Below are 70,067 nucleotides of genomic sequence, written 5' to 3' on the forward strand. Positions count from 1 at the left end.
TGACGGAGCCCCAGATAGAGCCCCCGGGGAGCCGGAACTGACTGACGGAGCGCCCGGGGAACCAGAGCTGACTGACGGAGCGCCCGGGGAGCCAGAGCTGACTGACGGAGCGCCCGATAGAGCCCCCGGGGAGCCAGAGCTGACTGACGGAGCCCCAGATAGAGCCCCCGGGGAGCCGGAGCTGACTGACGGAGCCCCAGATAGAGCCCCCGGGGAGCCGGAGCTGACTGACGGAGCCCCAGATAGAGCCCCCGGGGAGCCAGAGCTGACTGACAGAGCCCCCGGGGAGCCGGAGCTGACTGACGGAGCGCCCGGGGAACCAGAGCTGACTGACGGAGCCCCAGATAGAGCCCCCGGGGAGCCGGAACTGACTGACGGGGCGCCCGGGGAGCCGGAACTGACTGACGGAGCCCCAGATAGAGCCCCCGGGGAGCCGGAACTGACTGACGGAGCGCCCGGGGAACCAGAGCTGACTGACGGAGCGCCCGGGGAGCCAGAGCTGACTGACGGAGCGCCCGGGGAGCCGGAGCTGACTGATGGAGCGCCCGTCAGAGCGCCTGGGGAGCCGGAGCTGACTGATAGAGCACCTGGGGAGCCGGAGCAGGCTGATGGAGCGCCCGATAGAGCGCCCGGGGAGCCGGAGCTGACTGATGGAGCGCCCGGGGAGCCGGAGCTGACTGATAGAGCGCCCGATAGAGCGCCCGGGGAGCCGGAGCTGACTGATAGAGCGCCCGGGGAGCCGGAGCTGACTGGTAGAGCGCCCGGGGAGCCGGAGCTGACTGATACAGCGCCCTACCGGGGAGCCGGAGCTGACTGACAGCGCCCGGGGAGCCTGAGCTGACTGATAGAGCGCCAGGGGAGCCAGGGCTGACTGACGGAGCGCCCGCCCGGGGAACCTGAGCTGACTGATAGAGCTGATAGAGCGCCCTCCCGGGGAGCCTGAGCTGACTGATAGAGCGCCCGGGGAGCCAGAGCAGGCCGACACAGCACTTGGGGAGCCGGAGCTGACTGCACGTAGGGCCTGTGGATTAAGAACAGGCCAGAAGTAGGACCCTAAGGAGTCGGAATGGTACTAGGAAGAAAAAGACTGTTGTTTAAGGCGCAAAAAAAAAAAAAAAGTTTTGGCAAAAGTCTTGTTACCAACAGCCTAGGATTGCATAGCCCAGGGCTGTGACTGTGGCAGATATTTCCACAGGCTTGAGGATCACACCCGTATTAGGCTGAAGCCTTTCTTTCTTTCTTTCTTTCTTTTTTTTTTTTTGCCAGTCCTGGGTCTTGAACTCTGGGCCTGGGCGCTGTCCATGAGCTGCTTTTGCTCAAGGCTAGAACTCTACTTGAGCCACAATGCCACTTCCGTCTTTCTCTGTTTATGTGGTACTGAGGAATTGAACCCAGGGCTTCATGCATGCTAAGCAAGCATTCTACTAAACCTCATTCCCAGCCCCAATGCTGAGGCTTTCAATAATGACAAAACAAGTTTTCTTTTCACAAAGGCAGAATGAGCTACTTACACAGACTTTTGACATATTGTACATATTCTGTCACTTTGGGAAAGGAGAGGAGATGCAGAAGAAGGAAAAGGGAAAATTAGAGGGGAAGGAAAAGAATTTTCCTATAGGATCATTTGTCTGAATCGTTTTTCAACTTGCAAAGCAAATGCAAATGTATTTTCTGAGTATTACTATGATAGTACTTAACGCTCATATAAAAAATAAGTACAAATAGGAATGCAGAAGTAATGTATTCAGTTTGCTAAAACTCCTTCAGTACAGTCTGCTTTTCCTCTTATCATTCATATATCTGTTTATAATATAGGCCTAGTCAGATTCATCAGTTATCCAAATCAGTATAATTTAAAAAACAACGAATCATTATCTTGAATACAAAGAGTTTATCTGAGGTATAGACTATCCTTTTACATTCCAACACATTTTTCTTTAACTTTGAACTTATTACTAGAGACTCCTTAAGAAAAACATCTTTAAAATTTATGGGAAAGCTCTTTGATGCACTATTAAAGTAAGGTAGCAACATAGAAACAATCTCGAAAGTGTGAGGACATATTTCTTTTTCTGGTCTAGTTTTGTTAAACTCTTGTCAGCCATCTTTTGTTTTATTATTTGTAAAAAAAAGGGGGGGTGGTGTTGGTGGGGTGGGGACAGTGAATGAAATGAGCTTTGAGGTCTATTTTAACAGTGGGATTTTCTGAAGATTGAAGAATCTTAACTGAGCTAATCCTAAAATAAGACAAATGCCTAAGAGATTGGTTTGGCTGAGTGCATGTATTGGTGTAGTTGCCCCCAAATGATGATGGAGGACTTTAGACACCATATTATGGAATTTGCATTTATCTTGCCTGGTTTTTTTTTTTTTTCTCAGTATGTTTACCTACACTGGTAAACATACTCAAGGCCTGAGTACTGTCCCAGCTTCTTTTTCTCAAGACTAACACTTTACCACTTGAGCGATAATGGCTCTGCTTACGGCTTTTTGGTGTCTAATTGGAGAAAAGAGTTTCACAGACTTTCCCATCTGGTCTGGCATTGAACTCCCATCCTCAAATCCCAGCCTCTTGAGTAGCTAGGATTACAGGCATGAACCACCAGCCCTGGAAGGTTTTGAGTAGAAGGCTTGTAGTAATTAAATTTTTGAAAGATTAGCACCTAAATATTTGTCCATAGGATTAAGAAGGGAGAACTTAAGTGACAGGTAAAAGCTTAAATTAATAGTGCCACTAGAAAAGGGAAAGGGAAATATTTACAAGAGCTTTTGCATGGAGTTTGTACTTAAATTTGCCACTGCTCTAAACTTTATAGTTCCTGCTTCCAAAATATGATGACGAATCACCTTGTAAAACCTGATTCTAGAAATTGCAAAAGACCAAGAGAATTGGAGGTAAGTTTTTTGCCCTGGAGTCTTAATCTTTTATTATATTTTACATATTTCTCCAATTTTTACTTATGAATGTTTTCATATTCTCAAAGCTAAGGTTACCTCAGAAGGATACTTCGTTGACTCTATCCAGTTGTTTTTTCACTAAGGTAGACTTCAAAGAAATGATTGCAAGATTTCTTTTTGGTAGACTGCGATCTAGAAATGTAAGAGAAGTCCATGACTTTATGATACATAGGACTTTAGGTAACTATTTTGTTAAGATAAATACCTAGATATAAATACCTAGGTATAGTAGTCATTGAACTTTAAACACATTTTATCTAATCTTTTTGTTGCTGCCCCCACCAGTTGTATGAAGGACATTATTAATCCCTTGAAGATTATATTATTTTGCAAAATTTTGCAAGCACTTGGCTATTGTCCATATTGGAGTTGCTATATTATTTTGAAAATATCCACTAGTTAATATACAAAACACTTTTTCTTTTCTTTTCTTTTTTTTTTTTTGGGGTCAGGTCATGGGCCTGAACTCTGGGCCTGAGCACTGTCCCTCCGCTCTTCAGTTCAAGGCTAGCACTCTACCACTTGAGCCATAGCGCCACTTCCTGCTTTTTTTTTCTTCTGGTTATGTGGTGCTGAGGAATCGAACTCAGGGCCTCAGGCATGCAAGGCAAGCACTCTACCACTGTGCCACCTTCCCAGTCCCACAAAACACTTTTTTGTAAGGAGACTAAAACCATTTTAAAAATCGAATTTAAAGACCAAATTCTAATTTAAAATCAAAGTAGGATATGTGGAGCAAAGTATTTCTTGGGCCTATAAGTTTCCTTGATGATAAAACTTTAAGTAATTAGAAAAATATAATTAGGGTATATAATTTCTAGCATGTTTGCTTTATTTTCTTAATAGTCTATATGTCCTAAACATCTTATTATTACTCATATGTATACATACATATTTACTTTTTTCTGTTAGCCTGAAATGCCACAGCTGTCCTCTCCTGAAAAATCAGATGCATCTTTTTCTGAGTGTTCTGGACTATTTTATAAAGATGAAGCTCCAGAGAAAGATTTGAGTGGTAATGTATAAAATGCTTATATTTCCATATATTTATTATGTTATACAGAAGGTTTGTTACATTTCATTACTTACTCAATTATTTTTTAAACAGATATGAGCAAGGAAATTAATCAGATGTTGTCTACATATGCAAAGATTTTAAGGCAAGTACTTACAGTGTATTCTGTGGGTCTTTATGTTAGTAATAGTTTTCTTCTGGAAACCTTGTAATGAGAAATTTAGTTCAATGAATCCATGGCTAAAAATCATATCATGTTAACTGGCCTTCAGTGGCTCATGACTGTAATCCTAGCTACCCATGAGGCTGACATCTGAGGATTGTGGTTTGAAGCCAGCCTAGACAGGAAAGTCTGTGAGACATTTTTATCTCAAATTAACCAAAAATTTGGAAGTAGAGCTGTGGCTCAAGTGGTAGAGTGCCAGCCTACCTACAAAAGCTCAGGGACAGCTTCCAGGCCATGAATTCAAGCCTCAGGACTAGCACCTAAAAGAAAAAGAAAACAAAACGTCACATAATTTAAAACGTCAGAACTTTTATTCTATCAATTCTTTTTTATTTTTATTTTTTATGTTACTGGGGTTGAACTCAGGGTCCGATGCTTGCAAGGCATGTTCTTTTCTATTTGCACCATGGCCCCAGCCCCCTTTGGATTTTAATTATATTTTGGTTAGGGCTTTACACTTTTACCCAGCGCTGACCTTGGATTTTTAAAAATTATTTTTGTGTGTGCTATCACTGGGGCTTGAATTCAGTGCATCTTGCTTTTGCTCACAAACCACATACTCCAGTTTCAGCTTTTTGCTGGTTAGATGGAGAGAAGACTCTTGAGGTTTTGTCTTCCTGGTTTGGTTCTGAACCTCAACCCTTAGATCTTATCTGGAGTAGCTCAGATTACAAATGTGAGCCACTGGTGTCCAGTTGGCCCTGGACTTTGTAGCTAGAATTGCATGAATGAACTACCATGTTCAACTTGTTGGTTGAGATGGGGACTCACTAACATTTTGTTTTAACTGGCCTAAAACTACGATCATCCTCCCAGGTAGTTAGGTTTACAGGTATGTGTAATCATACTTGGCTCTATCTCAAATGTCATAGATTAGTTGATTGTCTTTAGGGAGTAGCCCCACCTTTTCCACTAAATGTCCTTTGTTTTGATATTGCCAGAGCTAATACTAGCCTGAATATATCATTGTCTCTAACTAGATAGTACATATAACATTTTGTGTGACTACCTTTTTATTTTTTTATTTTTTTTTTATTTTTGGGTCCTGTCGTGGGGCCTGAACTCTGGGCCCGAGCGCTGTCCCTCAGCTCTTCAGCTCAAGGCGAGCGCTGTATCCCTTGAGCCACGGCACCACTTCCGGCTTTTTTCTTTTTGCTTATGTGGTGCTGAGAAATCGAACCCAGGGCCTCAGGCATGCAAGGCAAGCGCTCTACCACTGAGCCAACTTCCCAGCCCGTGTGACTACCTTTTTGAGAAAGGTATTTTTAGTGCGGTTTGTTAATTGATGGTATACTTCATGTAATATACATCTTAAGTACTTAACTATTTACTGACCTGAGATTAGGATGTATTTTAAAGTAGTTTTAAAAAGTGTTTGAATAATGATTTGTGTGGATGTGAAAATAATTTATATAATTTAATTTTAAAGTTATAATGTATAGCATATAGTCCAGTATGTTTAGAGTAGCCAAAATTATTTATGGAACTAGTTTTTTTTTTTTCTTGAAGAGTATTTGTAAATTAATGAGACACTCGTGTGAAAACCATTTAAAGAAAAATATGGTATAAGAAAGAACCATTATCGCTAGGGTCTATTTAGACTTTATAACTAGTTTAACATAAAACTTTTTCTCTCCTGTTAGTGAAAGAGCAGCAGTAGATGCATCTTACATTGACGAGATAGACGGACTCTTCAGAGAAGCTAACACTATCGAAAACTTTCTAATACAAAAAAAAGAGTTCCTGAAACAGAGGTTTACAGTTATTGCAAACACGCTGAAGAGTGATAATTATACTTAAAATACGCTGAGAATTTAAACCTGTGTTTGTGATGAAAGAATGACCTTTATGCTCTGAAAGCTCTAGTTAAAGAAAATGTATATCTTTAGGGGAACTACCTTGAATATTTTTCTAGACTTAAAAGGACTTTTAAGCTGCACATGATGTGAACAGTCTGTTACTTTTGTTTATCAAATATTTTATGCATTTATCAAAATGTTAAATCACACAGAGGTTTTTTTTGGTTTCCCTTAAATTTCATTTTAACATAGAAAAGAAGCTTAATTTCATTGTTTATCAATATTGTCTTTTTTCTTTTAGAATTTTGTGTTTAAATAGCAGGTTTAGAGATAGTTTAAATTTTTTTCCGCCTAGATGAAAATTGTTTTTATCTAGTCAATAAAATATAACTGTACTGTTTGTATTTAATATTATTGGGCAATTTTCATTATTGATTATTATGTGTGACTAATACAAACTTTGTTTCAATTTTTTTCTTTGTGGCAAAAGTAGGAAAATAAAATAAACTACTAGGACCTTCTCTGAGTGATTTTTTAAAAAAGACTGGATCTTGCTATGTATCTCAGTTTGTTCTTAAGCTTATAAAATATTCTTGTGTCAATTACGGGCATTCTCCACCATGCCTGGCTGTGTAAGTGGCTTCTTACTCCTTATCCACATCAGTGTATGTAATTAAAGAATTATATTTAGTAGTCCTAGCAGCAGTCTAATGTGGAATATTATAATAATACAGAAGTAAAGATATCTGCTTAAACAAGATGACCTTGGCAAGTCACTTCAAACCTGTGATGACTTGAAAATGAATTTGGTCTATAGGATCTGTTACTCAACAGGCTAAAAATTTCTTCCTTTGATACAAAGTCCTGCTATGATTTTATTCAAAATAATCCATATGCTATGTAGCTAAATGAGACAACTGTATTAACCAAATTTTAAAAAATCACAGTACCCATTTTTGCTCAGATAGAAAATTCAGTCTGGGGGCTGGGAAGGTAGCTCAGCGGTAGAGTGCATGCCTTGCAAGCATTGAGGCCCTGGGTTCGATTCCTCAGCACCACATAAACAGAAAAAGCCGGAAGTGGCACTGTGGCTCCAGTGGTAGAGCACTAGCCTTGAGCTGAATAGCTGAGGGACAGCGCCCAGACCCAGAGTTCAGGTCCCATGACCGGCAAAAAAAAAAAAAAAAAAGAAAATTCAGTCTGTCTCTATATAAAATAAGCAATCACAAATTTGGGCACATAGGCCAACAGTACCATAGGGAATTGTTCTTCTTAAGCAAGATCACATATTTGCCTTGCTGCCTTACAAACTTTAAAATAAATTTATCAAACTTTAATAATGAACATCACAGTATATAAATATATAAGAAAATATGAGAAATATTTGTTTTAAAAATTAAGTGCAAAAAATTATTAGGTTGGCAGGAGAACACACAAATAGGATACAGGATAGACTGGAGGCTAACAACTATTACAAATAGGATTTATGAAAGCTAAATGCAGCCAGAAGTCTGGGTGTTGAGTCATTTTGTTTTCATGTTAAATATAGAAGAATGGTTCAGTTGACCTACCATCATTAAGAAATGTTTTTGGATTGTTTTTTTCTAAGCATTTACTACTACATTACCATTATTATTATTATTATTATTATTATTATTATTATTATTATTATTATTATTATTATTGTATATATGTGCATGTGTGCACATGCATGGACAGGTCCTGGAGCTTGAACCTCAGGGCCTGAGCACTATCCCTGACCCTTTTGCTCAAAGCTAGTGCTCTGCCTTTTGGGCCACAACTTCATTCCAGCTTTTTAGTGGTTAATTAAAGATAAGAGAATCATAGATTTTCCTGCCTGGCTTGCTTGGAAACACAATCTTTAGATCTCAGCCTCTTGAGTTAAGATTACAGACATGAGGCACTGGAACCCAGCTCCATTGTTTTTTGAGACTAAGATTCATTATGTAGCCCACACTGGCCTGGAACTCAAAATCCTCCTGCCTCAAGCCCCTGAATACTGGGATTACAAGCATGTACTACCATGTCTGAGATCATTTATTACGAATATGAAAGTAACGCCTAAAGGTTATTTCACAATAAACAATGTATTCTAATGATCTCATCATGCTTCAGTATGTTTCTTCCCTTTGCAAGTTTAGAAATTGATTAGATCATTTGGCCTGAGTAACACTAAAGAACTGTTTTCTTTCTTTTTCTTTTTAAATTATGTTTAAGTTGTTGTACAAAGAGGTTTTAATCCAATGCCAGTTTATGAGTGTAATATGTTTTGATCAATGTCATCCTGAAGAACTGATTACTAGTTTACAGAATATTTATTCTCCAGAGGAGCCATGTGTCTGAAAATAGTTAGTTTTATTGGTAGTAGGGCTTGCGTGCTCTCCCTGAGCTTTTGTGCTCAAGGTTAGCCCTCTACCACTTTGAGCACTACTTCCAGTTTTCAGGTGGTTAATTTGAGATGAGAATCTCAGCAACTTTTCTTCCCAAGCTGGCTTTGAACTGTGATTCTCAGATCTCAGTCTTCTGAGTAGTGAAGATTATAGGCAACAGCCTGGCTTGAAAATTAATTTTTAAGTCACAGTTTGATGATTTTGGTTTCATCCATTTAAACAATAATAACCCTAGAAGCTGGGCACTGGTGGCTCACACCTGTAATCCTAGCTACTCAGAAGGCTGAGATCTGAGGATTGTGGTCCAGAGCCAGCCTACCTAGGCAGGAAAGTCCCTGAGACTCTTATCTCCAATTCACAAGCAGAAAACCAGAAGTGTTGCTGTGGCTCAAGTTGTAGAGTGCTAGCCTTGAGCTGAAGAAGAGCTGAGGGACAGTGCTCAGGCCCAGAGTTCAAGCCCCATGACGGACAAAAAAAAAAAAAAATAAACCTAGAGCTAGTGATTTGCTATTGCTGGGAATATCATTACCTTTTAACTTATAACCAATATTCCACTTGAGTCATTTCAGTAAGAATTTACAAGTTTGCAAATTATTTTTTACTGACACATTAAAATAGGATATTGAACCATTTTTGTGCATCTTTCTCTGCAAGGCACTAGGCTGACTTCTGATACTTTTTATTACTCCATTCTTCAAAGACACAGCTTTGCTAGGAAGATGCAATATGTCAGTGTCAAAGCATCTGGGGCAATGTTGTGGGAGTGACCCAATGGCCTTTGATAAGGGGTTCAGAGGAAGATGTTTGAATTGGGTTTCTGAGAAGGAAAGACGGATATTTTGCCAGGCATTGGTGGCTCATGCCTGTAATCTTAGCTACTCAAGAGGCTGAGATCTGAGGATTGTGGTTTGAAGCCAGCCTGGGAGAAAAGGTCTTATCAAAATGGGATTGTGGCTCAAGTGATAGAATGTTAGCCTTGAGCAAAAAGAGCTTGGAGACAGAGCCCAGACCCTGAGTTCAAGCCCCATGATTAAAAAAATTTTTTTTTCATAGAAAAAGTTTGCTTCTTTTCACATCCAGGTATGTTAGCCACTTTACTGGGATGAGGATTCACAAAGCACAGAGAAGTGTCATCTAAATTGGGGGAAAGCAGGAGTTGAATGTTGTTTCCTGGCATTATTCTGTAGCACAATATTTGATACATTAGTTCCCAGCCATATTTGTTAGTATAAAATCATATATGCTTACACATTTTAAAAGGGCCTACCTTATGTATTTATACTACATTGCCAGAAAAATATTTGTAAAATTAATGAACAGAGAAGAGGAGGAAGGATGAAATTATGGAACAGCAGAGGACAAAAGGTAAGCCTCTTCTGCCTGATTATGGAGACCTTTATTGACAGTCTAAAATTGGGTATTACTCTCCATCTTTCAGACACAAGGAGTGGCATGATGCAAGCCATCGAATGGGTCCCTCTGACTTGACAGAGTCAGGACAGTCAGGAAAGTCAGGGGGTGGGGTGGGGAACACCACCCACCACTAGGGGGTCTCATTTTAATATTTAAAGATAATTGATAAATGGTTTACTAGGATACTTGCCTGGGAAATGAGATGCGGAGATTTATTGGCGTTCTGAAGCCCGGCCCCTTACTCCTTTCCCCACCCTCTTCTGTCCCTGAGCCAAGGAGAACCCAGGAAGTTCTGTGCATGTTTACTGTTCAGCGGTGCTTAAAGCTGCCAGGGAGCCTGAGGATTTGGAGAACACTGGATCTGCTGCTGCTGCTGCTGAACTGTATTCAAAAACTGTTCCTTGAATCTGTCTCCGTTTTGTCAGCAGTCTCTGTACCACCACTGTGGGTTTTCTGTCTATGGTAATGCGCCAGCTCTCAGGTAGGGGACTTGGCCCCTACCCCCTTCTTTTTCTTCCCCTTCCTCTTCCTACCAGTTTGTACTTAGACTTATGTGTCTGTTTCCCGAAGATTACCGACAGCTTCGGAACCTTTCCTTGCGGTGTAGAGAAGATAGAAACCGCAACTCTGCCCAGCCGGAAGTGAAAAGAGGAAGAAGCAGATTCATTTGTTTGTTGTTAGGGAGAACAGCGTTTCCCGTTATACACTTTCTGTTTGAGGATTCTTTTGTTTGAATGTGTAATAGGAAAGACAACTCATTAGTCAGACTTTTCTTTTGTGTGTCAGTCGTGGGGCCTGAAGTCTGGGCTTGGGCACTGTCCCTCAGCTCTTTAGCTCAAGGCTAGCACTCTACCACTTGAGCCACAGTGCCACTTCTGGTTTTTTTCTGCTTATGTGGTGCTGAGGAATCGAAGCCAGGGTCTCATGCATGTGAGGCAAGCACTGTACCCCCGAGTCACCTTCCCAGCCCTTAGTCAGACTTTTCTAAATGAAAATTACTTCTAGCTGTTCTAAAGTAATTGTTTTTATCTACTGGCATTCTGGGAGACTACCTTGAAATCTGTAGTGTTTTTTTTTTTTTTTTTTTGGTAGCTTTCTAAGTAAATTACTTGATTTATTTTTTATATTTTGAAATTGAGAGCTATAGAACTATCAACTCACAGCTATGCGTTGTAATTTTGAAATTATTTAATCCAACAATTTAGTGCTTTCATTATGCAAGGCAATATGTTAGTAATATAAGAGGGCAGACAAAAACTAGACTTTGTACTCAAGGAGTACTGATAGTAGAAAATATAAAGTACATTCACCTTTATCATATAAAACAGAATAAGATAGGGCCATAAGAGAGCTATCAGGAGCTGTGGTGTGAGTTCTAAGAAGAATCAGTTCTTGCTATGGGGATGTTGAAAGATGAGTTGGATGCATGAAGGAGTTGGGAAATATCCTAAGTAGAGAACCGTATAATTATGAGAAGAGAGTGGGACTGGTGTGGAAAACAATGAGAGCCAGAACTGGCCAGGTAGTCTGGGATAAGACAGTAGAAGATCTTCATCACTTTCTGCCAAGCAGTTTAGACTGTACTTGGTTGACAATGACAAGCCATTTGTGAAGATTTTCTGGAGGGCTATATGATACAATCAGATATATACTTAGGAAAGTTAATTCTGTCACAGTATTTTCCAATTGGTTTCATAGGGTACACATTACAGGCAGCATATATGGTAATACCTTTACTGTGCATTGGGTTACGTTGGCTGGGATCTGGAGTCCTGGTGGGTTACTTAGGGAAATTGGGCTGGGGCCTCTGGTCAACCTCAAGAGCCTAGGGGATCAAGTGGCTCACTGATTAGAAAGCTCTGGTGTAAAGGGTAGTTTGATCCCCTATCTAGTTTCTCCTCCCAAATATAAGGCAGTAAAATATCCTAAATTAGGATATTTAGGCCCTAAATTAGGACATAAGAAAGGAGGTGGCAGGAAAGAGAAATTGAGGCTTTAGCATGGTAGGGACAGGTTCAGACCAGGGGGAACAATTTTTGGATCTTCCCAGGAAGGTAGAACTTGTAAAAGTAGAATGGGGCTCTCCCCTATGCACACTTGTGGACTTCTTATTCTTGTCTTTTTTTTTTTTTTTGGTGCTGGGGATTGAATCCAGGGCCTTATATAAGCTAGGCAAGTGTGCTACCACCAAGCTACAACCCATTTCCATACTTTTTGAGCCCCAGTAACATATAAAGGCTTCTCTATGTTGCCTCTTGTAGCATCCCCTCTGGTGGCCCAGGGAATATAAAAGACAGCAGAGAAGGCCTTGAGAGATCTTGAAGTTAGGTGATGTAGCTGGTAGAAAAATTGACTTAGAAGGGTGAAAATGAAAGATTCTATTTTGAAATATTGAGAGTCACCTCTTAGAAGTAACCAGTGCAGGGCTGGGAAGGTAGCTCCGTGGTAGAGCTCTTGCCTTGCATGCCTGAGGCCCTGGGTTCGATTCCTCAGTACCACATAAGCAAAAAGAAAAAAGCCAGAAGTGGCACTGTGGCTCAAGTGGTAGAACGCTAGCCTTGAGCTGAAGAGCTGAGGGACAGTGCCCAGGCCCAGAGTTCAGGCCCCATGACCGGACCCCCCCCCAAAAAAAAAAGAAGTAACCAGTGCATCGAGATTAGATGAGATTACAAGGAGAGAGTGCTGAGATTAAAGAGCAAGGGTCCAAGGTAATGCTTTAGGGATATTAATGATAAGGAAGAAAAAGAACCAGTCACGGAATTATTTATTCTTTGGGAAGTATCAGTTGTATTTAATTATGATGAGAGATATAAGCTGGAAGTATTTGCTTCATTCCTAATTCTAATTTTCTTGGGGAGAGATTTTAGGAAGGGCAGTCAGAGAAAAAGTGAATTTTATTGGGAAATCAGGAAATAGTTGGACTTACCTAAATTGTAGGAAAGTTAATGAACTCTTAATATGCTCCAAACTGAATGAGAGATTGAAATGAAATTGGTCATAAATATAATACTGCAACATAATGTTCTAAAAGAATGGAAAAAACCTGATGAGGAAAATAATATCATTGTTCATTTTTGAGTCTAAACTTTGGTATCACTGTTACATTTTTTTTTAGTAAGGGAGGTTTTTGCTGGGATGTGAACTTAGGGCCCTGACCTGATTCCAAAATTTTTATGAAACAAATGATTTTATTTATTGTAGTACTTTGGTTGAACTTAGGGGCTTATACTTGCTAGGCAGAAGGACTGTAATGTACTCAAATAATTATATATTTACTTACCCCTCTGCAATAGCTAATCTTGTGAATATTCAGTAAAAATGAAACAATAGGATCAATTTTCAGCTCCTTGTATATAGTTAGACATTTTAGTTCTTGTGTCTTTTGGACTTGAGGTAATTTCATAATACTGTATAGTTTAATTTATGATGCCCTCTAGAAAAATGCATGTACTTTCATGTATAAACCATTCAAATGGAAGAAATTAAATTTCACATCCTGCTAAATGCACAAAAGTCACTATGTTCACATTCTTGTACTAGGATGAATGTAATTATGATAATTTTGAATGAGGGTCTTTTTAGAAAACATGTAACAGTGAAATTGCTAATTCTCATCTATAGCTAGAATGTAGAATTATTCCTGTGAAAAAGACAAGCATTGGCCAATTATAAAAAATAGTCATAGTCGTATAATTGAAGTCTCAAGTTAATTCTTTGGCAGATAAGTGTTACAAGGAATGCAATTTGAGCCACACTGTTGTGGTTCAAAAATGGAGAATCAAAGCACCAGGAAATCTAAGAATAAAATGTCTTATTTTTCATAGTTGTTGTCAGGTTCACATTTCATTCAAGCCATCAGTCTGTGAGGGAAATGTCCATGTTTCTAGAACCTGGTAACCTTTTCTGTGCTTTTGGCTTGCTTTCTGCAGCAATGAAGAAGTACACTGGGAATACTCATGTGAAAAGCACTATCTCGGGACAGCAGCAGAATCTGCCATGCATTGCACCACTGGTGACCACGGTGGAGGAGACTCTACAGACCATCTCTGCTCAAGTCCAAGGGCATATTCCTAAGTGGCTCCATGGCTATCTCTTTCGAGTTGGACCTGGGAAGTTTGAGTTTGGGAAGGATGAGTAAGCCTAAATTTCCTGACATGGACAGAGTCTATGGAACATACATTCATATCTATTTCCTTTCTGAGGTGGACGCAGCCATTTGATCCTTGTGGTTGCAGATAGGAAAACCATAACCTATAGGAGAAAAAAAAAAAGAGAATTATTTTTCAAAAGTCTTACTGTTGCTGGGCGCTGGTGGCTCATGCCTATAATCCTAGCTACTCAGGAGGCTGAGATCAGAGGATCACCCTTCAAAGCCAGCCTGGGCAGAATAGTTTGTGAGACTCTTATCTCCAATAAACCACTCACAAAACTGGAAGTGGTGCTGTGGCTCAAGTGGTAGAGCGCTAGCCTTGTGCTGAAGAGCTGAGCTAAGGGACAGTGCCCAGGCCCAGAGTTCAAGCCCCATGACTAACAAAAAGAAAAAAAAAATGTCTTACTGCTTCTGCTCTGCAGACTATTGTAAACTTGAATCTGTCTGTGGGTTTAATGCCAAAAAGAAGAAGGGATCAGGAGCTCTGTATGTGACTTCTGAGCACTTTCACAAGTTCTGAAGGAAGGGCATGGCTTCCCTTCCTACCACCCTCTCCCTCACCTCAAATGTCCCTGCACAGAGGCCTCTTTCAGTTTCTCCTATTGGGCATGTTCTTATTTTTATTATTATTTTATTATTTATTATTTTATTTATTTTAATGGTACTGAGCTTTGCACTCAGGCTTTGTGATTGCTAGGTAGGCACTCTACTTTTTTGGCTTTAGACTTGTTTCAGGCAATTGCAGTCATTTGGAATTTTTTTGGTTTTGCTTTTAAAAAAAATCACACTATTATAAGCCTTTTACAATTGCTACACAGTGTGAATGACCATTACTTTTAGGAGCTGGCTGACATTTTATGTTCTTTACCTCTTGAGAATCATTAGCAGGACCCAAGAATTAGCCTTTCACCTGTCAGGAAGATTAATAGGAGGAGAAGGGCACACACATTTTCTTTAGTAATTTTTACATGTTCCTCACAAGAAAAATGATGACCTAAAGCTTGCATACTATGTTAGGTAAAGAGTAGTGCTTGTGAAAATGTGACAAGGTAAGGTTATAGAGGAGGGTACTTCCTTGGTTCCAGGGAAGTGGCTGAAAGTAGGGTTAATTTAACAGATGTCTGTCCCCATCTCCAGGGACATCTTCCTTCTGGTACAGGGAGGATGCTCTCACATGGGACTTTTATTTTCTGCTTTTGGTAAAAGCCATTAGGAGGTCACAGTGCTCTTCTTGCAGCTGCTATTTTTCAAGTGTTTTCAATTCAAAATAACCAGTCTGTCCAAGTGGCATATATTGGAGAGGCATGCTTGAACCTTTGCGAAACATTTGGTTTATTCCATTCAACTATTGATGGACATTTGAATTTCTTCCATCTTCTGGTTTGTGTGAATAGTGTTGTTATGAATGTGAATGACCAAATCCCTCTTCTAGTCCCGTTTGTAGGAACCATTGCCTCTGTGTGTGTGTGTGTGTGTGTGTGTGTGTGTGTGTGTGTGTGTGTGTGTGTGTGTGTGTGTGTGTGTGTGTGTGTGTGTGTGTGTGTGTGTGTGTGTGTGTGTGTGTGCCAGTCAGTCCTGGGGCTTGAACTCTGGGCCTGGGTGCTGTCCCTGAGCTTTTATGTTCAAGGCTAGTGCTCTACCATTTGAGCCATAACTTCATTTCAGGATTTTTTGGGTAGTTAATTGTTAAAGAGTCTCACAGGCTTTATCTGCCCAGGCAGACTTTGATGTAGGTGATCCTTAGATCTCAACCTCCTGAGTAGGTAGGATTATAAGCGTGAGCCACCAGCACCAGGCAATCATTGCCTTTGAAGACAATGCTGTTAAAGTTGCTTATTCCTACTGAAAGTATGAGGCATTTAGTCTGACAAGCATGTGAAAGAAAGGACCACATGATAAACTCATTTAAAAAACAAGACCACCAAGTTTTCCTGCCAGTTTTTCAATATCTTATTATTTAAACACATAATTTCTAGTATAATTGTATAATATTTAAACACATAATTTCTAGTATAATTGTAAGGACCAGAATAACTTGTGTAAGGTCAAGCATGTGTTTTACTTTAGCATAATTGTGATAAAGTTGAAAAAAGAACAGAAAGGAGACTGACATTTTTTTTATTTTTGTGAAAATACCATACAGAGGGGTTACAATAACATGGGCAAGGTAAGAGACGGACATTTCAATATGCATAACATATGAAGGTAACTCTTGGAAAGTGCCAAACTTTCCTATGTCCTCTAGTTGTTTTGCTTTTAGTTATAGAGATCAGAATTATCTCAGGAGTCACAACTAGAAGGTGTTTCTTCAGCCCTGTGTGGAACATGAGCTTTTTGATAGGTTAAGGTTGTCTGGAATAGGTTTTTTTTTTTTTTTTTTTTTTTTTTTGCCAGTTGTTGGCCTTGAACTCTGGGCTTAAGCACTGTCCCTGAGCTCTTCAGCTCAAGGCGAGCACTTGAATCATAGCACCACTTCTGGTTTTCTAGTGGTTTATTGTAGATAAGAGTCTCATGGACTTTCCTGCCCAGGCTGGCTTTGAAGGGTGATCCTCAGATCTCAGCCTCCTGAGTAGCTAGGATGACAGGTGTGAGCCACTGGTGCCCACTTTTTTTTGTGTTTTGATATGTTTTATACTTGTGTGGAAGTGTTACAATACCCCCGCCCCCCACAACTATGTTAGTAAGTTTTTTGCTTTTTTAAATTTCAAGTTCTCTGACCAATCAGGTGGTGCTGGAAGAACAGGCCATCTTCTTACCTCTCTATCTGAAACGCGCTCCATCGTGCCAGCCCTCATGTTAGCCTTCCACTTTCCCTACTGTTCAGTGTTTTCTGTTCCTTGCTGCTATCTGCAGGTACAATCACTGGTTTGATGGAATGGCTTTGCTTCACCAGTTCAGGATGGAGGAAGGCAGTGTGACATACAGGAGCAAGTTTCTACAGAGCGACACATACAAAGCCAACACGGCTGCTAATCGAATTGTGATCTCAGAATTTGGCACACTGGCTCTTCCGGACCCATGCAGGAATATTTTTGAACGTTTTATGTCCAGGTTTGTACCTCCAGGTAAGCAGTCTTTAACATGTCTAGAATTGCCGGCGTTAGAAATGACTCTTGAAAGGATTATGATGTATGACAATCTACACGAATACAAATCTTCAGAAGTATTTTTTGGGGAGTGGAAAGGTGTTGCAATGGCTTTTTCTCAGGTAATAAAATAGTTGGGATGTTTGGTTTCAGTCATGACGGACAACACCAATGTCAACTATGTGAAGTACAAGGGCGATTACTACATTAGCACCGAGACCAATTTTATGAACAAAGTGGACATCGAAACTCTGGACAACACAGAGAAGGTGGGTATTGGTTCAAACAATGAACAAATTAGATCATAACATTTCTTTCCATTCAAAAATGCTATTTCGAATAGTAGATACCTGAAGCAAGACCTTGGGGCTTTAATAACTACACCACAGAGGGTGAACAAATGCAGCAGTGGTTGGTACTCACCAGACACTATGTTGAAGATGAAAGATACAACTTGAAAGCAGGGATAGGAGGGGAAAACTGGGAAAGAGTGAGGGGAAGAGGTGACATTGTCCAAAAAAGAAATGTACTGGGTCTGGGAAGGTAGCTCACTGGTAGAGCGCTTGCTTTGCATGCATGGGGCCCTGGGTTTGATTCCTCAGCACCACATAAACAAAAAGAAAAAAAGCTGGAAGTGGTGCTGTGGCTCAAGTGGTAGAGCACTAGCCTTGAGCTGAAGAGCTGAGGGACAGCGCCCAGGCCCAGAGTTCAGGCCCCACGACCGGATCCCCCCCCCCCAAAAAAAAAAGAAAAAGAAAAAAGAAATGTACTCATTGCCTGACTTATGTAATTGTAATCCCCTTGTATACCATCTTTATAATAACAATAAGAACTAACCATACCAAAACAAAGATATGTACTAATTTAGGTTATCTTGGCTGTCTGTTCTGGTTCGAATGGTTTATGTGTGGTTAATTTTCCTTGAAGATAATTTGAAAAGTTTTCCTTAAGTCTTGATATCTGAAGGCCAAGGAAAAGGGGAGTGCTGTTCACTTTGACAGGCCCATTTTCACCTGAAAAATACAATTTCAGAAGAAAATTCAAACTCTCTGTGTGTATGTATGATGTTTTTTTTAATAGATTTTATTTAGTTGTAGTGTTTATATGATACTGAAGAATCAAACCCAAGGCCTCATGCATGCTAAGCAATCATTCTACCACTAAGCCACATGTTTTTATTACTAGGGTTTGAACTCAAATCCTTAGGCTTGCTAGGCAGGTGCTCTACTACTCAAGCCATGCCTCCAGCCTCCAAATTAAGATTTTAATTGGGAAGTGAAGGTGTACCTTAGCTGGTAGAATGTCAGCTTTGAGTGCAAAAGGTGAAGAGTGCAGACCCCAGATGTGAAGACCCAGTACTGACACTACAAAAATACAATAAAATAAATACATCAGTATTGATAAGATTCTGTGACATGGGGCTGGGAAGGTGGCTCAGTGGTAGAGTGCTTGCCTTGCATGCCTTTGGCCCTGGGTTCGATTCCTCAGCACCACATAAGCAAAAAGAAAAAAGCCGGAAGTGGCGCTGTGGCTCAAGTGGTAGAGTGCTAGCCTTGAGCTGAAAAGCTGAGGGACACTGTCCAGGCCCAGAATTCAGGCCCCACGACCAAACCAAAAAAAAAAAAAACTAAAAAAAAACAACCCCCCCCCAAAAGATTCTGTGACATAATTGAACAAAAGGTGATTTAATAGCAAAAAATCCTAAAACAAAGTTGTAATTGCTGCTCTTTTTTTTTTTTTTTGAACTTCTCTATAATCTTGGCCAAATCTACTCATGGCTTTTCTTTTCTTTTTTTTTTTCTCTCCTTCCTTCCTTCCTTCCTTCCTTCCTTCCTTCCTTCCTTCCTTCCTTTCTTTCTCTTTTTTTTGGGGCTGTTGTTCTGGTTGGCATTTTTTTCTTGTGGGTTTTGTTTTTCAGTCTCATTTTCTTTTTACTTTAATTAGGCAAGATACTTTGGATTTCTCAGAGAAAAGAAATTAGGGCATATACTGCAGTTTTCACTTGTTATTTTTACTGTAGTTGATGTGTCCCTATAGTCATGAGTATCGACAGAGTTCTGCACGTGGGACACTTAACAGTCTCTCATGGTCTTAACCCCATAGGTGGACTGGAGCAAATTCATTGCTGTGAATGGAGCAACCGCACACCCTCACTTCGACCCTGATGGAACAGCATACAATCTGGGGAACTCCTATGGGCCACGAGGTGAAATGGGAATGCAGCTTTGGGGGGAGGTTGTGGCTTCTTTTTCTTAGAGATAATTGGGAAATCGGTTGTCTTCACATGGTTCCATGTTGGCTAAGATGGAGACATGAAATTTCATTCAAAAGGCTCAGAAGGATCAGTTGTGCTCACTGGACATTATATTGAAAATGAGCTATACAACTTGTGGGAGAGGTGGAGGGGAAAAACTGGGAGAAAGTGAAGGAAGAGGTAACACTATCTAAAAAGAAATTTACTCATTACCTGACTTTCATAAGTAACCCCTTTGTATATCACCTTTGTAATAACAATAAAAACATTTTTAAAAAAGACTCAGAAGGAAACATCCGAATTGGCATTACTGAACTTAAAATATACAATATTTAGCATCTGTTTAGAGGTCCTTTAGCACCTGATTTTATAGCTTATTTTTTTTCCATTTGTCCCTTAAAAATATCTTTAAGTAGTTGTACCAAGGAATTGCCATTCAACAGAGCAGTTTATAAATACAATATATCTTGATCCATATCACCCCTTTTTCCCAATGTCACCCCTATTTCCCATTTGTGCTTTTCAACGTAACTTTATTTTTTTGGTAAGTGCTGGAGACTGTACCTGGAGCTCACACTGGTCCAGCTAACACTTTACTATTTGTATAACTTAAATTTTTATGATTAATAGCGTGAAAGGATTTCGTGTGTGTGTGTGTGTGTGTATTGGGACTGGTGTGTGTGTGTGTGTGTGTGTGTGTGTGTGTGTGTGTGTGTGTGTGTATGTGTGTGTGTGTTGGGACTGGGGCTTGAACTCCAGGCCTTGTATTCTCACTTCATTTTTTTCACTCACTCAAGGCTGGCTATCTACCACTTGTGCCACCACTTCCATTCTGGCTTTTGCTGGTTCATTGGAGATAAGATTCTCACTGATTTATCTTCCTGGGCTGACTTGGAACCAAGTCACCAGTGCCCAACTGAGAAGCTAAAGTTTTTAATGTGAGTCTTGAGGTCTCGCTGAGAAACTTGGCCACCAGTCACAAGGGGAAGTGTCACCAGAGGTTGTGTTTGTTACTTCCCCTCAATTTGTTGTCTACACTGATGCCTGGAGAAGTCAACTAGAATTAGACCCACAGTCCAGGGCAGGGCAGATTTTCCTGGACATTCATCCATTAGGTTTTCTGAGTATCTGTCTTGCTTAGTGCCTTCAAGACCTGTAGTTAGAAAAGTTCAGTGACTACGAAGTGTTCAATGCCGTGAACTGAATAATCACCCTTTCATTGAATTGCCAAGACAGGAAATACTTCTCATAATGTCTAATCCTAATTCCCAATGAATGAACTTCTTTTTCCTTTCCCCTTGATTGTCTCATTCAAAGAGAGGCTTTTGAAGTAGAGCTCAATATACATGTAACTGGGAAACTTGACTAACTTGCCCTAAGCGACATTAGATTTAGAGATTCTCATAGCAATAAAATAAAAATGCCTGGGTTTCATTTCTACTTTTAGGAACTAAAAAGCTTTTCATTATTTTAAACTTTCCAGATACCTAAAAAAAAACCCTTTTAAAAATTAATAAAAATGCTTTAAACATTAATCAGCCCAACTAGTTTTTAATGTTTATTTAAGACAAGTCTTCATATTAATCAGTTTGGCATTCAGTGCTCTTTTACCACCATAGAAAATATGATGTTTTGTTTGTTTGTTTTGTGCCAGGTGCTAGGGTTTGAACTCAGGGACTGGGCACTATCGCTTAGCTTTTTACTCTACAGTTAACCACATCTCCACTTCTTCGCCATTCTATTTTTTTTTTTTTTTTTGTCGGTAGTGGGGCCTGAACTCTGGGCCTGGGCCCTGTCCCTCAGCTCTTCAGCTCAAGGCTAGTGCTCTACCACTGAAGCCATAGCACTACGTCCTGCTTTTTCTGTATATGTGGTGCTGAGAATTGAACCCAGGGCCTCATGCATCCAAGGCAAGCACCCTGCCACTGAGCCACCTTCCCAGCCCTCACCACTCTATTTTGAGCCCTCTGTTACTGAACTCTTACCTCTCAACTATTTCTTTGCTACTTCCACTGCCCCATGCAGCATATACTCAATGTAGCATCCAGATTGGTTGTTTGCACTTGCATCCATCTCTGGCTCAGATCTTGTGCTCTCCTTACATGTTATGAACTGGTTTCCTTGCTGGTATTTGAGCCTTCCAAATTGGTTAACCCGGGTCCTGTCTAAGAACCTCTGTAGTTCTGATTCCCTTTGCCTTGAAGGCGTTCCTCCAAGTGTCTTTAAGGCTCTATTCCTCATCTCCCCCAGGTCTTTACCTCAACATCATCTACTTAATGAAGACTTCCCAGACTACCATATTTAAAAACACAAATAGTGGCTCCCAACCTTTTCCAATCACTATAGAGCCCCATTCTCTGGCTTCTTTTCCATTAGACTTATTATCATCTGATGCATTGCATTTTTACTTATATTATTTATTAGGATTTAAGCCTTATAAGAGACCAGATTTTTTTTCCCCACACACTGCCATATAGAGTACCTAGAGTATAGCATTTAGAATCCTTTAGGGTAATGTTTGGAATATACTCAACAAGTTGTTGCAGAATGAGCAAATTGAAAATTACTTTATTTCCTTGTTCAAAAAAGATTGGAACTGGGAATGGTGATGCATGCCTGTAATCCCAGCAGTTGGGAAACTGAGGCAGGAGGATTAAAGGTTCAAGACCCTCTTTCAAGGAAGGAAAGAAAGGAAGAAAGGAAGAAAGGGGGAAGGAAAGAAGGGAGAGAGGGAGATTGGGAGATTGGAGACTACAAAATTCCACGTTATCCAAATTTGTCATGACCTACACTGGTAATTCTAACACCAGCATGATAATTCAGTATCTTCTAACTAATCATTTGTCCAGTGGCTACATAACCATACTATTTGTTAAATCTATCCATAGCTGTGCTTACAAATATGCCAAGTCTTTGACAAAGGCAGTTTATCTTTTACTCTGTATATAAAACAATAAAAAAAAAATCTGTTTCCAGGTTCCTGCTATAATGTTATTCGGGTTCCCCCAGAGAAGAGCAACCCAGAAGAGACAATTCATGGGGCTCAGGTGATATGCTCTATTGCTCCTACACAAGCAATGAAGCCATCCTACTACCACAGCTTTGGTGAGCCTGGAGATAAGACACAGTGAATTGGGCCTTGGCTTAATGCCTTAATGTACTTTTATGGGAGGGGCTTGTCTTATCAAGGTCTATGCTGGTAATGTGCCAGAGTATGATGATAATGAGACCAGGCTTGCATTTTAATGTCAGTTAAATTTATTCTGTTTCATCATGTACTTTTTTTTTTTTTTTTTTGCCAGTCCTGGGGCTTGAACTGAGGGCCTGGGCACTGTCCTTGAACTTCTTTTGCTCAAGGCTAGCACTCTACCACTTGAACCACAGTGCCACTTCTGCCTTTCTGTTTATGTGGCTGAGGAATTGAACCCAGGGCTTTATGCATGCTATGCAAGCACTCTACTACTAAGCCACATTCCCAGCCCCATCATGTACTTCTTACTAGCTTAGATGCGTAAAGAGATAGAGTTGCTTTAAATAAGCAATTAATAAAAATTTGAGTGACAATTCAAAATTTTAGGCTAAACTGGGTGCTGGTGGTTCTATAATCCTAGCTACTCTGGAGGCTGAGATCTGAGGACTGTGGTTCAAAGACAGCCTGGGCAGGAAAGGCCATGAAATGCTTGTCTCCAATTAAACACCAGAAAACCAGAAGTGGTGCTGAGGCTCTAGTAGAAGAGTGGTAGTCTTGAGCTGAAGAGCTGAGGGACAGTGCTCAGGCCCAGAGCTCAAGCCCCATGACTGACAAAAAAAATTAGGCTACTTTAAAGACTACAAATAATATTCATACATGAGAAGGTCCTGATTATATTTTGGGAGGGAACTTGTAATGGTTTCAGCTCTGACCCAGATTTTTTTTTTTACTTCTTCTATTGTAAATTGTTATTGCCAAATTACTTCTGAGTGGGATGATCATAATGACTTATCAAGAAGTCAGTCTCCCATATTAAATAGGAAGGGACTTGAGGAATAGACGCACAAAACATAAACAATACTTTAACATTATACTTCTTTGTTCCTAAACAAATAATTTGAAAAGAAACAAAAGATACAGAAGTTAGTGAGGACGTTGAACTATTTTTAGCAGTTCCCTTTTGTTCCATAGGAACAAGAAACACATACAGCAGAGCTAGTGCACAGTGAAGTACTTTGGGCCAGTCGCTACTTAGGTTGGCATTCAGAAAGAACCTTGAAATGGTCACATTCTGACCACACCAGTTTGCTAAATAACATGTGATTGTTTCCTGGAATATTGTAGGAATGACAAGGAACTACATAATCTTCATCGAACAGCCTCTAAAGATGAATCTGTGGAAAATTGCCACTTCTAAAATTTGGGGAAAGCCTTTTTCCGATGGGATAAGTTGGGAACCCCAACAAAACACACGGTTTCACATTGTGGATAAACACACTGGACAGGTAGAGTATTTTGAATGTACTTGATAATTTCTTTTTTTGGTCTCAAAGGTGAATTTCTATAGGATTAATTTTTTTAAACCTTCATCAGGAGTTATTTTTAAGACCCTCCTAAATAAGGATATTTTGATCTTCTGTTGGCTAGGCTACCTACTCATTAATTAGTATAGTGGGTTTTGCATGCTGGAAAATTATAGGAAATGCTTGTATACTTTTAGTTATCTGATTCAATTAGATTGGCATCTAAGAAACTCTCTTGGCATGGGTTTTCCATATCATAATAGATGTAAAGGTGGGTGCGGTTTATGTAGAGATCTAAAACTTTTGTAATGACATTTTAGTTTTTTTTGTGACTTCTGGATAGATCATTATGATCATCCCATCAAAGTTCAAGCCTGTTGGTTGGAGTTTTTTTTTCTTTTTTGTTGGTTGTAGGGTTTGAACTCAGAGCCTGGGCACTGTCCCTGAGCTCTTTTGCTTAAAGATTAGTACTCTACCACTTTGAACAACAGCTCCACTTCCGGTTTTTGAGTGATTAATTGGAGATGAGAGTCTCACAGTGATTTTATGCCCCAGCTGGCTTTGAACCATGATCCACAGATCTCAGCCTCCTAAGTAGATAGGATTATAAGCGTGAGCCACCAATGCTTGGCTTGGTTGAATATTTTTTATATTCTTGATTAAAACTAGTGCTGTTATGTTTATTTGTTTATATTTTATCTCTGTAAGTACATAATATTCTAAATTTACTCTTCCTAAATATCATGATGAAAATTTTAGAATATATAAAGTATAGAATTAATAAAGTATGTTTTTCAAAGATCAGTTACTTCATTTATCTTACCTATACTAAATAGTAATGTTTTCTATTTTACCTTGCAGTTAGAGTTGAGGATTTTTTATCCTTTAAAATGTTAGACTACATTTAATGAGAAATTTTTAAAGTTTTGGAGCAGTTGATTGTTCTATATCAAATAGTCTCAGTTCATTGATTAATAATGTTGACTTAGTAGGCAATGTTTATGAATCAAACAGGTTTGCTTCTATATTCTAGTCGACCTTTTTTTAAAATAATTTTTTCTCCTACGTTTTATTTCTTTCATTTATTTTCTGTTTATGTGGTACTGAGGAATTGAACCCAAGGTTTCATGTATGCTAGGCAAACACTCTACCACTAAGCCACATTCCCAGCCTCCACCTTTTTTTTTTTAAACATCTTTTAAATGTGTCATGTAATGAGGAAAATTCAAAATAGGGATGTACCTTCCTAGCAATGGGAAGAATTTGAGTTCAAATCTCAGGACTTCCCTCTCAAAAAAAAAAAATCACCCAAAACATAAGACAAAACAAATGAAAAATTAGGAAAGGAAATAAATCTCTTAGAACTTGTTTTTGTATTCCCTTCCAGCCTCTTCCAGGGAGGTACTACAGCAAATCTTTCATTACTTTTCATCAAATCAATGCCTTTGAGGACAAAGGTTGTGTTGTGATAGATATGTGTTGTCAAGATGATGGAAAAGTTCTGGATGTCTACCAACTACAGAATCTCCGGAAAGCAGGTGAAGGGCTCGATCAGGTAAACATCTGTATTATTAGGGTGATTTTGAATAGACAAGATTGGGCTTTGGCTTGGGAATTTCCAGTTTATCTTGTTCCCTTGTGGCAAAGGGCTGGGAAGTTGGCTCAGTGGTAGAGCGCTTGCCTTGCATTCATGAGGCCCTGAGTTCGATTCCTCAGCACCACATAAGCAAAAAGAAAAAAGCCAAAAGTGGCGCTGTGGCTCAAGTGGTAGAGCGCTAGCCTTGAACTGAAGAGCTGAGGGGCAGAGCCCAGGCCCAGAGTTCAGGCACCACGACCGGACCCCCCCCCCAAAAAAAAGGAGGTGGAGTAGTTTTAAAGAAATAGATTTATCATTTATCAATGTAATCTGAAGTAGACTATTTAATACCTAATAAATAAAAAGCAGGGTAAAAAGGCAGCCTTTGTATGCAGTAGGAAGCAGTTATAATTCATTCTACATTACACAAAAGCACTAAACATATTTAAGTTTCCTGGAAGGGATAGAAAAATAACATTCCCAGTGTATCAGCTCATGTAACTGAAGGGAATCAGTTCTTCCCAACACTGAATCTGAGGTAACATTTTCCCTTGTATTACAAAATGTAAATTGGATCTATCAGTAGTTTTGTCAGCTATGATTTTTATTTTTTAAATTTTTATTTATACTGGTTTATTTTTGTGTGTCAGTACTACAGCTGGAACCCACTCATGGCTGATGCTCTACCATTTGGGCTATGCTTCAGTTCGGGCTCTTTTTTTTTTTTTTTTTTAATAGAGATCAAAGTTTTATGGCTTTGTCTGCTGAGTTTGCCCTTGATCCTTGGATCACAGCCCCATGAATAGAAAATCCTGTTATTTTCTCTGACTCTTCCACGTATACATCATTTCAGTAGAAAAGGAGTTGCTGGGATTGAGTCTCAACCTCAGTGATTCACAAGGAGAACTCACCAGGCTCAGCTTACTGTTACATTCACGCTCTGATTGAGCAAACACAAAGATCCAAAGCGAAGTGAGAAAAAGGAAAAGGTGCACGAACAGAGTCCAGCACAAACTTGTAACAGTCGGCTCCCAGTGGAATCCCACAGAGCATACTTAATTCCTCCAGGAACTTGTCATAGCAACATGTACGCAATATTATCTGTCTGGAATGCTCACCCCAGCCTGGCTAGGCCAAGTTTGTATTAGGAATCAATAGTGAAAACATGCAGTCCTCCCTTCATGACTAATCCTACCAAAGCTGCAGACCTCCACCCAGGGGAGTTCAGGTGTTCATAAACTCTTTGGACTCTCTAGTACCACGTGATAAAAGGCCTCACACAACTTACTGGACAGAGTGTCCCCAAAATTCAGTTCCCAGGAGCCAGCCACGGCTGAGTGCTGAAAACAAGCTTTTTCTCAATAGTGGGCAATGTTAGAGCAATCGGGCCTGCTCGATTCATCTGTTGCTTCATAGAATTTTGCCTGGATCAAATCTCAAAAAGTGAGCATCCCTTGTTACTTTCTAGTCCCTCAGACCTTTGACTATCTAGTCATTTGTTTGTGTGATGCTAATTAAATAATATAAAAAGAAATCTAAGTTTTGGATTTCTCATTATTCCACCACTAGTTCCATGAGGCCAAAACCTGCTTTGCTTGTTGCTGTATCCACATTGTCTCCCACCTCGTAGTAGGTGATCAACAAATATGTGTTGCGTGGGTGAACGGCAATGATCATTTATGTAATTAGCTTAGGTATGCCAGTGATGTTGACAGAGTTGAAATGACTAGGATGGGCTTTGAAGGGTATTTTTTTTCCACCTGTTTATTTCTCTCCTGTGTAGGTGTACAGCTCAGTAGCCAGATCTTTCCCCCGAAGGTTTGTCTTGCCCCTTGACATCAACAAGAATGTCCCGGATGGACAGAACCTCAATCCCCTCTCCTATTCGTCAGCCAGTGCTGTGAAGCAGCGTGATGGAAAGGTATGTTGCCAATGGACATTAGACTGATTAAAACTTTGAACTTCAGTTGTGTGTTACTTGGCTGTTTTCCCAAGCTTTCTCGACCCATGGGTTTCGTAACATGCAATTGAGAAGGAGGGTGAGGTCAGGGAACCTTGTTTGTACAAGAATCACAGAAACTTGGCTGGGAATGTACTCAGCGTGGACGCTCCCTTCAGAGTCTCAAAACAGGGGCAACTTCCTCGTGGTGAGCAGTCTAAGAGCGTGAGATTGGCAGGGACCAACCCCACCTTCTAGATAAGTTACCATTACCTCAGCATTTTACCTATCTATGAGTTATCTTTAGCAGAATAATGAAGCACTTGTACCTCCTCTGGCATCTCACAACTTACATACAAAACCTGATAACAGATGAACTTCAGACTCCTGAGGGTTGGGTGCTGGTGGCACAGGCCTGTAATCCTAGCTACTCAGGAAGCTGAGCTCGGAGGAGCCCAGTTCAAAGCCAGCCCAGTCCATGAGACTCTTATCTCCAATGAAGCATCAGAAAAACAGAAGTGGAGCTGTGGCTTAAAGTGGCAGAGCCCTGGCCTTGAGCAAAAGAGCTCAGGGGTGGCACGTAAGCCCTGAGTTCAAGCCCTATGATTGGTAAAAAGTTAAAAAAGTGTTATAGAACCTTCGTGTCCAACCCCTGCCATAAACTGAGTATTAGCCCCCTTTACCGACCTACTCTGAAGAGGAGAATTGTGTAACCACTTTAAATCCATTTTAGATCTGGTGCTGTCACGAAGATCTACATCATGAGGATCTAGAGTTGGAAGGGGGAATTGAATTTCCTCAGATCAACTATAGCCAAGTCAATGGCAAAAAGTACCATTTCTTCTATGGCTGTGGCTTTCGGCATTTGGTGGGGGATTCTTTGATCAAGGTTGATGTGGTGGAAAAGACTTTGAAGGTAAGGAAAACTCCTTTCCTTTTTTCAGTTTCCGAAGATCTCTTCTGCCATTTGACTTTGCTTCAGTTTTATTTAAGCTAGCGCTTCAGAGTCTTTAATATTTAAATTGCTCCACCACTTTCTTAAGTTGGAGAACCATAGAATCACTTAATTTAGGGATATGTTTTTCTCTAGAGAATCTAACAAAAAATCCAAGCCCTGGAAAATAAACCCTAAGTTTGATGCTGTTTTTGGAGAACTGCGGGGTTAAGGTTGTTGGGACACCTGTATTTTCAGGTTGATGGAAATTATAATTGTGTAAGTTACCTTTGATGGTGATAGAATCTAGGGGCTGCAAAAGGCTCCTCCCTCATAGCCAATTTAGCAAGCTTCATTTTTTTTTTTTTTTTGGTTTGGGTTACTTTTTTACTGTATTTTTTTTCTTTTCTTTTTTGGTCCTGGGGATTGAACCCAGGACATTGCACTTGCTAGGCAAGTGCTTTGTCACTGAGCTATATCCCAGCCAAAGTGTCCTTTTTTTCCCAACTGCTGGAATATTCTGTTGAAGACCAAATAAATTTATATGGGGTGTAACACAAGACTACAGAAAACTTCCCAATCAAATGCTTTTTTTGGGGGGTAGGTTTGGCGAGAAGATGGCTTTTATCCTTCAGAACCTGTGTTTGTACCAGTACCAGGATCTGGAGAAGAAGATGGTGGAGTTATTCTTTCTGTGGTAGTGACTCCCAACCAGGTAAATGTATCTCCTTGTCACAAATCAAGAATATGTAGCACTAAGTCATTTGAGGGTGACATTCAGTGATGCCACCTAGTTTATTTTGATGCCTGTATGCTATCTTCTCCTTTCTCTTTCCTTCTTTACTGTTACCTACCCTTTGAAATCACAACCCATACTTGGTGATTGTTTTGAAGCTCACTTGTAGCATCATTTAACAATTTACTGCTGAACAGGAATTTGTTATTTACTAAGTATTTTCATATTAATCTCAGTCATGAAGACAATTTGATGAGATAGCATTCTACAGATATAGAATTGGTCATTTGAAGAGGTTGCAAGGGACACGACATTCCTTCATGGTACAGCAGTGTTGAAATCTTCTGGCTTGTTGTCTAATGCTCATACCACCACCTGTGTTTCCAGTTTCAGCTTACTGGACTTCCAAGTCCAGTATTATAAGCCCAGGCTTGGTATCTCAATGATGTTAGTCACTAACTGACTGCTGGTCTGCAGCAGTCTATGGCAAATAGGTTCACGTCAGGTGCCAGCTTTGATCAATTATTAGTGGCTGCCTGTGGTGTAGGATTCTGAGGGCTTTTTAATGGTTTGACGGAGAAAGTGCTGTGGTCGATTAGTGATGTCTGACATGGGCTCAATCCTGTTGTCATGCATTTAGCATTCCTGCTGTTTGGTCATGGCAAATCCCAGTCTACTTTGAAATGCTGCCATTTAGGTAGCTCTGAAGTAACAAAGTGGAAGCATTCCTAACATGAAGAAAGAATCTCCTTGTCTCATAGGATAGAAAACTCAAATAGAGCTTAGGAAAGTTATTGGGATGAACAATTTTTTCCTTTGCTTGAGGACTAAACTTCAGCCATGATTTCCTCGTTAGTCCTGTTTAGCAATTGAGCCAATGGGTAGAGGGATGGTCCTGAGGATAGATTAAAAAAAATAAGTACACTGGGCTCCGGTGGCTAAAGCCTGTAATCCTAGCTACTCAGGAGGCTGAGATCTGAGGATCATGGTTCAAAGCCAGCCTGGGCAGGAAAGTCTGTGAAACTCTTATCTCCAGTAACCCACCAGAAAACAAGAAGTGGCCCTGTAGCTCAAGTGGTAGAGTGCTCGCCTTGAGCTGAAGAGCTGAGGGACAGAGCTCAGGCCCAGAGTTCAAGCCCCACAACCAACAACAACAACAAAAAGTCCAACATGGTCCCTTCATTAGGAACTCCACAGCCAGTGAAGATAGATTTTTTTTTTTTTGAGAAAAGGGGAAATTTCAGTACTGCTTTTTCTATCCTAGAATAAGAGCAATTTTCTTCTTGTCTTGGATGCCAAGAATTTTGAAGAATTAGGCCGAGCAGAAGTACCTGTGCCAATACCTTATGGGTTCCATGGAACATTTGTATCCATCTGATGGAACAGCCACTGGGTCTGGGGACTAGACTTACACGAGATTCTCCCTATAGAAGACACCCTCCCTTAGCCGGGCGCTGGTGGCTCACGCCTGTAATCCTAGCTACTCAGGAGGCTGAGATCTGAGGATCGCGGTTCAAAGCCAGCCCGGGCAGGAGAGACCGTGAGACTCCTATCTCCAATAAACCACCAGAAAACCGGAAGTGGCGCTGTAGCTCAAGTGGTAGAGCGCTCGCCTTGAGCTGAAGAGCTGAGGGACAGCGCCCAAGCCCAGAGTTCAAGCCCCACGACTGACAAAAAAAAAAAAAAAAAGAAGACACCCTCCCTCCCAAACCACTGAATATTGGTTTTAAAATTTTGATTAAAGTATAATTTGTGAGATAATTGTGGTTGTATATTTTCTTAAAATCATTAAGCGCTGACAGAATATTTTAAAGAGAGTTTAAAAGGTAGACTTATTGTAGATTTGTTATACTTTAGATAAAAATAAGAGAGAAGCCACCTCTAATCCCAGCTACTTGAGAGGCAGAGGTCAGAGAATTGCAGGCAAAGTTCGTGCAAGACCCGATCTGAAAAAACTTCAACGGACAGGAGTCACGGTGAGGCGCTATGCTCAATCCACAGTTAGGGAAGGAGGAAGAGAGGGAGAGGGAAAGGAAGAGGAAGAGAGATGGGTGGAAAAGGGGGATGGCCTTTTTTTTTCCTTCCTTTTTTTTGTCAATTGTGGGGCTTGACCTCAGGGCCTGGGTGCTGTCCCCTGCAAATTTTGTGCTTCAGGCTAGCGCTCTACCACTTGAGCCACAGCTCCACTTCTAGTTTTCTGGTGGTTCATTGGAGATCAAAGTCTCATGGACTTTCCTGCCTGAGCTGGTTTTGAGCCAAGATCCTCATACCCCAGTCTCCTGAAGAGCTAGGATTACAGGCATGAGCCACCAGTGCCTGGCTGAGGATGACTGTTTATAATCATCAGAAAATCAGCAATGTGGAAGAAGAATAGAAATAATCATGGATAATGGGCTTAAAGTCTAGATCTGAAACATGGTGTACTTCCTGCTACCATGGGCCCTAAACTGCTCAGGGGGCTGGAAGCCAGCTCTGCCCTGCTTAGTGGCCTCCTCCTCAGTGCGGGATGTTTCTCTGTTATCCATGGCAGATGCTATTTTATCTGCTGTACCTTGCTGCAGAGCACGGGCGGCCGTCCCCCTCTGTCCTCCAGTTCAGCCTTCCTTTGGAGGTCACTGAAATCAGGCAGGTCTCTTAACCTCTGTGTCTAGTTCTCTAGGGGCTGGTGGAAGCCAGCAGTTCTTCACTAGGTGGACAACAGGTGGCGCTAGAGACCATATAATCTCCATGTTCTACCCCTCACCAGGTTTTACTAAACAGCCCTGAGCTCTCCCGCTCATCTCCCATCTTAGATCAATTAAACAATTCAGGCTTCTGCCTGCCGATTGTTGCTGAAGTCCCCCCAAATATGCAGTTTGAATCATGGGTAGATTTCTCCACACAGGCGTAGACTGCTAGTTTCCTCTTTAATTTTCCTTCGGAGTTATTTCAGGCTCCACAAGCCCTCTAGGCTCCGCAGTGAAGTGTTCACCCATAAATGTATGCATGGAGGTTTGCACAGTGGCAGTAAAGCAAAAGTACTGGGTTTGTGACATGAACAACTGGACAGAGGTACACAATGGCAGGAAGAATGGACAGCAGGAACATAGCAGAGATGGGGGCTCAGAGGCTGAGATGAACCATTCTCCAAAAGGCATTCCTTATAGGCAAAACATGGATGCTTGCTAGGAAACTCCAGCCTCTGGGAAGCAGAGAGGTCTGATGGCCTCTTCTGCCTGTCTGTATTTAACCTTTACTCCATACGTACACAGGGAATGAAGTTCAAATGTGCAGCAGGTAGCTGGATTCATTATATGGCTTGATCCAAGGCCCTCTGTAAGGTTCTTAAAGAATACACACATACACAGACACACACAGCCCAGGAGGCTCAATAGCATTTATGGTCTAGGCACAGTGCCTAGTAATCAAATACAGAAATATTTTTAAGAGCTTTTTTTGCCCATCGTGAGGTCTGGGTGCCATCCCTGAGTTCTTTTGTTCAAAGCTGCTGCTTTGAATCACAGTGCCACATCTGGTTTTCTGGTGGTTAATTGGAGATAAGAGTCTTGTGGAGCCATGCACAGGTGGCTCACACCTGTAATCCTAGCTACTCAGGAGGCTGAGATCTGAGGATCGTGGTTCAAAGCCAGCCTGGCCAGGAAAGTCTGTGAGACTCTTATGCACAATAAACCACTAGAAAACCAGAAGTAGCACTGTGGTTTAAGTGCTAGAGCACTAACCTTGAGCTGAAGAGCTAAGGGACAGTGCCCAGGCCCAGAGTTCAAGCCCCATGATTGACCACCCCACCAAAAAAAAGAGTTTCATGGACTTTCCTGCTGGGGCTGGCTTTGATCCATGATCCTCAGATCTCCACTTCCTGAGTAGTTAGGGTTATAAGTGTGAACCACCAGCTCCCAGCTAAAATTTTGCAAGATGGAGTAAGCATATAACCATGGCTCCAAGCACAAGCAGGGTCTTTATTTTCTTCCTAAACCCAACTCTTATTACTGGCCAATGTCAAGAGACTCAAAGAAAGGTAGGACATGGGGCACCAAGCGAGGGAAGAGGAAGGTGAGTTGGCCAGCTCTGGGGCGCCATATCAGAGGCAAGCAAGAGGCCCGGTGGACCGTGGGTGACATGGCCAGGGCTGCCTGAGGCGGGGAGTTTGCACTCGGGTTTGTGGGATGAACATTGCTTCCGGACAAATCATAACTGTAAGCCACACTGTCATCTTTGGGATGGTCACACCTTGGGATCTTCCCTGAGTAAACAACGCTGGTTTGTGCCTTGAAATGTGAGGACCCAGGTCGGAGACCCAAGGGTGGGACCTCCTTTTCTGTACTCTTGGAGTGACATTTGCAACCCTTGAAAATTTGGTGTTGGAACAGTGTTTCTAGCATGAAGCCATCCTGCTTCTGGGCAGCTAAGACGTGCCAATGTGGACGGCACCCCTCCACATTTCCTTTTCTTACAACCCTCTGGAATCCTCTACCTCCACATCTGGAGAACACCTTACATTCTCTGCTTCCATAGCTGGAGAAGAGCTCAATGCTTCTCTTCTTTCTGGAGGTCTTCCTTTGCTGTCAGAGGGCAGACTTAGGTGTTTTTGAATTCATTACATTAGTTCTGTTGAACTCTAGTCACAAACACGTGACTCACTGCTATGCCGCTGACACCTGCACCACAGCCATCTAGGCGCTAAGTAAACATTGACTTCACAGTGAGTAATTTTGCTAATATGTACACATTTAAATACCTTCTGGTGTTCCATGTTCTTCGAGACAGCAAACTAGCCTCAAACTCAAGCTCCCAAGCTGTGATTATAGACATGAATTCCAGCACTTGGCTTTTCACTGGGACTTTTTTTTTTTTTTTTTTGGCCTGTCCTGGGGCTTGAACTCAAGGCCTGGGCACTGTCCCTGAGCTGCTTTTGCTCAAGGCTAGCACTCTACCACTTGAGCCACACGGCCACTTCCGGCAATTTCTTTTTATGTGGTACTGAGGAATAGAACCCTGGGCTTCATGCATGCAAGGCAAGCATGAAGCCACATTCCCAGCCCATATGGGGACTTCTTAATAGAAGCTAACCTCAGGAGACAACGGAGCCAAGCACAAAGCCAGTGTATGCTGAATGGGTGAAGTGGTATGGGGGAGGGAGGATATACCTAAATGGCTTTTGATCTCAGCACTGAAAGCTAGATGTTGGAAACGGGGTTTGTTCCCTTGGAGGGTGCTGAGGACAGATCTGTTTTCAGGCCTTCTTGGCCTTTGTCTTTACGTCTTCGGATGGCATTCCTTTGCAATATACTTGTCTGTTGCTGTGTCAAAAGGTTTTATTTTGATAAAGTCTTGTTATGTTTCCCAGGCTGGCTTTGAATTCCTAGACTCAAGCAATCTTCCTGCCTCAGCCTTCCAAATAGCTGGGATTATAGCTATGCACCACCGTGCCCAGCTTTTTTTTTTTTAATGGGGACACTCTATTCATCACATTGGATTAGGATGCACCCAAATGACCACACCCCAAGTAATTATGCCTGTCTCTTTCCAAATAAAGTTTGGATATCAACTTTTGAATTTAGGACAGGGAAAAATTCAATATGTGAATATCCTTGTGCAGACGTACCCTTCGTAAAATAATCCAGAGCAAGCAATTCTGCAACCACAATGAAACATCTTACTAAATAGGCAAACTGAAGCAATCGCTCAGAAATTCTTTCTTCCCCCAGGTGGGTGAGTATTTACACTGTTTCTAGAGTGTTCAGTTAACCATTGACATTTAGAGTGTTTTTATCTCCAGTGTAGTCAATATTTGGGAAATATGGTTTCAATTGCCTGGGCTTCTTATCTGTAAATGGAGGTGTTGAATGAGATAGGCTTTATCTCAAAAATCTCTCCAAGTTCTGGGTTCTTGGAGGTCTTTTATAGCCCAAGGGGGGGTGGGAGTGAAAATATGTGAAGAATGGTGTAACAAGAACATTCAACATTTTAATGCCTGAACAAACACAAGAGGCAGCTCGCTTGGAAATCCCAGTGGGCCTCGCCTCGGTGGCCTGCCACGTATCACCTGCTATTGCATTGGACTGTTCTCATCTACAAACGCTCAGCTACCCTCGGGCCTGCACCCTGCACAGCGCCAGCCCGAGCCGGTGCCTCCCACAGCCAACGAGCAGAGAGGCCCCTGCTGGCAGGTGCTGGGAACTCTGGACCTCCTGGCAAGCACCGTCCTGGCGCTCCCAGGCGTGAGTTGCTAGGCTGCCTGTCAGAGGGTGTCTGTGCTGTTCCTGTTCTGCCCGATCAACGGGCTCGCGCCTGCTGGAGGCCAGTGCGGAGGACGGAAGCATTTTTCTTGGGGGGAGTTGTCATCCAACAGTCCGCAGAACACGTGGTCCTGCAGGTGCCCTCAAATCCCAGGGGTGGTGTTTGTGAGACAGGGTCTCCTGAGGTCGCTTTCCAACTCCAGATCCTCTCCTCTCCAGCTCCAGAGTGCTGGGATGACAGATGCACGCTCCCGAGCTAATGGTTGGGACCTTCTTCGGGGGGGCCTAGAACCGCGATCCTCAGGATCTCAGCCACCAGCGTGGCTGGGACGCCAGGCAGGAGCCCGCAGTGGAGACTGCGCTCTGACAGTGGCCCCCAGGGCTCGAGCCCAAGGCTTGCGCGGGAAGGAAGCTCAAAAGCACCCCTCGAGGACACGGCAGGTGCCCCTCGGGCCTCGGACCCCAGAACCAACGTCCACACCCACAGGTCCAAGGTCCGCGCACCCAGACCGCGAGACGACTCGGCAGCTTCCGGCGCGAGCCTTCACTGCGCAGCCGCGGGGAGGCCCCGCCCACCGGCGCCAAGCGGGAGCGCGGGAGCTGGGGGGGAGCAGGGCTGGTCACCCGCGCGCGGCCTGCAGACCATGGACGCGGTGGGCCCGGGTCGCCGCCGGGCGCGGGTGTCCCGCCTGGTCTCCTTCAGCGCCAGCCACCGCCTGCACAGGTAGGGTGTGCCCACTGGCGTCAGGGACGGGGCGGCCATGGTGGGGTGTGTCCGCAGGAGCCCGGGCCGGAGGCGGCACCTGCGCAGGGACCGCCCTCGGGGCGTGGCCTCGGGCGGGGCGTGGCCTCGGGAGGGGCGGGGCCTCTGGCGGGGGCGGGGCCTAGGGCGGGCGGGGCCTCTGGCGGGGGCGGGGCCTCTGGCGGGGCGTGGCCTCGGGCGCGGGCGTGGCCTCGGGTGGGGGGGCGAGGCCTCGGGCGGGGGCGTGGCCTCGGGCTGGGGCCCAGCCAGGGGGTTTCGGATAGTCGCCCTCTGGTCGCTGAGTGCAGGCACCCTGGCGGGTGGGCCAGGCTGCAGACTGCACAGGGGTTCAATTTCCTGTTTGTAAGTGACAGGGACACACTTGTCCCTGGTCTCTCTCGGCATCTTGCCATGTGGCCCATGTTGGGGAGGGTGCAGGGAGATAATTTTATGCAGAAGCCCTGTGAACTACGGTTCTGTGTGTCCTTGTACAATAACTAAAGATCTTAAAGGGATGATAGTGGGTGTGGCACTTGGGTGAGTACAGAGGCACGGATTCATTAAGTAGATTGCTTTCTGTCTGGAGCAATAGCTAAGATTTGTACTTTTACATTTTCACCTGATTTGAATATCCCTGGACCGGTTGTGAGGTTTTTCAGTAGGCAGAGTTGAGCAAGATTGTTAAAACAGGTTATCCAAGGTCACAGTTCCTTTCTGGGAGGAAAGTGATTTTAAGTTGCTTGAGGACTAATAGCTTCCTATGTGATTGCTATCTGTGCTCTGGTTTTATTCTGTATTGCCTTTTACATAATAGGTGTTCAGTAAACGTTTGTTGAATTGAAAACTAAAAGGAATGATTACATAAGTTGGAATCTTGCTATGGAACGTAGGGCGTTTTGTTTTTATAGTGCCAAATTGTATGGAACAGTAGTCTAATTACAGCATGTCTGTTGGTTCTGATGTCAAGGTATGTAATGAAATACAAGTGATTTCTCAAGTTGATGAACTAACATGATGATCAGTGATTATACTTTGGAAAGATCAGAGCAAATAATAAAATGTTGGGAACAGAGAAGGAGCCTGAATTCAAACAATCTTGGGTCACGCTGACTGACTTTTCTTTTTCTTTTGTTAGCAAGTCTCTGAGTGAGGAAGAAAACTTGAAACTCTATGGGAAATGCAACAATCCCAATGGCCACGGGCACAATTACAAAGGTGAGAGGAGACTGGTGAAATGCCAGCTCTTCAGTGAAGGGCGCTCAGCTGGGGTGGATGGGAGGGGGAAGGAGATTCTTGGACAGGATCGGTGCTTCGAGCCCTTGAATGAAAGTAAGTAATATATGCAAGGATAAGAGACTCTGGAGCTGATGCCATAAAAACCAGCCACATAAACCTCAGTGTAGGATGGCATTACAAAAGTCAGGACAATTAATGCTGGCAGAATGGCTCTAGTGACAGACCCCCTGCCTAGTAAGTGTGAAGTTCTGAGTTCAAACCCTAGTTATCCCCACAAGGAAACACCAGATCAGGTGTCAGAAGATCAGTTTCTGCTGCCTCTTTCTCTCCTACTTCTCAAACTCAGGAAGTACCTAAAAATACAAATTGTTTTAAAGTCATTAATTGGTAAAGTACTGATCAAGATTTTAATGCTCTGTACAAGTATTTGTTTTGCAAGGCATTAGTCTCAAGTGAATGTGTAGTCCTGGAAGGAAAGAGATAAGAATCCATAGTAGTTTTGCTTGCTTGGAAAGGTCCTGCCTATAACTGGCCAGTTCACTGTGTGGCCAGACTCCTGAATGCCCATTCCCTGCTTTTGCAGGTAGAGACTGAGCTGCAGTTTTGTCTTCCCTGACAACACTAACGTCCTAAGCAGGATTTAGACCCCTTTTTGGCCTTGGCTGACTTCTGCTTAGCCACAGGCCCTCCTAAGCTCCTCTGTGTTGGTTGAGTCTTGCTTTAGTTGGACAAAAGATCATAATTAAAAGGACAGATGTGCGGCTGGGAAGGTGGCTCAGTGGTAGAGCACTTGCCTTGCATGCAGGAGGCTCTGGGTTTGATTCTTCAGTACCACATAAGCAGAAAAAAAAAAGCCAGAAGTAGCACTGTGGCTCAAGTGGTAGAGCACTAGCCTTGGACTGAAGAACTGAGGGACAGTGCCCAGGCCCAGAGTTCAGGCCCCACGACCGACCAAAAAAAAAAAAAAAAGATGTTTTGTGAGAAAATATACATATAGCTTTGGGGGCCAGAGATCTAAGGAAGAATTAACATTGCTGATTTGTATGTAGCTGTATAATTGGTTGAAAGTTTAGCTTGTTCTTTTGGTGTTTCGTTTTCTTTCCCATAGTTGTGGTGACAGTATACGGAGAGGTATGTGCTGAAAAAAAAATTATTGTTTTTTTGATATTGGGGGCCTCACGCTCGCTTGGCTTTCTTGCTCACGCTGGTGCTCTACCACTTGGACCATGCCTTCATCCCTTGTGCTGAAGATATTTGTGTGCTCTGTTCAGATTGCTGGGGCCTCCCTCTGTGTCCAGTGTGGTTTCCGTTGCTTTGTTGTTGGCCTCTGTGTGTGCCGGGCTGCTTGTGATCCTGGCCTCTCCCCTCCCAGCCTCGCCTGCAGTGTGCCCTGGGAGGAGGGGAGAAGAGCAGCTGGTGACTGCCTGGGGCTTCAGTGCAGTGTGGGCAGCAGCGGCACATCTGCATGTTCAACGGCCTTTAATCATTGCCAATGGTTTCAATATGGAGAGCCGAAAAGAGCAATATTCACCCTTGTTTCTTCTCTAGATTGATCCTGATACAGGAATGGTCATGAACTTGACTGACCTCAAAAAATTCATGGAGGTAATGCCATAGTGGTACTGCCAACACGTCTTCTTTTTCTCCCCCTCTCTCCCCTCTCTCCCGCCCCCCCCCCCCTCTCTCTCTCTCTCTTTCTCTCTCTCTCTCTCTCTCTCTCTCTCTCTCTCTCTCTCTCTCTCTCTCTCTCTCTCTCTCTCTCTCTCTCTCTCTCTCTCTCTCTCTCTCTCTCTCTCTCTCTCTCTCTCTCTCTCGTATTGGTCCTAGGGCTTGAACTCAGAGCCTGAGTGCTTTCCCTGAGCTTTTGTGCTCAAAGCTAGCACTCTGTTACTTGAAACCACAGCTCCACTTCTGTCTTTTTTGGTGTTTAATTGGAAATAAGAGTTTCATGGAGGGCTGGGAAGGTGGCTCAGTGGTACAGCACTTGCCTTGCATGCCTGAGGCCCTGAGTTCAATTCCTCAGCACCACATAAGCAAAAAGAAAAAAGCTGGAAGTGGTGCTGTGGCTCAAGTGGTAGAGCACTAGCCTTGAGCTGAAGAGCTGAGGGACAGTGCCCAGGCCCAGAGTTCAAGCCTCACAACCGGACCCAAAAACAAACAAACAAAAAAGTTTCATGGACTTTGCTCATCTTCAAACTGTGATCTTCAGATCTCAGCCTCCTGAGTAGCTAAGATTATAGGTGTCAGCCACTGCTGCCCAGCTTTTTCTTAAACAACAACAACAACAACCTTCTTTAATTGTTATTATAATGGTGATGTACAAAGGGTTTCTAGTTACCTAAGTCAGGTAGAGTACATTTCTTCTTGGACGATGTCACCCTCCCCCCCTTTTTTTTCTTTTTTAACCACTGCTGGGGTTTGAGCTCAGGGCCTCACAATGACTGGGTTTCTTGGCCTGGACTCTTTATCACTTGAGCCATACCTTCACCCTGGCTCTTTGCTAATAATTGGAGATGAAGCTTCATGGACTCTCCTGGCTAGGCTGGCTTTGAACCTTGATCCTCTGGATCTCAGCCTACTGAGTAGCGAGGATTATAGTTTGACCCACCAGTGCTTGGCTGTGAGTATTTCTTATGTGCTATCTCCTCTATAAATTTTGCTGACTTAGTTCTTGAGGTTCCGTGGCTTTATGGCGGGGATAGGAGGGCATAGTTGGAGAGACTGCTCTTGTTCTTGGAAGGTCTTCTTAGTAGAAAGTAATTCCTTTGTGTTGTGTTATAGCTTCGGGAGACCTGTAGCATGCACACCTGGTATTTCTCACTGAAAGATCCTTGTGTCCTGCATAGAACAAATATCTCTTCTTTCAAATAATACCTTTTCTTCTCTCACTACTTCTTGTACCCTTTAATATAGACTTTTTTTTTGGGTGGGGTTTAAACTGGGGACCTGGGCAGGGTCCCTGAGCTCTTTTGCTCAAGGCATCACTTTTGCTACAGCATCACTTCTGGTTTTCTAGTGGATGACTCTCCTGCCTGGGCTAGCTTTGAATTGTGATCCTCAGATCTCAGCCTCTAGAGTAGCTAGGATTATAGGTGTGAGCCACCAGCACCCAGTTCCCTCTCTCTTTTTCTATCTTTGTCTCTGTCTCTTTCTCTTTCTCTCTCTCTCTCTCTCTCTCTCTTCATATATATATATATATATATACACATATATGCATATATACATATATATACATATACATACATATATATGTATGTATATATATATATATATATATATATAGACCACCTTTTTTTGTTCCCTCTGGCTTTATTAGAAATTTCCTGGGTAGGAGTGATGGTACATACTGTGGCTAAGAAGATCAGAGGCTGAGGCTCGCCCCAGACAAAACACCTGAACACTAACCCAGCCAAGGAAAGGTGTATAGGATGTGGCTTGAATGCTGAAGTACCTGCATAGCAAACAAACCCTGTGTTCAACCCTGTGGGTATAGCCAAAAAAAGAAGAAGACAGGACAGCTGGTGAGAGTTTATTTCTTGGACAGTCTGAATACACAGACCTGCACTCTAGTATAAAAGAGTAGAGACCTTGAGGAAATACCTAAGATGTCCCTTGAGGTTATGGCCTCCCTATTATATTCCTAATTTAAAAACACTGAAATGAACATGATAAATTACACAGGACTATAGGCATTCACACACAGTAGGACCAAAGAGTACTCTTAGCAAAGGAATAAAAAGGTATAATGCCTAAAAAAAAAAAAAAAAAAAAAAGAAATTTCCTGGGCAGTTCCTTGTAGAGACAACACAGAGGAAGGCATTAAGGGGGCTTATTGATTGTGTTAGCTAACTGTTCTGGCGTTGTGAGACCTCCCAGAGATTACACAGACGTCTCTTCCTCCCTAGCTGCAAGCTGAGGGAGGCCTGCCTTGCCCCAGGGCAAGAGCTCGGGACCTTTTTCTGCGCTCTGGCTCTCTTGCCCCTCCTCCTGAGCCAACCTGCTTTTTTAGCGTCCTACTTCCACTCTGCAACTGAGTGTTATTCTGATCTTTGACTTTTGTTTCCTAAAAATGAATGATCAATCGTGCCTTCTTGACACTACTGCTATGCATATACTAAGTAGAGCGGCTTACTTGCATCATTTTTTTCCCAGCTAAGTTCTAGAAACACTGAAGTGAGTGAGATGTAGCCATGAAGTGTGTACTTTGCTTTTTGTAAGAGATAAAGAAGAGTGAGTACTCTAAAACTGAGATAAAGGCTACTGAGTACCCTAACATTGTTAGTTGGGTCAATGAGTGAGGAATGAGTGAATAAATAGCACAGTGCTCAAAGAATTTAGGTAAAGACTGGGGACACAAAACACACATATACAAGTAACAAAGATGGGACACAAAACATGGACACATGGAGACCATATGTGAGAGGTCGCAGACAAGTGATACTGTGATTGATAAATAAATATGTATATAAAATGATATATTTATTTAAACGTATATGAGTATATATATTTATATGGAATCTATAATATATAATTTATATAATATATAATTAATATAATAAATAATATATAACTTAAATAAATTATATATAAGTTATGTCTAATATTTATAATATATAGATTATATGTACTATATAATATATAAGTATATAATATATAAAATAGGGAGTATATATATACTCAATATAGTCTATATACTATTTATATACATATACTCTATGTAAAGTATATATACTTTACATACATATACTATATATGTATAGTATATATGTATAGTATATATGTATATATACTATACATACATATACTCTATGTAAAGTATATATATAAACAGTATATATGTGAAAACAAAGTCCATAAATATATTTATATTTATACATTTAAATATATATTTATATTTATATATAAACACTTTCTTATGGGCTTTGTCTCCTGCAGCATTGTGTGGGTGAGACTGGAGAAAGGGCATTTCTAGTATCCTGTTGTACAGAGCTTAGGAAGTGTTGGACTGAGCGCTGAATGGCAGTGGCTTGTGTTTGGAGAAAACTCCAGGATGCTCTGGTTTTTGTTTTCTCATGTCTTTACTTTGAGTAGCAAGGACAGCTCAGCATTACAGGGAGCTGTGGCAGACTTGATTTTGCAGCCCTAAACATTGTAGGCCTGCTTTATTGGTCCCAGAGAGAACACTGAATGGCATGGAGTCCCAAGTACAGATGGGGTAAGGTTCAGAGACTTAGGGGCCTTGCGTGCTGAGTGGTGGCTCTGTTCTGCCCGTAGGAGGCGATCATGGAGCCCCTCGATCACAAGAACTTGGACCTGGACGTGGCGTACTTTGCGGACACTGTAAGGTGGGCATCCCAGAGCTAACATTTCATCTGATTGCTGGGTGACCAAATTTTTAGTCTAGTGATACTTTTCAGTCAGAATTTGTTCTCTGTAAATATTCAACAAGAAATTTGGTTTCTTAACATGCACCTTGAACTTCTTTACTTTTTTCCTTTTCTCTCTACAGCACAACCGAAAATGTAGCTGTGTTTATCTGGGAAAATCTCCAGAAATTGCTTCCTGAGGGAGCTCTTTATAAGGTCAAAGTGTATGAAACTGACAACAACATTGTAGTCTATAAGGGAGAATAGTGTGTGTGTGTGTGTGTGTGTGTGTGTGTGTGTGTGTGTGTGGTGTTAATGCTGAGTGTATGAAACTGACAACATTGTAGTCTATAAGGGAGAATAGTGTGTGTGTGTGTGTGTGTGTGTGTGTGTGTGTGTGTGGTGTTAATGCTGTCAGAAGACTGATTTTTTTTTTCAATACTGGGAAAAGATCTTTAGTCCCTGAGAACATTAAGTAAACAATCTCCGGTGCCTTCGCCTCGTGTTCTGGAGTGTCTGTCTACTGAAATACTTCCAAGAGCTGTTGGAAATATACATCTGTTATACCATCAAGCTTGACGCGTACTCTGAAGATGTATCTGCAGCTGGGGTGGGGACCCTGGCCTCGCACTCACTCATGCAATGCGTGCTCTCCCTCCTCCCCGGGGCGTACCCTGGCCCTTCTGCGCGCCACTTGGGGTCTTTTGTCTGTAAATCAAACATGATGTTATTCCAGCAAAATGTCTTGACGTGAGATTATCCGAAAGCAGAAGAAATCTATATGTGTAGCATTCTCTGTCATCCCCCTTTTTAGCATTTTTTTCCCCCTTGGTATAAGTGGAAAAAAATGTTTCCCTTTAAATCTTATAAAAAAAAATAAAATTCAGGCGACCACAAAGTCTGGAGACAATATGTTTATTTCTTAGTAGATTGAGCTTGAGGTGTGATTCAAGCAACAGAGCCTTGGCCTAACAAGATAGTCATTATATCTTATGTGTAGCTGCCATTTTGTGTCAACTTAACTGATTAGTAGAGTAGCCGCCCGTGGGTCATAAAATTGGCCAGAATGCAAAGATCACCTGTTTGCCGGGGAAGGATGCCAGTGCACCTGACCCAGGCTAAGTGATCCACCCAGCCTTTCACTGCCTTCTGGAACTGATAGTGCCTTAAAGATGGGGAACAGATTGTGCCCATTTTGCTCCTAATATGTGTGAGCTACTTTCTCGCCTCCTTCACACACGGAATTGGTTTCACACAATTTAACTTTATAGCAAGGTTCTGCGGTGGCGCACTTCTGGAAGATGTCCCAGATAAACACTGCCCCGGGAGTGCATCGTGATGCCCAGAATGGCTGATCCCCCTGGAGAAAGATGGACCAGAGTGTGTGTCTCCTCCCCTTCGGGCTGCACAGAGCCAGAGCTCCGCCCTCCCACCGGTCCCCTTTGCTTCCTTTAGAAACCCCCCCTCCATGTCCACCCTCGAGAGCCAGGCACGCACAGAGTTAATTGGAAAAAGGGAACTGAAATGGGATTCTCCCTCCTCCTTTTCTCCTCTTCCTTTGTTTTCCCCTCCTCTTTCTCTTTCTTTTTCTACTTCTCTTTCTTTTTCTCCACCTCCTTTTCCTCCTGTTCTTCTTTCTCCCCTTCTTCATCTTCCTTGTCTTTCTCTTCCTTTTCCTCCTCCTCATACTCCCTGTTGCTTCTCTTCCTCTGTTTCTGTTTCTCCTCTTCTCCCTCCTCCTCCCTTCTTCATGTTTGACTTAAGATATGGCAATTCAGGTTTGTGTTCTTAAATATACTCAAGAAATAAATCCTCATTATTTGAGGCAAGTTCACCCCTCTTTTAAATGCCAGTACTATCCCGTTCTTCAAGACAGAAAGCTGGTTCCATTCCTTCTCTATTAGTCTTGTCTGCCTCTCCCCTCCCTCCCTCTCTCCCTTCTTTCCTTCTCTTTCCTCCCCTCCATTTCCCCCTCCTTCTCCTTCTCTGTTTAAACTCAAGGCTTTGAGCTTCTGCTTAGCTTATTTTCACTGGGATTCAACCACTTGAGCAATGCCTCCAGTTCATCTTTTTTGCTGGTTAAGTCAAGATAGAGTCGCTAGGACTTTTCTGCTCAGGCTAGAGTTGCAGCTTGATTTTCAAATCTCAGTCTCCTGACTGGCTGGGTGCCCAGCTACCTTTCTTTTGTTACCACCCTCGTCCGAACTGCTACCATTTCTTTCTCATCTGGATTGCTGACATCACCTCTTAACTGGTCTCCTGCTTCCCCTTTGTTCTCTTTCATACTCCAGTGGATTTTTCTAAAAGAGCAATTTGGACCTTGTTCCCTACCCCATGCTGTCCCTGAAGCTGCCTCTTGCTTTTAGAATCCAATATCCTCCCCACCCCCCACCATGTTCTTTCAGTGAAGTCCAGCCATTGTGTACGTACAAGCCCAAGTCCCTCACTACATCCTGGTCCCAGGGTCCTTTTCTCCATTCCTGCCCAGCTGTATTCCCTGTTGCCCTAATCCCTTCAAAAAACCTAAGCACTTTTCAGATTTCAGCCTGGTACTGTCTGAATATGTGTGTGTGTGTGTGTGTGTATGTGTGTGATATATATGTGTGTGTGTGTATATATATATATATATATATATATATGATACTATACACTTCCCTTTCTGACGCTTTAGCAATTTATATTTGTTTCTCTTTGTCTTATTTCTTTGTACAGTAGTTTACTGCCTATCCCAACCACAATGTCAGTTTCCTGAGAGCTTGGGGCCCTGTCTGCCTCATTCACTCCTATTTCCCCAGGTCCCAGCCCTGCTTCCGACACAGCAGGTGCTGAGACCTGAGACCTGTCATTCCTCCGTGCCCTTGGGAGATTGGTTTCCAGCCCCCCTGCAGATACCCAAGTGCATCAGTACTCCAGACCCTCTAGCATGCATATAACCTACACAATGCTCTCGTGTCCTGCCAGCCATCTGTACATTACTTGTAATACCTAATGCAGAGTCTTGTTTAGGTGGTCTGCTGTGTTTGTCACAAACACATTTTTTCCTGATAGTTTGGATCTGTGGTGAAATCGTTGAGTCTGAGGGTGTTAAGGGCAGACTGCAAGTATTTACTCAATAAAGGAATGTGCTTGTCATCTCTAAAGAATTGTCTGGGCCTGTGTTTGTTTATATATGAATATATATATACGTATATATATATATATATATATATATATTAGATTTAAATCTCTTGAGCATACGTCAGATAGCAGCATACTTCAGCAATTCTTTCACGCTTCAGCTTAGAAAATAATCACTGTGATAACAAACTCCCCCCTAAGAGTTTCTTCAAACAGATTTATCTGGCTTTCTCAGGCATAATCCATTTGCATTCTGAGTGAAATCGATTTCTCTCCTTAACTGTTAGATAAAGAGAAGCTGGAACTCACAAAGCTGTTCAGGTAAAGAGCTGTCCCCACAGCCTCTGGACATGGACCTCAGACACGTCCCTCAGCAGGCCCCACCGGAATGTTCCAGTAAAGAGGGTGCATTGAGATGATTTTCCCTCCAGATTTCAGAGGCAGGATGTGCCCCCAGGCATAAAGAGGCTTAGGCAAACTTGCAAAGATCTGTGGGATACCATCAAATTAAACAATGCCTGTCTAAATTATTTCCAGAGGAGGAGAGAGCTCAAAGAGTAAGGAAATAATGGCTGAAAACTTACCAGTTGATGAAAGACATGAATGTCTGCACTGAAGAAACTTAACCAGCTTCGGGAAGACGAATTCAAAGAGATGTACACTAAAACACTTCGCTATGGCAGCTACACTGTATCGAGGAGTATTCACTGTGGCCAATGCTGTAGTTTGTGTTCCGCACTCAGTGGAGCAGGACCCGGCTGTTCCTCTGTATCAGCCAGCCGAGGTCAGGGCCACCTCAAGGCCTTGTGGCTAAATGGAAAGCCATTTTGGAGCAGGTAGGTGTTCCTGTCTGCTTTTCTGTGGGGAGGGGGTTTGGGTGGTGTTGGAGATTGAACTCAGGGTTTTGGGCTTGCCAGGCAGGTTTCTTACTTAAGCCACACCTCCAGCCCTTTTCTGCATTGGTTCTTTCCAATATGGAGTCTTGCTTTAGGCCTGGGCTGCCATCTTCCTGCTTGTGCTTCCTTGTGTCTCTGGGGTTGACTGGCCCTTGACACTGTGCCTAGACATTGTGCTTCCCAGAAGCCAGGATAGCGGGCGTGTGCCACCTCGCCTTACCTCATTGGTTGAGATGGAGTCTCATAAAACTTGTTTTTGCCTCAGCTGGTCTCCGTCCCACCCCAGCCCCATGGCTGCATCTCCAGTAGCTAGGATTACAGGCTGGTGCCACCAGGCCCGGCCCTGGGCTCTGTTTTCCTAGCTCCGTGGTCTAGGCCAGTTATCTAACATCTCTGAACCTCTGTTTTCTTCTTACCTTTAAAACTAAGATGTACAATAAATTGGGCATCTTTCAGGGCAGTACAGTTTTGTGAGCAGCTCATCCATGACCCTCATGAAAGCAACTTACAGCGGCAGCACATGGAAGATGTTCCAGAATCAGTCTGTCTGTGAGAGGTTCTTCAGGTGGGGATCTACGCCTCGTATTAGAGTAAAATAGACACAGCCAGAAAATCATGCGGACATCCAGGTAGGTAGAACAAGGGAAAGGTTCGCTGCCAGGAAGGGGACGGGCAAGACCCCGTCTCACCAGGTGAGAGGAAGTGAGAAGTGCTGGCTATAGTCTCAGGTGACCTTTTATTATCTCCAGGATTTGGGGGCTCTCCCTGCCTTATATAGTCATAGCTGTCCCAACAGGGCGCTCTCTCAGGGATAGGCGTAGGGGCTGATCATCTGCTACCTTTACTACATGGCCTAGTGTTGTCTAGGGCAAGAGCCTGTGAAGCCCTGAGGGAGGAGGCTTCTGGGCTGACACCTTGTGTAAGTGTCCCAAGTACCCTCTGGGTTTGGCCATTCTCTAGATCAGAAAAGTGTTGTCTGGGGAAGTTCCGAGTACTGACATAGGATATCTTACACACACACACACACACACACACACACACACACACACACACACACACACACACACACACACACACACACACACACACACACACACACACACACACACACACACACACACACACACACACACACACACACACACACACACACACACTTTTTAAAGGGGAGAGGATATAAATGTTAACCAGGTAAGAGCTTTCGTAGGACAAAAACTATGATAACGGTATTTTAAATACATGCTGATCAAATGGGCATTCATGGGATTTTTCCCTTTCCAGACATTGCCCGACCTTTGGGGATAGGGGTGAAGGGCCATGGTTGCTCCTCTTTCAGGGCTGGTGTGGACCCTGCCCCTCGGGCAGCGTTCTGACAAGGCCAGGAGCATGCCATTTTGGATGGAAAGATTTGTGGTGGAGTTCTTTCTAGTGACTTTTCTTTCATGCTGGTACTAGGACTTAAACTCAGGACCTAGCATTCCCACTTGGCTTTTTCTGCTCAAAGGTGGCTGGCACTCTACCACTTGAGCCACATCTCCACTTCTGGCTTTTTGTTGGTTGTTTGGAGATAAAAGTCTCACTGACTTCTCTGCCCAGGCTTGGCTTTGAACTGAGATCCTCAGAACTCAGCCTTTTTAAGGAGGCAGGATGACAGTTGTGAGTCCCTCCCTCCTCCCCCAGGTAACCAATAGATCTCCACAGCATTTAACCAGTCAAGCAGAGCATGCTTGAGTAAGCAGCCTGAATAGCTGCCTAGGGGGCATTCTGCAGGCAAAGCAAGGAGCTTGAGGAATGTCACAGGGTGTCCTAATAGTGGGAGAGGGAGCAATAGTGAGCAATCTGAAAGCTATATCATTTGAGGGTGTCAGTTCTCTGGAAGATAGCCTAATTATTAAAGGGAAATTTGCTCCTTATTCCGTGCTCACTGTTGGAAATACCATGCTTTCTTTTGGTTTCACAATGTATTATAAGTCTTAGAAATACCTTGCCCGTTTCTTACACAGTCTTCTTTTTTTGGGGGGGGGGGAAAGAAGGTGCCTTTCACTGACAGAGGGCTTTTTTTTTTTTTTTTGTCAGTCATGGAGCCTGAACTCTGGGCCTGGGCACTGTCCCTCAGCTCTTCAGCTCAAGGCTAGCACTCTACCACTTGAGCCATAGTGCCACTTCTGGCTTTTTCTGCTTATGTGGTGCTGAGGAATCGAACTCAGGGCCTCAGGCATGCAAGGCAAGTGCTCTACCATTGAGCCACCTTCCCAGCTCCTTGCCCGTTTCTTACTGGAAATTGCTATTAGGTAGCAAATGACCTGTTTGTATGGGAAGACAATGAACATTTAGGTCTTTAGGTCTTGTCTTGAAAACATAATACACACTCATCATTCCATTAGTTTTTAATATGTAAATGAGTAAAATTAGATAACATCCTCTATTGAAAGTCAATCACTCATTAAAGAACTGCTTGAATTGAACACACTCATTATTCTTGTTCAAAATACCATTTCCTTGATGTGATTTAGAAAAATGCCTGTAGAGCGTAAGATTCCCTGCAGTTAGCTGCTCACATGGTACCTTCCTAATCTGTTGCCCTTCAAAACCTACTGGTGTGGAACCTGGGAACTGCCAGTAGCCAGTTCTCCTTTTATCCTGTCTTCCTGGAGTCAACACAAGTCAGAAGTTCTGTGTAACCATAATAGCTTTGGTCAGGAACCTGAGATCATCCTGAAAGTTAGGAAGCATTCTTCCTCCGGAAACTCAGAAGGGCCGGAAGAATCCTTTGGCAATGCACAGAAGTTCAGAGCGGCTGAGGACATGTGAATCTGACAGGCAGATTCCCTGTCATGACAAGGGCAGGTGCTTTGTGCCCTGAGAAATCTGGTGGAGCTATCTGTGTCACCCAAGTCCCCCGTGAGGGCCATGAGTCTTTGGTCTGCAGCAGTGGCCGGTAGGGGAGTTGCACGTTTGAGAATTCAGAGCCTTCGCTCGCATGCACTGAAGCCCTGGTCTGAGAGATGCCCAGGAGGCCGGACAATGGCTTTCTTGGGTTTCCTTAGAAGAGGAGTTTGCTGATGAGGAAAACGAACAAGATGTGAATGGCACCAACAATGGGGCTACTGAAAGCTCGGACAGCCAGACTTCTTGTGCTTGCGGTCGTGGTTTTGGCCCTGGGTTTGGACATTGTGATTGAGACAGTCTTGGTAGTTGGGCTGGTGCTGGTGGAGGTGGAGGAGGTGGAGGTTGTCATCATGGCTGGAAAACAAACAAAATCCCCATTGTATCAGAGAGACCCTCTGTGGGGTGGTGGGTGGGGCTAGATGCAGCAGGGAAGCTGACATGCTGGAGGCAGCGTTTAGTCTGGTGTGTGCACAGCAGGGTCACAGCAAGTGGAAACACAGGGTAAAGTAACCAAAATCATTAAGTCCCTACCCACAGTCCTTTGAGGCTCCAGGGTGACCTATTGAATGTCTATGAATTTATTGTTGGGGTGAAGAGGCTGCCCTCAGATACCCTCATGTCTTTCCTGTTCGATTAAGCAGTACACAGATCCAATCCAGAGCGGCACAGTGCTGTAGTTTTTCTTGCTAATATCAAGGGCTAGATCTGAGAACGCCATCTCTGCTTTCCAGTTAGGAGAAAGATGCACATTCCAGGTCCCTGACTGTTTCAATGGCTTCTGAGGTGCTACCATTTCTACATGCAGGGATCTGGCCAGATAGACACCAGTTCTCTGAGGAGAGCTCTAGGAGAAGCAGCAAAGCCAGCCCTGTAGTCCTAAGGCCTTGTGTGATGCCGAGAAAAAGAGCTGGGGACTTTGACACTGCAAGGATTCCTGAGTGACCATAGAGATCGCCCCTTTGAAACAACTTCAACCAATGGAAAACTCTTTGGTTAGAAGAAGGAGGAGGAAGAGAACCTGTCGAGTGATTTCCCAGCCCTGGGCAGCCTTTGGCATTCTAGTCTGATTGGCATGGTCTTTAGGCCATTTAGGGGGAAACCCCAGGAGGAATATTTTTCTAGAATTTGTTTGGAGCCAGAGTTGGACCCATAACTTTCTTCTTTCAACAAGATCTCATTATGTAAGACTACCCAGACTGACTTCAAGCTCGCCATCCTTCTACCTCAGCCTCCCTAGTGTTGGGATTATAGGCATGACTCACCATGCCCTGCCTCTTTTTTTTAAACTCGATTTTGTTTGCATGGAGTTACTAGGGTCTTGGTTAGAAACAAACATCTCCTTTAGCATTTATACCTCTATGCATCTTGAAACTGTTCTTGAGGAAGAAAACATCTTAGTCTTCTCCAGAGAGAAGGCCACCAAGGAAGCAAGTTAAGACTTTTATGTCATAGTTGTTCTAGGTATAATCACTTTAAAAGTTGTTGTTGGAGGGGCTGGGAAGGTGGCTCAGTGGTAGAGTGCTTGCCTTGCATGCATGAGGCCCTGGGTTCGACTCCTCAGCACCACATAAGCAAAAAGAAAAAAGCCAGAAGTGGCGCTGTGGCTCAAGTGGTAGAGAGCTAGCCTTGAGGTGAAGAGCTGAGGGACAGTGCCCAGGCCCCATGACCGGAACCCCCCCCAAAAAAAAAAGTTGTTATTGGAAATAATTATCCCCCTTGAACACACGTTTACTGGGTGACTGGTAAGACAATGGGTAACTTTCAGTATTCTGGGGCTCATGAGGGAGTCCTGTTATTTGGACATTGAGAAAGACTTAATTATACTTTTTGTGTGGTATTGGGAACACAGATTTTTTTCCTTTTTTTTTTTTTTTGTCAGTCCTGGGGCTTGAACTCAGGGCCTGGGCACTGTCCCTGAGCTTCTTTTGCTCGAGGCTAGAACTCTACCACTTGAGCCACAGTGCCACTTCTGGCTTTTTCTGTGTATGTGGTACTGAGGAATCGAACCAGGGCTTCATGCATGCTAGGCAAGCACTCTGCCTCTGAGCCACACTCCTAACCGGGAACACAGATGTTTTCTAAGTCTGTGTCTTTCTAAGTCTTTCTGTTTTAACTCTCTGCAGGGGGGTGGGTGAAAGGGTAGGGGCTAGAAGGGAGAGGAGGGGTGAGGAGTCTTAGTAAAGGATGAGATTGGGGCTATAGCCTGTAAAAAGCCAGTGGAAGCTCCTCCTCTTGGCGGTGGTGGTACTGATGAGACCATCAGCATTTGTGTGGTACCCCCCTTTGTGGGCACCTCTTCCCACTCACCCCCATCATTTAAAAAGTCTGTCCCTGAGCTTTTGTGCTCAAAGCTAGCCACAGCTCTACTTCTGGCTTTTTTTTTTTTTTTTGCTGGTCATGGGGCCTGAACTGTGGGCCTGGATGCTGTCCTTCAGCTCTTCAGCTCAAGGCTAGCATTCTACCACACGAGCCAGAGCGCCACTTCTGGCTTGTTCTATTTATGTGGTACTGAGGAATCAAACCCAGGGCTTCATGCATGCTAGGCAAGCGCTCTACCACTGAGCCACATCCCCAGCCCTGGGAACATATTTTATGTAGGTTGCAAGGTGCAGCGGTGCTGGAAGATTTAACTGGTATCGGGAATGCATGATTCGAAGACCCCCCTCCCTGTCTCCTTTTTTTTTCTTAGGGCATCCACAAAGAACATTTCCAGGCTGATTGGGTATGCAAATGGGCAGGAAAGCAACTCACCTCTGTCCAGTGTCCTGGAAGAGAAGGTGGCCGTGTTGTTGTGATTGACAATGAAGACCCTGGAGGGCAAATCAATGAGAGGTAGGGTGAGGGCCTCTGGAATTCACACGTCCAGTTCCCATTTCTGCCTCTCTCTCTGTCTCTCTCTCTCTCTCTGTCTCTCTCTCCTCTCTCTGTCTCTCTCTGTCTCTGTCTCTGTTTTTCTCTGTCTCTCTCTCAGTCTCTCTGTCTCTGTCTCTCTCTCTCCCCCTTCTCACCCTGTGTTTATTTCCTTTATGGCTCAGTGAGCACATATTAATTCCTGATCTGTTCTAGATTGTCTTTGACTAAATTCCTCCAGCCAGGAGGTCAGGCATCACACACCCAGACTGCAGTTTTTGTCCTCTTAGGTTAATGCCAAACCCCACACAGCCCACATGAAATGGAAACGTGTGAAGCAAAAAAAGCCGGGAAGTCCTTACTGTATGTTGATCTGAGATGGAGGCACAAGACTGGGGATTTTCCAGGAGGCCCTGAGCAGCGTGGCATTCGGCGTGTTGATGTCATAGCGCCCAATTGTGCTGAAAAAGCATGTCTTGCTGGCTCCAAGCCAGATACCCACTGACCGGCCGTAGAAAGAGCCGTTGTTTTCCAGAGCTTGCAGGACCACCGCGCTGACTTGGTCATTCACAGGAACCGACACTAGGAGGAGAGGGTGGGGAGAAAGCAGTTGGCCATCTGTTGGGAGCCCAGGGATGAGGGGGTGGAGTCAAGAGGAGACGTGTGCATCACATGGTCCCAGTTTTATGAAGCAGTTGAGGAATGAGCCAGGTGCTGGTGGCTCATGCCTGTAATCCCAGATCCTCAGGAAGGTGAGATCTGAGGATCACGGTTCGAAGCCCACCCCAGTCAGGAAAAAAACCCATGAGACGTTTTATCTCCAATTAGCCACCAGAAAACTGGACGTGGAGCTGTAGCTCAATGTGGTAGAACACTAGCGTTGAGTGAAAAAGCTCAAGAGCAGAGTGCTCAGGCCCTGAGTTCAAGCCCTAGGAAAGACACCCCCCCCCAAAAAAAAGTTAGGGAATGGAAGGAGACATCTATGGAGGTATCGACTGTGATGCTTTCCTGGCCATGAGATCCCAGCTCACTTCTGTTTTCTTCCCAGTGCTTCTCTGGTGTTTCTAAGTGTTCTGCAATACAAGGCTCATGAAGGAGCCTCTTCCCGCCATGGTGGAAGTCCTGAACGGAACACCTCACTGAGCCAGGGCCTAGCTGTAGGAGGAGAGGATGAGGGGAAATGGGGTGGGAGGGGGCAGGGGTCCTCGCAGGGGGAGCTAGGAGATAGTCAGGAAAGGGCCAGGTGGGCTCGTGGGAAGTGTTCTATAAACGTCTGGAAACACCTTTGCTAAGCCTTGTTCCGGGCCCCAGGAACATTGTGACCCAACAAGAGCCCAAAACGTCTGAGCCCAAGGGTCTCCTCCAAGGAGCAGACAAATACACCCCCTAGACGAGCGTCCCTGGTGACCCAGCCCAGCATGCGCTCCGGGGGCCGCTGATACCTGCACCGTGCAGCACTCACACTTGAAGCCTGCCTCTTCATTTCCTCCCTTCCACGAGCCCTGTGAATAAATTCCTCCATGCTAGCCTTCCAGGGCCACTCAGCCACTGGAATCCCTCTGGAGATTTCTCCGTTGTGAAAAGGAAATGGATTGTGTGTCACCACAGGAACACAACCTGACACAGAATTCCGGCTTGACATTTAGAAGCAAGTCATGTCACCTCCCGGCTTTGGTTTGAGTGTGTGTGTGTGTGTGTTGGTCCTGGGGCTTGAACTCAGGACCTAGGCATTGTCCTTGAGCCTCTCTGGGCTCAAGGCTAGTACTCTATTACTTGAGCCACAGCACCCCTTCTGGCTCTTTCTGAGTAGCTTATTGGACATAAGAGTCTCATGAACTTCCTGCCTTGTTGGCTTTGAATGGTAATCCTCAGATCTCAGCCTCCTGAGTAGCTCGGATTACAGGCATGAGCCATCAGCAACTGGCTGGTTTCATTTTCTTTTTCTTTTTAAAATTTGTTGAGCAACTACTTTGTACCTGTCCTAGTTAGGGGACTGGAGTTAAGGACATGATCTCTTATTGTCTGGGATAATGATACCTAATCTGGAAAGGTTCCTTGGAGGATCAAAAAGAAAATTGTAAAGGTTTTTATTATGTGATAGATACAATTACAGTTGTTCTTGCATTGTTTTTGGCCTGTTCTGTTTCTCTGGCCTTATTGTTTGCTTTGCTAATCAGACGCAGCTGACTCAAATCCCATTTCCCCGTCATGCTCAGGGAGGACCTGACATTTGTCCTACATGTGTGCATGAGGAGGAGGATGATGCATGCTGGTGTCATAGGAATCTGTCATAAGAATGTCACCCCTCCAAGGACATTTTCATGCCTGCCCCTTCTGTTTTCCCCCTCTCCCCTCGGGCGAAGTCCTCCTTTCTCCCTTTCCTGTGTTCCTGGATTTCCTGCCTGAGGTTCTTCTTCTTAGCCTGCCTTGCAACACACGCTAGTTAGCCACACCAGATTTTGTCCTGCAGCCCAGCCAGCAGGACGCGCTCCTGGCCAAAGCCGCGCCGTTTCTGCCTCTGTCGGTGATAATGGCCAGCTGGTGATTTCAGGACCCGATGAGTCTAGCCTCTCTCTGCTGTTTGCGTTCTCTAGGACAGCTGCACTCCCGGTTGTGCAAATGCACCTGGCCCACACCTGGCCCACACCTAGTCCTGACCTTACTTCAAACTGGGCTGCCTGTCTGAAATACTTCCTTCTTTCTCATGATACATCCCTCTCCACACCCACCCCTCAGGTCCTGCCTTTGGACTGACCCAGCCCCCCTTCCCTCTCACACATGGGACCTTTCTGTCTTTAGCTGTGGAGTCGGATACGTTGTTACGTTCTGTGCCTTCAGCTGTGTCAGCATGGGGCCAGCCCATCACTGGGTGCTTGGAGGCCACCTAGAATGTGGTGTGGTGCTCTTTAAGCTGGCAGTTCAGGAAGAAGGGTGGAATCACGTCCCTCTGGCCTGTAGAAGCTAAGACTGGAGATGGATGCTAACCCGGTGCAATCTTCATGTAAATGTTATGGTATCAAGGGCTCTTTTTCCTCTCTTTTCTTCCCTCCCTCCTTCCCTTCCTCCTGTCCTCCCTTCTTCCCTTCCACCTTCCTTCCTTCTCCCTCCCTTCCTCCCTCCCTTCCTCCCTCCCTTCCTCCCTTCCTTCCTCCCTCTCTCCCTCCCTCCCTCCCTCCCTCCCTTCCCTCCTTCCTTCTTTCCTTCCTTCCTTCCTTCCTTCCTTCCTTCCTTCCTTCCTTCCTTCCTTCTTTCCTTCCTTCCTTCCTTCCTTCCTTCCCTCCCTCCCTCCCTCGCTTCCTTCCTTGACCGGACTCACTAGGTAGTTCAGGCTGGCTTCAAGCGCATAGCCCTCTGCCACAGCACCCCAAATGCTGGAGTTACAGGCATGTACCACACCCTGTTTGGTTTAAGCATTTATTTTCCTGATCTCTAACAGGCCTAGGTCACCTGTTCTAAGCTATTGCTTCGGCTGCAGTGCTCTCTGGGATCTGCTAAGCTATTACACACATGATTTACCAATGTCAATACAACGTTGAAATGGAAAAGAATTTCAAAGCCAACATAAGGAGAAGTGGTTGGCCTGGTGAGCATCGACTCCAGTCTCCCAAATGCCTGAACGCTGGCAATGGAGCATTGGTGGAGCCTGCCGTGTAACTGTGCGTGTGGCACCCAGCTCTCCTCATCCCCCCGGGCAGACGATTTGCACCCTCCATGGAAGTCATTCCTAAGGGGCGGCAGATTCCCGCAGACAGCCTCCCAGTGTTCAGTTCTGAAATGGGATCTGATGAAGCACGTGCACGCGCAGCACGGGCAGGCTTTCAAGGAGACCTGGTTCTTTCCTCTTTCTCCCTTTCCTTGGCTCCACCTGACGCCTCTGACACTCCTGGCATTACCACTCCGCTTCCCCACCCCCCTCCCGTCTCCTTCACTTCCGAGGACGTCCTGGTCTTCAGGGCCTTGCTACCACTTCGGCCTCAGGATGTGTTTTCTTACATCAGAGCCTTCCCTGGCAGCCCCCAAGGAAAAGGAAGAAAGAAGAGAAGCAGGCTGAGTGTGTGCAGGCATACCACGACCATTGACCAGCGGCGTGCTGAATCCATAGCCCAGGGTGTGGTGATGGCTCTGGTGGTCTCCGCAAGATCGGTCAGACTTTTAAGAGAGGTGGGATGGCAGTAAGAGGTAAGATAAGAAGTAGGATCAACCTAGGCTGTGTGACTTAGGGTCAGATATGAGCTCTGTTCTAGTCTAGTGACCTTGGGGAAGACTTCACCTTGTACACACCTCCGTTCTCAACGGGAAACTGGGAGGTGAAAGGTGTTTGCCCCTCGATCAGTTTCCAGCCTGTAGTTGGGAGTGTCTGCTCTCATGCTGGTGGTGAGGAGGTTCAGGGCTGGGTCTCTGAGGCTGGAAATCTGGAACACCTCCCATGTCACCTCTCCCATAGCTCTGTGACTGAGTACAGTCACTTAGCCTCTGTGCCATTTTCTCATCTCCAAGATGTGAAAGATAGTGGAATCTGCCTAGCAGATTAATAGGAGGCCTAAATGCACTTATAAGCAAACATTCAAGACCTGCTGCTCTTATAAAATCAATCAGCTTATTTCTCGACAGGTAGGTTTGGCTGACCCCCAAAGGGTATTTATAAAATGTGTTCCAGAAACTTCAAAGAAAAACATTACATTACGAATGAGCTGGGGAGCTGGTGGCTCAATGCCTGTAATCTTAGCTACTCAGGAGGCTGAGATCCGAGGATGGAGGTTCAGAGCCAGCCTGGACAGGAAATTCCATGAGACTCATCGCTGATTACCCCTCATGAAGACCAGAAGGGGAGCTGTGGCGCAAGTGGAGGAGCTTGAGCAAAGAAGCTAAGGGAGAGGGTGAGGCCTTGAGTTCAAGCTCCAGTACAGGCATGCAAGTGCACTAGCACGCACACGTGTGTGTGTGTGTGTGTGTGTGTGTGTATATATATATATATATATATATATATACACACCTATATATATGTATATATATACACCTATATATGTATATGTGTGTGTATACTGTATATGTGTGTATATGTGTATATGTGTGTATATGTGTGTGTATATATGTATATGTGTGTGGAACTGTTCAATGCAGCGGGTGGGAAGAGACTCTACCTGTGGTGCAATTCCTGTCCTCCAGGAATCCAATGCCCCGCCCTTTCTTCCTCCTCCTTTTCTTCCTTCTCCAGCTGTGCTCTCATTGGGGTTCAGATGATCTGACCACGGGAACTTTATGCTTCCCGAGGTTCAAGTGTGCATGGGGGAAACAGACAGAAAGAGTCCCCACACACCGACCTCCCATCTCCTACCTGCTTCAGAGATAACCTACTTGGTGTAGCTAGGGGAGGGATGGAGTTTCAGTTAGCTCTGCTAGGAGACCTTGGGGCTGGCTGACAGCCTGGCCGCCACTCACCTGTGTAGATGTGGAAGTTTGGCTGCTCTTCTTTTTCAACCCTGATGTCCAGATGAGTGGTGTTGAGGACCGTGCTAAAGTTCATGCAGTCCAGTTTGTTGTTTGGGAGGAGGAAGGGGGGTTCGGTGGCAGAAGAGACGTGGAGTCCCAGGTACAGGAACAGTCCCAGCCCTGGCAACATGGCACAGAGCACCGCCATGGTTTGGCTTTTGCTTAGGTCACCTGGGCCTGGAACAGGTAACGTGGAGGCCCCGCTCTCCTGTTTATATGCTCCGGGGCTGGAGCTTCTGGGTGATGTCAGACATGCAAATCCTCTTCCCACCCCGCCTGAAAGTACACTGCCTTCTGGAATTCGGCCCAAAGTTTCACCAGGAATGAATCACTAGTCTCTGCTCACCTACCACCAGCGGTACTTTCCCATTCCAGTTTTACTCAAGAAGGAGGATGAGCAAACAGTGGCTTTGGGCTGCCTCTCATTCCCTTAGGCATCTGTTGGTAGAGGAAAGCCCGTGACAAGTGCCGATCGCTGGCACAGAGAAACTCAGAGTGTAGCGGCTCTCGCAAACCGGCCTGTGTGGAGGCTCTGCTCCTCATGCAGCCAACCCGGGCATGCAGGCTCTCTTTTCTTGGTATATTGTATAGCTTCTTATTTTCTTTTGTTTTATTATGTGTTCTCCTTAATTGAGCATTCAATCCCACTTCCAGTTCATCTCCTGCCTAGCACAGAACTGGAATGATATGTCTGATATTTGTATCTATATATCTTCAGAAAGAAGCTTATGTCCACCCTGGCCCTGTTGTTCTTCTCTGTAGCACTATAGCAAAAGGAAGCTGCATAAGTAAATGTATATGCACACATATAACTAAATACATGTGGGCTGGGAAGGTGGCTCAGTGGTAGAGCGCTTGCCTTGCATGCATGAGGCCCTGGGTTCGATTCCTCAGCACCACAAAGCAGAAAAAGCTGGAAGTGGTGCTGTGGCAAAAGTGGTAGAGTGCTAGCCTTGAGCTGAAGAGCTGAGGGACAGTGCCCAGGCCCAGAGTTCAGGCCTCACAACCAGAGCCCCCCCCCCGCTCCCCCGCAAAAAAAAATCTTTATGTCCTTAGTTTAGATAATAATTCATTACTAATAGTTTTCCTTCCTTCCTTCCTTCCTTCCTTCCTTCCTTCCTTCCTTCCTTCCTTCCTTCCTTCCTTCCTTCCTCCTTCCTTCCTTCCTTCCTTCCTTCCTTCCTTCCTTCCTTCCTTCCTTCGTTCTCTCCCTCCCTTCCTCCCTCTCTCCCTCTGGCTACAGGGATAGCAGCTTACAAAACAAAGTTGGTCTTTGATTCTACCAGGAAGGACTTGATTATTCTTTTTTTTTTTGTCGGTCATGGGGCCTGAACTCTGGGCCTGGACTCTGTCCCTCAGCTCTTCAGCTTAAGGCTAGTGCTCTACCACTGAGCCACTTTCCCAGCTCCCAAGACTCAATTATTCTTGAGGGCCGGGGAGCAGAAGAAAACGAGTTTTAAAACAGTGCATATGTTAAGGGATGGCTCTCTACTCTTCCACCCCTTGCTCTGGAAACGTGGACTCTAGCTCCTGGAAGTTCACACTGTTCAGAGTAGTACTTTAAACACATGATTGTGTCTGCAAGGCGCAGGGAGCAAGCGCCCAGCTACCATCAGCTGCTGGCTCATCAGCTCTGGTGTGTGTGGGCCTGCGATTCCTCCTTTCTAACACATTCCTGCGTGTACCCCACTGCTGTGGGCCAATGATTACACAATGAGCACCAACCGTTTAGCAGTGGACCTGTGGAAGCTGGGTACGGAACCCAATGTCAGAGTAATTGTTCCAGTTGGAAATGCCGGGCTTTGCGACTGCACGCATTCCAGAGTTGCAAGTCTGCCTGGAGCTTATTTGGGGGAGCCTGTACCCCATGAAAAGCTTGGTGGTCCTTCAGGAGATGCCTCTTTGGACCCTGTGGGAAGGACAGTTAGAGAATTAAGAGCAGCTGTTTTTCCAGAGTTTAGAACCACTTGCCTTCTTCCTCCTGGCCAGCATTCAGTAAGCTTCTGCTTACTCCACTGCTGCTCTGCCTAGCATTTTGCATTCAACTGTATTCACAGGGCATTTTGATTTTAATTTGCCATGTGTGTGCTTTGTAGGGCATCTGGGACTCTTGCCTAGTGTCTGCTTTTTGTAGCTGTTTTCTATTGCAATGGCTGCTGGTCACATCTCTGCTCACACCAGGTCCTCCATGATGTGTACCAGCGCAGAGCGGGCCCGCCCCATCCCCACCTCCTATCAGCTTCTTTGCAGCTGCACTCAGGGGACTAGGGCTGGGGTCAGGGGAGCTGTCAGAGGTCACGCAGCCTTAGGCGGCTCTTCACTTTCCGTTGTTGCTAAACTCCAGGCTGGTGATACTTGTCTTTATGGAATAATGGACACAAGCAAAAATAGTGAGATTTTTTTTTTTTTTAAGAAAGCCAAATCTCTGGGGCTGGGAAGGTGGCTCAGTGGTAGAGCGCTTGCCTTGCATGCCTGAGGCCCTGGGTTCGATTCCTTAGCACCACATAAACAAAAAGAAAAAAGCTGGAAGTGGCACTGTGGCTCAAGTGGTAGAGTGCTAGCCTTGAGCTGAAGAGCTGAGGGACAGCGCCCAGGCCCAGAGTTCAGGCTCCACGACTGGACCCTCCCCCCCCCCCCCAAAAAAAGCCAAATCTCAGTTGAAAGGCCTGCCCATTATTCTGGCATTAAAACTTTTGCCTGCCTTTTATGCCAATGTTATAGGTTTTTGATAGTTTAGAATGTCCTTTGAAAGTGAAATTATGCTCACTGTAGATTGTTGGTGGCCAATTTTCCCTCTTTTAATTAATGTATTTAAAAAATGTATTTGTTTGAGATAGGTGCTGGTGCCTCACGCCTATAATCCTAGCTACTTAGGAAGCTGAGATCTGAGAATCATGGTTCAAAGCCAGCCCAGGCAGGAAAGTCCGTGAGACTCTTATCTCCCATTAACCATCTAAAAACCAGAAGTGGAGCTGTAGCTCAAGTGGTAGAGCACTAGCCTTGAAAAGAGCTCAAGGATAGCACCCAGGACCTGACTTCAAGCCACACCACCACTACCACCAACGAAGTATTTATTAGCTCAGAGAAAAAGTTAATACCCTATTTAGGTTCCTGATAGCCAAAGACTAGAAACTAGGAATCTAAAAGGTTTACCTTGAATGGAAACTCCCAGAAATGCCTCATGTCATTGTTGAAAAAAAAAATCAGAAGTAGCGGCATTTCAGGAGGAGCTAGATGGTTGAATCTCAGATGTGTGTTCAAGATCCTCTTCCCAATGTTAGAATCTGTACTTCTCTCCACCTGTCTACTCAAATTGGAAATTGATCCATTCATTTTTTAGGCAGATTTGAAGTGTGGAGGGCATTGAGTGGTCCCACAGGTTGGTGGCGAGGAAGCGAAATAGGACAAGAAGAGAAGTAAGGGCTCAGAGATTCCTGTCCCCACACAGCGGAGGAAGGAGGAAAGGCATCCCTCGTGGAGGAGGAGAAAGAGGGGGGCTTGGGTGTTCTCTGCACATTGGACTGACTTCCTCAATAAGACGCAAGAAGTCTGACTAAGAGGGACCCCTGCAGGGCCCCAAAGACAGCTAGGCCAGCCCAGGTCAGTGGCTGAAAATGCGTGGTCTCTCAGTGCCAGTTTGCACATAGGCAGTTCTCTGGAAAAGGTAGCATTTCATCAAGAAATGCAATCGTGTTTCATTCCTCCCGCTACATCAGTGGAGCCTGGATGGAGACCCCCAGGGTGAGTTGTGGGTGGGTGGTGTGGTGGTCAAAGTCATGACGATGTATGCCCCTGGGATTCCCCCCATGTTCAGTTTTGAAAGGCGTGTTGATTTCGCTAATACCCTGTCTTATGCAGGTCCAGCTTCAGGGACCTTTGAGGAAGAGCAGATTGAAAAAGTAAGATCATGAGATTGACACACTGCCTGCTGCTCCGATCCAGCACAGAAAATGAGAAATGAAGGTGAGAAGGAAAGAGAAAGACTCAGATGATAAGAGAAAGGTAGGTTTGTTATCTCCTGTATCCGCCAAGTGTCTCTGTTTGGAGTTGGTATTGGCCATGGGAGAAGAGGTCAGACCTGCTCCCCTGACGTGTCCACGGGCTGATGTCATTTGCTTCCGTGGGGCACCCCATTATTCCCGGGACTACTGAAAACCAGCCCTCTGCCTGCTCCCAACAGCAGCGTTTGGTAAGTTGAGTAATCTCGGAAGATCCTTTAATTCAGTTAATTGCCTTCATTGATACTAACTTCTGCCACTAATAGTGATTAAAGTGTGATTTTTTCCCCTTTGTATTGATTTAGTACTATGGAGCAGCATTTAAATATTTTTATTATCTTTCTTATAAACCAACGCAATGACAGATTCTACTTTCACAATAACAGGCCCACTCTGTTTCTAGGACTCTTGTAACAAGACAATCTTGTTACTTATGTAACAAGAGTTCTTTCTTCAAATGTTGAGAAACATAGACCTATGGAATGAAAAAATGTGTTCTGTGAATACGTTCTTCAAAGGTGAGGATTATTCTATCAAAGATAATTTTTTATAATAATATGTAAATGACATTTTGGGGGAATTGGCTCTTTTAATTTTTTTATGGTTATTATAAAGGTGGTGTACAGAGGGGTTGCAATTATATAAGTCAGGTAATGAGAACATTTCTTTTTGGACAATGTCACCTCTTCCCTTGCTTTCTCCCAGTTTTTCCCTCCCATCCCTTCCCACAGGTTGTATAGTTCATTTCAATATAGTGTCTTGTGAGTACTACTGATGCATTTATTCACCTTCTGTCTCTCCATTTCTGTGTTCCTCTTCCCCTCTCAAAGACAGATAAGTGGACAAACAAGACAAATAAAAGAAGACAAAAAGAGCAACAAAGAAGAAACCTCTTGTTTCCATTTCGTGGTATAAAAGGTATTTATAAATGGTCATTGAACTTACTACATAAAATTTAGAAATTCTAATGAAATGTATTCAGCTTAAGAGTGTAATAGACACCATTTGGAGATCCACTGATTTACTTAAGACATTTAACAGATATTGATAATTTGCCCATCTTTTAGAATTAGCACAGATATTATAGTGTCAATTTTTGGCATCATGGAAGTGATACAAAAGAGAATCTGTTACCTCCCTATGAATGTGGGGCTGGGACTCTATCTCCCCCCCCCACCTACCCGCCTCTGTGTGCAGGAATTGAATCCTGGAGGTCCTCAATGAATCCAGCAAGGCCTGTAGACCAAACAGCTGTTTAAACATATCTATTTCAATCTCACCTCCTTACAGAAAGTGATTTGGGGCTATGAGCTGGAATTTGAATCCAGGCTTTATCGGCTATAGGTTCCTAGTAGTTCATGAGAACAATCTGGCCCAGTTATTAGCAGGAAGATTGTCTTGATGTCCTGAAATTCCAGCTTTTGTAAGTAATTCTCAGGAACTCTTGTTTATCAACTGCATTTTTATTGGTGGTGGGAATAAGCTGCTTCTTCTTCTTCTTCTTCTTCTTCTTCTTCTTCTTCTTCTTCTTCTTCTTCTTCTTCTTCTTCTTCTTCTTCTTCTTCTTCTTCCTCCTCCTCCTCCTCCTCCTCCTCCTCCTCCTCCCCCCCCCTCCTCCTCCTCCTCTTCGTCCTCCTCCTCCTCGTCCTCGTCCTCCTCCTCCTCCTCCTCCTCCTCCTCCTCCTCCTCCTCCTCTTCTTCTTCTTCTTCTTTTGAGATAACAAATATTCTCATTGCCTGTGCTTACTCTTCAGCCATGGTGCTCAGTTGGGGAGGTTTTTTTTTGCCACCATGGCAGCCTTTGGCAATGTTGGAGTAATTTGGACTGTCACATCCGGGGATGAAAGGTACAACTAATGTCTATTGGGCAGAGGCCAGGGGCTGAGATATACAGGGCAATCCTCACAACAGAGAATGATCTGATTCAAAGTGTCTACAATAGGGCTGAGATCGTGAGACCCCACGCTAGGGAAATTACCTGGCATGTGGAATACGATCTAACAACTAAGGCGCAGTTACTAACTCCACGCGGTGTTTAGAGTCCTCAGTTGGCCAGAGTTTCTGTTCTTAACTATCACTGCCATTGAAAGTGATTTCTAACTTTGAGAGGATTACAGTCCAATGGGCAACTCTTGAGTTCAAACCTTTCAAGAGCCATCAAAGAGAGACCCCATGGTCCACCCAGTGAGCAAGGTAAGGAAGATGACCTCTTTCTGACAGCTGAGAGCAACATCTCTGAAGTCAAGCTCAGTGCTTGTAGGAATTCCTGAATCCCCATTTGCTATCCGTTTCGCTAATGATCAAGGTGTGGAACCATTCTGTGTCCTTACCCATCAACCGAGGATTACCATAACATCTACCCACTGGATTGTTGGGAGCATTTAATGAGATAATTCACATAAAATACAATGACTGCCATAGAGAAACCATTCAATGAAGCCTTGTGTTCCTTCTTCTTCTTATTGGATAGAGTCCATGAAGGTGGTGCTGGGGGCTGCCCACACCTCCTCCAGCGGGGAACTCCATGTTTCCTAGGCTTTTGTTCCTCCTTGAGCAACAACAGGTGAGTCAGGGCCATGTGTGCTTCTCCTGGCCATCTGGCTGTGGCCTGCCTGGCTGGTTCACAGCTGAGGTGGGGCGGGGTGGCTGAGGGGAGGTAGACAAAGAGGACAGGGAGTCTACATTCTTGGGGAGCTTATCTCAGTCTACAGAGCAGAGATGGGGTGGGAGCAGGTGGGTGAGGGTCTTTACTGGTGAAGGGAGAGTGTGAGGAGAGTCAAGATGGCTCCCAGAGCCCTGTGCCCAAGCAGGAAGTGAATACTCCTGAACTAGAACCATAGGGGAGGTCATAGGTCATCTGGTCTACCATAGACTGGGGAAGCGGGGGTGGAAGGTAGGGTTGGGATGCTTTTGGCCTGGAAACATGCCAGATTCTCCGCTAATGAGGAAATTCTGCCTCTTCACCTTCCTTGGGACTGGGTTTAGCAGAGAACGGCATCCTATCTTATCTTTCCTGAGCTACACCCTTGCTGCCTTCTCTAGTGCTTTGTAAACATAAGATGGTATTTTTAGTTTTCTTTAGCTGGAAGGATTCTAGCCCTGAGCTCCCAGTCTTCCTTGTTCAGAAGTCGCCTTCCAGCAGAGGGCTTCTAAAGCAAGGTGGTCCGGGCAGTACCACGGAACCGTACTTGTGGGTCTGGGGTCTTCAGCTATGTCTGACCGTCCTCCTTGTGGGTTCCTGGGCCTGGGGTCACCGTGGCTAGGCTCCCTTTGCCCCTTGGTTGGCTGCCTGCTGTGTTTGAGTTGTAGGGAAGCTTCGGGAATGTGAGTAGGAGAGAGACAGGGTCCTCCCCGGGTGGCCAAATGCCTTCTGGAGACTTGTACCCTTAGGCAGTGGTGTGGGCTTGCTCATCAAACAGAGGCTAAGAACCAAACACACAGTGATGGTGAAGAATACTTGTGGGTATTTATGGGGACAGCGACCCAGCATCTAGATTTAGCTGGCCTTGCTTGGCATGGCTCAGCAGTTTAAAACTGTTAGGGCTCTGCTAACAACGCTCATAGCTGAGCATAGTGGTGCATACCCGTAATCCCAGCAGCACCCAGAGGTGGAAACATAAGGAGTGTGAATTCGTGGGCTACAAAGTGAGAGCCTATCTCAGACCCAAACAACCATAACAAAAGCCTCAACAATGCCGAGTCGTCCAGTTCAGCTTCTCTGCCTGTCAGGGGCCTGCCCTTCATTTCCCCACATCCCGCCTGTCACTCGGGGTGGTGGTGAGGGAATGCTCTGGTATCTCAGTCTCCTCCTTAGCTCTGTGCCTGGCTGACATCTTCCAAGCTGTACTTGAAAGGCCTTGGAAGTTAGCTTCAAGACGTGTGTGGTTCCTCTGTCTGTCTCAGTGATCCATTCGTGCAGCTGCCTCCTCACCCTGCCTTGACCATTAGTTGAGTCCAGTATTTGATTCCTCCTTCTCCACACCTTTGGGCTTGGTGCTGGGAATTCGGTCCTCCGCCAGATGATTTTAGAGTAGCAGCTAATTGAACCAGGGGCAGAGGGAGGCAGAGAATCAAGAGTACCAAAGAAGGACAACGATGCCCTTAAAAAAATGTGTGTTTTGGAGTAAATGTTGGATGAGTTGTTGGGAAGGATGAGGGAGGAGGAGAAGCGTGGCGATGTGAACCAGGACATTTTGAGCAGGGAATGACTCACAGGCGATGTGCAAGGTGAGGAATGACAGAGGCTGACACTGGTGACTGAACAGAGACCAAGTCATGCCAAGGACGTTGCATCTTATCCATAGGCCACAGAATTTCAGACCAGGAGGGTGACAGAGCCACAGGAGGGGTTCAACAGTTCCTGCAGTGACTCTGGGGAGCCAGGGATGGGGGTGGAGGGAAATAGAATCGGGGCTCCGTGATGGAGTGATGATAACAGACTAGATAAGCGCTAATAGATTATTACAGAAGAGCCAGCAGGTGCATGACCGGAGGAGAGGGGACTGATTAAACATAATAATAAGGCCATCAAGGGAACAGATCGTAGCGCTAGATTGCCCAAGAGAGGGTGGAGTGAAGGTGACTTCAGATGTCAGGCTTGCTTGGCTGGGTGGAGGGTGCTGGCATTGCCTAAGACGGGAACATGGAAGCAGCAGGGTGGTGGTGGTGGTGGTGGGTGGGTCTAGTTTGAAGCGCCTTTGGCAAGAACCAAGGGAGATATCTAGCAGGTGGTTGTGTATGCAGACCTGCCATTCAGAAAGCCAAGGCTAGGGCTGCAGGGAATTGACAGAAAATGCCAGTGAGGGATGCTGTGGGGCAGTAGCTGGAAAGCCAGCGTTAGGCAGTGTGTGGAAAGAGGTGAGAACTCATTAGGATGAGAGAGAGAGACAGACAGACAGACAGACACACAGAAAGAAGAAGGAGAGCAAGAGAGAGCAAGAGTGCACAGAACTGTGGCCAAGAGACAATCAGCAGTTTCAAGGAGAGAGAGACTGATCAGCAGGGCCTTTCACAACCGTAAGGAAAATGCGAGGGTTTTGTTAGATGAGGGGCCATGGGGCATATTTTTCTGAGGACTGGCTGACACACCGGCAAGTGTTCCTGGTCCCCACAATTATCACAAGCAATGATCCGTGAGCCAGGAAAACACGTCGCTTCCCGATGGCCCACAGGAATGCTTAATTTATGTCTTCATTGTTGGACTGTAGGCACAGGGAGAAGTGGTGTTGTCCCCTGGCCACGCTCTGTTTGCCTTTCTTTCTGTTATTACTAGCCATTGTCTGTAAAGCCAGCAGTGGGATGAAAGCTCTGAGAAACCTCTGGGGGTCGTTCTGCGTGGTGGCGCAGGACTTGGGTGTCTGAGCCATTTCAGGGCAGGACCACAATGGGAAAGTACAGAAAATTCCCCAGTGGATTTGGTGATGGGGAGGTACTGATTTTTGTTTTGTTTTGTTTTTGGTTGTGGAGCTTGAACGCAGGGCCCCGACTATGTCCCTGAGCTCCTTTTGCTCAAGGCTAGCACTGCATCACATTGAGGTACAGCTCTACTTCTGGTTTTTTGGTAGTTAATTGGAGATAAGAGTCTCATGGGCTTTCTGGTCCAGGCTGGCTTTGAAGCATGGTCCTCCAATCTCAGCCTCCTGAGTAGCTAGGATTACAGGCGTGAAGCACAAGCATTTGGTGAGGAATTGATTTTTGACAGAGGAGGGGGGTCTGGGGAGAGCAGGCCCAGGGTTTAATCCAGAAGGAAGGAGGCAGTTGAGGTGAGGCTGGAGGTACTGAGGAAGGGAGGTTCTCAAGTGTTTGCTTTGAAATGCAAATTTCTGGACTAAGAGGCAGGAAATATTGGAGAAGGAGAAGTGGAAAGTTCTTCCTGATAGACAGGAAGAACATGGGCCTGGCCCGGGGCAGGCAGGGATGGTCCTGGGAGGACTGGAGACTCAGGTGTCAGGTCTGCTGATGCCCATGGGGCCTGTCTGCCCAAGGACACTTAGAATGAGCCCTGTGACCTTTGTCTATGTGGATGGACACCGGAGAGGGCGGTGTAGCCCCTCACCAGTAAGGGAGGTTTTCTATTGGCTGGGTTGAGGATGGAGTGAGATATTTCTTCTCAGACAAGACACACAATGCTGGCTACTTCCGCTCCTGTCTCCCAGGACCCTCCTCTTGCTCATGAGGATCCCATTCTTTTTTCTCTTTCACACTGAAGGCTCCGCACATAGCAGCCCTCAGTGGTAGATTCTATGTCTACTGCAAGTCGGGTTCCAATCCTGACTATTGGTTCCCAATCCCTGCAGCCCACCCTTTAGCTGATATTCTTCTCATCTCCCAAACCCACTGTGAATCAAGCAAACGTTAATTTAGGCTTTAGACAATACAGAGGAGACATGGGGATGGGGGGGGGGGAGTAATGAGTAGAAATCTCAGGAAACTTCCAAGGTAAGGCAGGAGAGATGGCTTAGAGGAAGGGCTGAGGGTATAACTGCTCTGGGCAGGGCCGAGGGGCTGAGGGGACTGGGCGGAGTAGGAGGGGGGAGGGGAAAGCAAGGAAGACTTAGTCCATATGAGTGGCTGGCCTGAGCCAGGTGTTGGGAGGGGGGGATGTGTTCTGTGGATCCTGGAAGAAGAGGGCAGAGAGATCAGCCTCAGCCAGTGACAAGGAAGAGGAAAACAAAACAAGACAAAAACAAACCCCTGGAGTCTGCGTCATCATCCCTGTCAATGGACGAGCCAATAAATCATTGTTGTTCCTGTGAATGTCCCTTCCTGTCACTCACCGAGTGGCCAAGTACCTGGCCTGTGCTCTGGTGCTGTTAGGTGTGTGTGTGTGGAACTCATATGGTTGGGATGGGCAATAGGGAGAGGACATGGCAACCTTTCCCTACTGTCCATCACTGAATAATTAGGGAGGGATTAGGAAATCCTTCACTGACTCTGAATGACAGGAATATGAGCAAGATGTCAGCCGTGCCCCAGAGCTCTCTGGGATCAGAGAGCTGGGAACAGAGGGATGTGGGTCAGCAAACAAAGTTTAAGTTTGACCATCCAAGCCATGAGAGAACACGTAAAGGGGAAAGGGCGTTCTAAAAACTTTCTCCTGCTGTTGCGTTTCCCTTCTCAGAGATTTTTTTTTTTTCTGGTCATGGGGCTTTGAACTCTGGGCCTGAACACTATCCCTGAGCTCTTTTGCTCAAGGCTAGTGTTCTACCACTTAAGCCACTGTGCCACTTCTGGTTTTTGAGTGGTTTATTGAAGATAAGAGTCTCACAGACTTTCCTCCCCAGGCTGGCTTTGAACCGTAATCCTCAGATCTCAGCCTCCTGAATAGCTAAGATTACAGGTATGAACCACCAGCACCTGGCCCTTCTTGAGATTTAAACTCTTAGAAGATGATAATCATTGTGCCTTTGTTTTGGTAGCAACTTTGACACTTAGAGGAATATGCAGTAGATGCTCTGTATTTGCTTTCTCTTATTTATTTTAAGGCCCTCAGGACCTAGAGCACAATAGGAATCTATTAGTTACTTGGATGAAATTGATGTTATCTCATCTTGAGCCTGGTCCCTCATTCCCCACTTTCCAAAGATTTGTGTACAGGCTTATGAAGATGAATTCCGAAATGATTCACCGCTTCAGAATAAACATTCTACTTCATTAACAATCAGGAAATTTCATTTATAATGTTAGTGAAGACACAAATGAGACCCATCCCAACATTAACAAGGGCTCAGGCAAACAGAACATTTATTAATTGCGAGAGGAAGAGTGGGTAGGCAGTCACACTGGAAACAGAGAATGCTGTTTGTCTGGAGCTTTAAAAAGGCATCTGGCCACTGGCGGAGATGAAAGCCCCAAGCATTTACTCTATGGAAGAAGTTGCTGCTGAGTGGAAAGATGGACAAGGAAGTCAGAGAATGACAGCATGTTCCATGGTAGAAAAAAAAGATGGAACACATTCTAATTATAACCTGCAAGGGGCTGGGTGATGGATGCATGGTATTGTGTTGGACAAGGATCTGGAAAAAAAAATATGAGCTGAGAATGTGGCTTAGTAGTAGAGTGCTTGCCTAGCATGCACGAAGCGCTGGGTTTGATTCCTCAATACCACATACATAGAAAAAGCCACAAGTGGTGCTGCAGCACAAGTGGAAGATTGCTAGCCTTGAGCACAGAGAGGCCCTGAGTTCAAGCCCCAGGACTGGCAAAAAAACAAAAAAAAGGAAAAAGATGCTAAAGATGAGTTAAGTAAAAATCATA

The 70,067-nt window shown here is 44.4% G+C and overlaps 3 protein-coding genes across 5 annotated transcripts; 2 read left to right on the forward strand and 1 right to left on the reverse strand.

Annotated features, from left to right (window-relative positions):
• The first annotated feature begins 10,121 nt into the window (after positions 1-10,121).
• Positions 10,122-30,752, forward strand: Bco2 (beta-carotene oxygenase 2). Its single transcript, XM_070038448.1, has 12 exons — positions 10,122-10,303; positions 13,752-13,956; positions 16,826-17,037; positions 17,212-17,327; positions 19,162-19,264; positions 22,289-22,417; positions 23,628-23,788; positions 25,194-25,361; positions 27,166-27,303; positions 28,055-28,237; positions 28,860-28,970; positions 30,256-30,752. Exons 1-12 carry the CDS (start codon positions 10,282-10,284, stop codon positions 30,367-30,369), a joined length of 1,662 nt encoding a protein of 553 aa, XP_069894549.1. The 5' UTR covers positions 10,122-10,281; the 3' UTR covers positions 30,370-30,752.
• A 5,042-nt stretch (positions 30,753-35,794) lies between these two features.
• Pts (6-pyruvoyltetrahydropterin synthase) lies at positions 35,795-43,469 on the forward strand. Of its 3 annotated transcripts, none has more exons than XM_070038449.1 (6): positions 35,795-35,951; positions 37,105-37,184; positions 38,314-38,336; positions 38,754-38,810; positions 42,480-42,550; positions 42,715-43,469. In XM_070038449.1, exons 1-6 carry the CDS (start codon positions 35,872-35,874, stop codon positions 42,836-42,838), a joined length of 435 nt encoding a protein of 144 aa, XP_069894550.1. In that variant the 5' UTR covers positions 35,795-35,871; the 3' UTR covers positions 42,839-43,469. The 3 variants fall into 3 exon arrangements, with proteins under 3 accessions (XP_069894550.1, XP_069894551.1, XP_069894553.1); XM_070038450.1 differs by lacking the exon at positions 35,795-35,951 and adding an exon at positions 36,469-36,506; XM_070038452.1 differs by lacking the exon at positions 35,795-35,951 and adding an exon at positions 36,696-36,936.
• A 5,504-nt stretch (positions 43,470-48,973) lies between these two features.
• On the reverse strand, positions 48,974-57,985 carry Plet1 (placenta expressed transcript 1). Its single transcript, XM_070038101.1, has 4 exons — positions 57,763-57,985; positions 52,686-52,905; positions 52,225-52,283; positions 48,974-49,827 (listed from the first exon to the last, which is right to left on the reverse strand). Exons 1-4 carry the CDS (start codon positions 57,959-57,961, stop codon positions 49,628-49,630), a joined length of 678 nt encoding a protein of 225 aa, XP_069894202.1. The 5' UTR covers positions 57,962-57,985; the 3' UTR covers positions 48,974-49,627.
• Between the last annotated feature and the right edge of the window lie 12,082 nt (positions 57,986-70,067).

This window comes from Dipodomys merriami, unplaced genomic scaffold (genome assembly GCF_024711535.1).
Source record: "Dipodomys merriami isolate MVZ:Mamm:240054 unplaced genomic scaffold, mDipMer1.0.p SCAF_29, whole genome shotgun sequence".
Classification (NCBI taxonomy): Eukaryota; Metazoa; Chordata; class Mammalia; order Rodentia; family Heteromyidae; genus Dipodomys; species Dipodomys merriami.

What these genes read in the sequence shown, in the direction of transcription:
- Bco2 (XM_070038448.1), top strand. Translation starts at nt 10,282, where the DNA reads ATGGTAATGCGCCAGCTCTCAG. An exon ending in ATCCTACTACCACAGCTTTG is followed by an intron (nt 22,418 to 23,627) that starts GTGAGCCTGGAG and finishes GGAATATTGTAG; the next exon opens with GAATGACAAGGAACTACATA. An exon ending in TGGTAGTGACTCCCAACCAG is followed by an intron (nt 28,971 to 30,255) that starts GTAAATGTATCT and finishes TTTCTATCCTAG; the next exon opens with AATAAGAGCAATTTTCTTCT.
- Pts (XM_070038449.1), top strand. Translation starts at nt 35,872, where the DNA reads ATGGACGCGGTGGGCCCGGGTCGCCGCCGGGCGCGGGTGTCCCGCCTG. An exon ending in TGGTGACAGTATACGGAGAG is followed by an intron (nt 38,337 to 38,753) that starts GTATGTGCTGAA and finishes TTTCTTCTCTAG; the next exon opens with ATTGATCCTGATACAGGAAT. An exon ending in ACCTCAAAAAATTCATGGAG is followed by an intron (nt 38,811 to 42,479) that starts GTAATGCCATAG and finishes TTCTGCCCGTAG; the next exon opens with GAGGCGATCATGGAGCCCCT.
- Plet1 (XM_070038101.1), bottom strand. Translation starts at nt 57,961, where the DNA reads ATGGCGGTGCTCTGTGCCATGTTGCCAGGGCTGGGACTGTTCCTGTAC. An exon ending in AAACTTCCACATCTACACAG is followed by an intron (nt 52,906 to 57,762) that starts GTGAGTGGCGGC and finishes CTCTCCTCCTAG; the next exon opens with TGTCGGTTCCTGTGAATGAC. An exon ending in TTCCAGGACACTGGACAGAG is followed by an intron (nt 49,828 to 52,224) that starts GTGAGTTGCTTT and finishes TTTGTTTTCCAG; the next exon opens with CCATGATGACAACCTCCACC.